Source organism: Macaca fascicularis, chromosome 5 (assembly GCF_037993035.2).
Source record: "Macaca fascicularis isolate 582-1 chromosome 5, T2T-MFA8v1.1".
NCBI lineage: Eukaryota > Metazoa > Chordata > Mammalia > Primates > Cercopithecidae > Macaca > Macaca fascicularis.
The window spans coordinates 65,164,076-65,236,164 of record NC_088379.1 but is presented as its reverse complement, the minus strand read 5'-3'; the positions used below and the strand labels follow the sequence as shown (position 1 = coordinate 65,236,164).

The 72,089-nt window shown below is 37.3% G+C and overlaps 1 protein-coding gene across 1 annotated transcript; it reads right to left on the bottom strand.

Moving 5' to 3' along the window:
• Positions 1-21,624: 21,624 nt before the first annotated feature.
• UGT2B20 (UDP-glucuronosyltransferase 2B20-like) lies at positions 21,625-46,800 on the bottom strand. The gene is made up of 6 exons (XM_045392538.2): positions 46,043-46,800; positions 44,169-44,317; positions 41,309-41,440; positions 32,241-32,328; positions 31,082-31,301; positions 21,625-22,360 (listed from the first exon to the last, which is right to left on the bottom strand). The coding sequence occupies exons 1-6, from the start codon at positions 46,764-46,766 to the stop codon at positions 22,081-22,083; spliced, it is 1,593 nt and encodes a 530-aa protein (XP_045248473.2). The 5' UTR covers positions 46,767-46,800; the 3' UTR covers positions 21,625-22,080.
• Between the last annotated feature and the right edge of the window lie 25,289 nt (positions 46,801-72,089).

The following is a 72,089-nucleotide window of genomic DNA, read 5'->3' as shown; positions in this document are numbered from 1 at the left end:
ATCATGAGGGAGCAGACTTATTAACTATTGATTAGAAACATGACTTACCTAGAACTTCACTGTAAAACTTTTTCCACTTCTTGAATCAAACATTTGAAACCAAAAGTCAAAATAAAGCACATGTATTAGATTTTTAATCCTCTCCATGAATGTCATTTGATCACTTAATTCTGACAGAACAACAGGTATGTGGGAAGTGGGAAATAGAAGTCCTCAACTATACTTCTCAAGTGTGTTGCCAGGAGATTCTCAACAAAGGGCAAGTATTTAACATGACTTTAACATGCTCAGCTAGCAGTTCACCACAGGGACCAAGGGCATCTGCAAGAAAGACATCAAACTTTGATCCTTGTAGTTTTGCCATAATTTTCTTGTTCAAAACTATATCTTTACAGAGGTTATTAACACAGTCCGTCGATTCCCAAAAGAGTTCTTGTGCTTGTGAAAAATATGTCCAAAACGCATCTTTTGGAAGATAATATATCCATCTATTGATCAGTTTCACAAAAAGACCCTCACAATTATTTTTAGTTAGAGATGTTGCATAAACTTCAAATTTAATAGCAGATGATTTACTGGGGTCAATAATAATGGAAGCCAAAGGTGTCAATACGGTCATCTTATGGCCTCTCTAAACAAGTTCATCGAGGATTGTCTTTATGTTCATCCAATGGCTGTATTCTGTGGGCCACACCAGCACCCTTCCGCAACTCCCAGAGCTAAAGTAACAACTGAGTTGTATCAGCAGAATATCTGACATTGATTTCATAGTCCTCCTGGTGCAATGAAATGCTTCTTTTCAAATTGCTGTTTCTTTCTGTCATTTCTCATACTTATATCTGAGGATAAATCAATCAAGTTAAAGTATAACTGCTACAATTCAAAGTAAGTACACAATATTAGTGGTCTGAGTATGTGCTTGCAAAGGAGACAAATAAAAGGTAGTTGACCTCATACTTACTCCAGTGTGTTTAATGTTTCTTTTATGTTTATAACTACTATAATCAAGCTACAACTTATGACCTTGCATATATAAGTTATCAGTCTTATGTAATTATTTTACAATACTGTCGAGAACAGTGGCAAGTGAGAGGCTCCTATGTCTTCAGTCCTCTTGACACAGAGCAGGAGATGAATAATTGTACCACTGAATCAGCACTTTTGCATATCATGGTTCAAGGAATATTTCATAAGACTTTGTTGACATATCATTCCTATACCATATTATTTGCTAATTATTGTGTAAAATTTAATGTTTCATCGTATATTAACAGAATTGTGTAGCCACCAAAACAATCAATTTTATCTCCCTCCCAAAATTCTACTCATTAGGCTTTATATCCCCATCCCAAATTTCTGCATCCACCCTTTCCTAGGTAACCACTAATCTAATTTCTGTCTCTATAGATTGTCATTTTCTAGACATTTAATAACATCAATAAAATTATGCAATATGTGATCTTTTGTGATTGGCTTCTAGTACTTAGCATAATGTATTAAAGGTTCATCCATGGAACAGTATATGTAAATGCTTCATTCCTTTTTATTGTCAAATAGTATTCCATAGTATGTATATACACATTTCATATATTCATGTATCAGTTGATGGACATAGATTTTTTTTCCCATTTTTTGGCCACTATGAATAATGTTGATTAACATTCACCTATAAGCTTTCTGTGGACATGTTTTCATTTCCCTTGGGTATATAACTAGAAGTACAATTACTGGATTAGATGGTAACTGTCTGTTACCATATAATCTCTAGATTGTTTCTTTCTGTCATTTCTCATACTTACATCTGAGGATAAATCAATCAAGTTAAAGTATAATTGCTACATTTCAAAGTAGCAGTTACCATATAATTTCTAAATTACCATAGGAATTGTCTGTTAGCAAACAATTTCTAAATTACCATTGGAATTTCCAGATGGTTTTTCACAGTGGTTGCATCATTTTCCATTCTCAACAACAATGTATAAGAATTTTAATTTCTTCACAACCTTGTCAACACTTGGGATTATATTTCTTTTGATTATAGCCAGTGTGAATGAAGTAATATCTCATATGAAATCATGTTGAAAATGTTTTACCTAATTTTGATTGAATTATTTGTCTTCTTATGGACTTGTGTTTTTAATATATTTTTGATATAAGAACCTTACTGCATGTATGATTTCCTTTTTTTTTTTTTAATTCTTTGGGCTATCCTTTTACTTTCTTAATGATGTTCATTGAAGCACAAAAGTATTGATTTTGATGAAGTCTAACATCAATTTTAATTTGGTTGCTTTTATTTTTGATTTCATATCTCACGAACCATTTCCAAGTTACACAAATTAGTACCTGTTATTTATTATTACAGTTTTACAGTTCTAGTGCTGACATTTAAGTTTTTGATCACCTTTGAATTAGCTTTTGTAAGTGATTTGAGGTAGAGGGTCCCAAATTAATTATTTTGTATATGGATAATCATTTTCCCACTTACATTTGTTGAATAATCTCTTCTTTCCCCCATTAAATTGTTTTGAAACTTTTGTCAAAACTTTAAATGCATGGCTGTATTTCTATATTCCAAAATCCATTCCATTGATCTACATGTCTAGCTGTAGGCCTGTATCACACTCTCTTGATTATCGTATATTTATATTTGTCTTTAAAAGCAGGAAATCTAAATTTTTCAGCTTTGTTTTTTATTTTAAATTGTTTTAGTTTCTTTTTTAAATTTTTTTCTTCTTGCTTTTTTTCTTTAAGAGGTAGATGTCTTACTATGTTGCCCAGGCTAGATTCAAATTTCTGGACTCAAGCAATCCTCCCAACACAGCCTCTTGAGTAGCTGGAATTACAGGTGTGTTTCACCACACATAGCTTCTTTTGGCTATTAGTATGTCTCTTGAATATGTACATAAATTTTAGAATCAGCTTGTCTGTTTTTGCAAAGAAATGATCTGGGATTTTGATAGGGATTGCATTGATTTTGTTTATCAATTTGGGGAGCAGAGTATGGTCAGTATCACAATATTAGGTTTTTCAATAAATGAAAATGAGATGCTTTTCTATTTATTTATATGTTCTTATTTCCACAGTGTTTTGTAGATTTTGTTACAGTGGCTAGCTAGTCAGACATAAACAGGGCAGAAGAGGGCTCCAACACCCTACCAGGAAAGTTAGGTGACCATCAGTTAATGGTCAGGCCGTTGTCACAGTGTCTCTCTAAAACAATAATTGATTGCAGCCAGCCAGGGAAAGGCAGCTTTCCTATAGATAGAAAAAATCAAATCTGGTAATAAGCAGCTTCCTGATAAGATCTCAGGAGTTGGGCGAGTGAGCTCACACATGCACATTAAGGGACCAAATGGTGGAGTATGACATTCCGGGGGCACCAGAAAGGAAAAGAATGCCTCAGGGGAGCATGCATACGACTCCAGTAAACATACTGTGCTTGCTTATGTCCCAAGTGCTAGCAGGCCATCATGCATGCCAGCAAGTCACCCTAAGGAAAGAATCAAGGAAAAGGGAAGCAGGACCCTGGAAGTACGCCAACATATAAAACCCTAAATCAAAGGTCAAACATGGCACTTTACCTTCAAAATGGCCACTTGGATCTATCCCAAGTGTACTTTCCTTTCTTTCCTGCTGTAACTTTTTAATGAATCTTCACTTCTGTTCTGAAACTTGTCCTGGTCTCCTTTTCTGTCTTATGCCCCTCAGTCAAATTCATTCTTCTGAGGAGGCAATAATTCAAGTTGCTGCAGAACCATAAAGATTTGCTGTCAGTAACTTGGGTAACCACCACTGGTAATAATTTCACAGTGAGAGTTGTACAATTTTTTGTTAAACTTATTGCTAAGAATTATATTTTTTCACGGTATTATAAGGGTGACTGTTTTATGTTTATTTTAGTTTAAATTTCCGTTGCAATTGTGTAGGATTTTTTGTTTGTTTATTGACCTCGTATCTCCAAAACTTGTTTTATTGGTTTACTTGAATATTTTTTAGTGGAGTTGTAAAACATTATATTTTCTATTATAAGATCATGATATATGCCAATAGAGATAGTTTAACTTCTTTCTTTCTAATGTGGATTCCATTTATTTCATTTTTTTTTTTTTTCCTATTTGTTGGCTGAAAGTTCTACTGCAATATTGAGTGGAAGTGAGAAGAGTCAATTTAGTGTGATGTTAGCCTTGTATTTTTTAAATAGATACTATTTATCAGCTTTAGGATGTTCCCCTTTACTTCTAGTTTAAGTGTTCTTATGATGAAGAGTATTGAATTTCATTAAATATGTTTTTCTGCAGTTATTGAAGTGATTATACAGTTTTTTCCTTTGTTCTAATGATATGATATATTAGTTGATTCTTTTGGATATTGCCATAATTTTGCATTCCTGGAATAAAATTCATTTGTTTATGGCATTTAAGCTCTTTGTGTGTTCCTGAATTGTGTTTGCTAGTGTGAAAGGAAAGTAAAAATCTTGAGACGTTAAACTCACTATGTCAAAGTAAAAAGTTAATCTTGGGAAATGAAGCATGTAAAACTGGCTCCCATTTTGTTCCTAAATAGATAGCTGCAAAGATAGAAGGTCACATACCTCCCCAGAGGGCCTCCTTCCCAATTTACTCACAAGGAAATTCACAAGGTCCTAAAACAGAGTTCTCTTGAATTTTACCCTGACAGTATAAATTAACATTTTATATTCGCAGGTATATAAAAGACAAGACTTGAAGCCATTGTGTCATTTTTAGCATAAAGGCTTAACTGAATGTTGGTTATGTTTTCTGCTCTTTTACTTTTTGGAGGATTAATTATTTTAAATAATTGATAGAAGGATAGAGCTTTGATATTTTCTACTCTACCATTTCTAGTTGTTACCCCACTATGTTTTACTGAATAATATTTCATTGGAAGCCATCAGACATTGGGATTTTCTTTTATGGAAACTTTTTATTACAGCTTCAATCTTGTTACTTGTTATTAGTTTGTTCAGGTTTTTTATTTCTTCATGGGTCTATCTTGGTCGGTTGTATGTGTCTAGGAATTTGTTAATATCGTCTAGGTTTTCCAATTTGTTGGTATATAGTTGTTCATAATATTCTGTAATAATTTGTGTTTCTGTAACCTCAGTCAATTTTTATGTCTCCTCTTTCACTTCAGATTTTATTGACTGGGTCTGTTCTCACTTTTTCTTACTTAGTCTAGCTAACAGTTTGTTGGATTTTGTTTACTTTTATGGAGTTTACCTTATTGTCTATGGCTGCTTTTGTACTACAACAGAAGAGTCGAGTAGGCACAAGAGTCCAAAGGGCTTGCAAATTCCAAAAATATTTACCATCTGAGGCTTTACAGAACCTATTCTGATCTCCGGTCTATACTAAGCAGGTTCGTTTTTTCCTTTAACCTTTCTATATATTCAATGCAAATTTATTAAAACAATATAGATTTTTAATGAGTGAGCCAGATGTTTATGTTTAATTATGTTAATAATGAGTTAACAAATTAATCTATTTGTATTTCCGTTCTATTTAGAATTGGTGAATTTGTTTGTTATATGGAAGGGGCTTCTGTTTTACCTGTTTTGAGAAATCTTTAAACTGCTTTCCACAGTAGTTCAACTAATTTGCATTCCACCAACAGTGTGTAAGCATTTCCTTTTCTCTGGATCCTCACCAGCATCTGGTATTTTTTTTTAACTTTTTTTTTTTTTAATACTTTAAGTTCTAGGGTACATGTGCATAACGTGCAGGCTTGTTACATATGTATACGTGTGCCATGTATCCTTTTTTTAACTTTTTAATAGTAGCAGTTATGACTAGTGTGATAGTCTCATTGTGGTTTTGATTTGCATTTCTATGATGATTATTGATGTTGAGCATTTTTGTCATATGTTTGTCAGTTCCTTGTATGTTTTCTTTTGAGAAGTACCTGTTCACATCTTTTGTCCAGTTTTTAATGGGGTTACTTGATTTTTGCTTGTTGAATTATTCATGTTCCTTATAGATTCTAGATATTAGACCTTTAACAGATGGGTAGTTTGCTAATATTTTCTTCCATTCAATAAGTTTTTTTTCACTCTCCATAGTTTGCTGTGCAGAAGCTCTTCAGTTTACATCTCACTTGGGAATTTTGAGTTTTGTTGCAATTGCTATCAAGGACTTAGTTATAAATTCTTTGCCAAGACTGATGTCCAGAATGATATTTCCTAGATTTTCTTCAATAATTCTTACAGCTTTAGGTCTTATATTAAAACATTTAATTCATTTTAGGTTAATTTTTGCATGGTGAAAGGTAGAGGTTCAGTTTCGTTCTTTTTCTTACGTCTAGTAAGCTATCCCACCATCATTTATTGAACAGGGATTCCTTTTCTCCACTGCTTATTTTTGTTGACTTAGTGAAAGATTAGATGACTATAGGTCTGTTGCTGTATTTCTGGACTCTGTATTCTGTTTCATTGATTCATGTGTCTGTTTTTGTAACACAACTATGCTGTTTTGATGTCTGCAGCTTTATAACTTAGTTAGAGGTTGGGTAATGTTATGCCTCTGGCTTTGTTCTCTTTGCTCAGGAATGCTTCAGCTATTTGGACTAATTTTTGATTTTATGTAAATTTTTGAATATTTTTTCTAATTCTGTGAATAATGACATTGTCCTTTTAATAGGAATAGCATTTAATGTGTAGATGGCTTTGGTTAGGATGGTCATTTTAATGATATTCATTCTTCTAACCCTGAGCACAAAATGTTCTACCATTTGTTTGAGTCATCTATGATTTATTTCAGCAGTTCTTTGTGGTTCTTGTAGAAATCTTTTGTTTCCTTAGTTAGAGGTATTTTTAAGTATATTTTGTTTGTATGACTGGTGTAAATGTGATTGTGCTCTTGATTTGACTTTCAGCCTGAATTCTTATTGGTATATAGAAATGGTATTAATTTTCTACATTGATTTTGTATCTTGAAACCTTACTGAATTTCTCAGTTCTAGCAGGCTTTAGGCTGTCTTTAGATTTTCTAAGTATAGAATCATATCATCAACAAAGAGAGATACCTGGAATTCTTTTCCTATTTGGATGCCTTTTATAGCTTTCTCTTTTCTAAGTGCTCAATTAGTACATTATTGAAATAGAAAATGTTGTTATTTTAATCATTCATATTTGAAACATAAAATTTAAAAATGTATTAGCTTACGTTAAGTCCAAATTCACTGTGGAAATGTACTTACCAATTTAATAATAATAATAATAGTTATAGCAAATTGAATTTTGCTATATACAGCAGTTATATACAGCAATTCTTTCAGCTTCAACAACGCTATTAAGTAGGTAGTGCCATTGCCTCATCTCCATTTCAATGGAGGAGAATGTACAGCATAGACCTGATAAGTAACATGCTTAACCATATGTGATTCTGTAATGGTTTTGCAAAGATTATATATGTTATCCGGATTCAGAGTGCAAGCTCTTACTCACCATCCTATGCTAACTCCTCTTTCTGGGCTACAGGTAGTTACAAAATGTAACATAGATTCACATTTTTTTCATAGGTATACATTAATCATAATATTATTACAGGTGCATAATTCAAACATGTAAAAATATTTTTTCTGGTTGTCTATCACTGCGTAACCAACTGCTCTCAAATGAATGTGCTTAGAACAGCAATATTTTATCATCATCTGTTTTAATTCTAGGTTGTTGGCCAGGCTCAACTAGGTGTTTATGGCACAGCATTTCTCAATTGGTTACTGTCCTAAGGTGTCTTGGGCTAATTATCTGAAGGTTAATCACTCACATATTTGGTGATTAGTATTAAAAATCTCAAGCTACTGGAGTGATGGACCAATTGTGACTTCTTAGGCATATATATGTAGTTCTACACCAAATGGTATATTTCTCCTGGGGACTGGGGATATGGCGCAGGGCTCCAGAGTGAGTGGAGAAACAGAGAGAAAGGCAAAAAGAATGACAGAAATAAACACAGAGGAAAGGACAGAGAGACAGACAGAAAATGTATTAACAAATCTTTCTGAGATTTGGAAGTTAAGATCCTCACTTCCACTGTATTTTCTTTTTTGACACAGCCACGAAGTCTGCTAAATTTCACAGGAAGGGTATATGACTTGACGAGAGGATTGCCAATACATTTATAATCACATTTCAAAATTACCACAAATATAACCTTAAAAATTAGAATAAATCACTAAACTACTGTAAAATTAATAAAATGTTGATATAAGGCAGTCACATTTTAAAAATTGGTGCATTTAAATTTTAACCATGATTAAAAATTTTAATTAACATTCTAATATATTTATTCATAAATATTTAAAATATCAAGTAAGTTTCCCAAAACAGACTGTAAATTTATCAGATAGAGAGTACCAGATTCCTGGTCAATTTACGTTTTCTAAATGGCACTATAGATTGGTAATATTATATTAAAAAAAGAGAACATGCTATCTTAAATCAATATGTTTATTTCACTAATTAATTTTTAAAACTATATAATTAATATATAAAAACAAATTTGTGAAAGGATAGTGAATGAAATATATAGAATCAAAATTAAACGTAGAGTCCTCTATGTTTATACAGATTTACATATTCTTAATTTTATTTCAAAGAAGAATATTATGCTTATTTTTTTTCAGGAACTTGTTTTTCATTTAGCAAAGTGACGTGGGGAGCATTCCATGATATTGTCTGTAATATGCCTGTTCTCTGTAACTGCTGCATACCTTCTACCTTTTGTGGGAGATATGTGTGTTCATTGACTGATAGCCATGTAAGTGATGGAGGGAACATCCTGTGCGTACATGCACTCAGGTGCAAGTATATCTGGATGGCAGATGACTAGATGTAGAATTGCAGAGTCAAAGTGTATGTTTAATTTTTTTTGAAAGGGTTATTTCACATTATACTCTCTCACAAACTCTTCTCAGATTCTTATGTTTGATCAATCTTCTGTGGGAAAATAATTCATTGACTTTTTATAGCTACATAGTAATCCATGGTGTATTCATACTGCACTTTCCTTATTCAGTCTATTATTGATGGACGTTTAGGTTGATGCCACGTCTTTGCTATTGTGAATAGTGTTGCAATGAACATATATGTGCATGTGTCTTTTTAATAGAATGATTATATTCCTTTGGGTATATAGCCGGTAATGGGATTGCTGGGTCAAATAGTATTTCTGTCATTAGATCTTGGAACAGACAAACAAATGCCACATGTTCTCATTTACAAGTGGAAGCTAAATGATGAGAACACATGGATACACAGAAAGCTAAATGTTGAGAACACATGAACAACACACACTGGGGCCTATTGGAGGGTGGAAGGCAGGCAGGGGGAGAGGATCAGGAAAAATGAGTAGTGGATACTGGGATTAATACCTGGGTGATGACACATATTTACCTATGTAACAAACTTGCACATGTATCCCTGAGCTTAATAAAAGTTAAAAAAATTCATTGACTTAACATTATTGACTTAATAAATTATAGTGTCCAATTTTCTAGTACAAGTAACTTTTGCCATCTTTTTTTATGTGATTGACCACGTTTTACTTCTGTGAATTGTCAATTCATATCCTTCATCTATTTTCATATTGGTCTGTTTGTCTTTTTGGTTGATGATATATAATAGCTCTCACTATACAAGGGATACCAGTCCTTTGTCTATGTGTAGCAGGATAGGCTTGATGTAAATTACTTTAGGTTCGTATGCATGATTTAACAATATTATTTACTATGACACTATATTCATTCAATTTTTCTTAAAAATGTTACATTTATCTAGATATATTTTATAAAAAAATCTGCTGCAATCTCTTCCAATAATTTCCTTAGCATCAAAGTTTTAATTTATTTTTAAAGTACATTCATGCCATAGGTCATAGAGTGGTTGTTGTGAGACTTGGATGATGGTCTTCTTACCAATAAAGACATATAGGTTTTTGTTAACCCATATTACTTTGATCATAAAGTGTTTCCTTGATGTGTAGCTTTTAGGAGGGCCTTGACAATTTCTGAGATTTTATTATTTGTCACTTTTTTGGTAATTTTTGTGTTATTTTTATTATTACTGATTATGATTAGTTGCAGTGTGCTTACATTTTTAAAAATGATTATCTTATTTTTAGTCATGCTAAATGACTTATGTTTTCATATTAGTGTTATGGGATGAATAGAGCTACAGGCTTCTGAGGAAAGACAGAAACATGAGATATCCTTATATAAAATAGGGTTATATATAATAATTATCATTTTTAACTGTCTTCTACAAACACATTCAGTTTCACAAACATCTGTAAGGTAACTCAATAATTCTGTGCCTTGGTTTGGAAGAAGGACACATGTACATTTGTGATAATCAAAATCAGTAAGTCCCCTTAAAGTGCTGGTTCTATATTATCACAGCCTACAATTCAGACATTTTATCCATTATTGAAGTTTAAAACTAACCCTGAAAGCAACCAGTTGACGCTTTATAAAAGTTCATGGGGACAAGAGAATTAGCTTGTGAACAAAGGTTTTCCCAAACAAATTTTGTAGTATTTGTCAGGTAGGAGTCATTTGATCTCTAATTTCTCATATATTATGCTTTTGATCCTTGAACAACACGGAGGTTTGAACTGAATGTCTGGTTATATGCAGATTTTCTTCTGCCACCCTGCGATAACAAGGCCAACTTCTTTTTCTCTTCCTCCTTTGACTACTTAACGTGAATACGTGAAGAAGAAAACTTTTACAATGATCCACTTCCACTTAATAAATAGTAAACATATTTAACCTTCCTTGTGATTTTCTTAGTAACATTTTCTTTTGTCTAGCTTACTTTATTGTAAAAATATAGTATGCAATACACACAGCACGCACAATATGTGTTAATTTACTGTTCATGTTATTGGTAAGGCTTCTGGTCAACAGTAAACTATCCATAGTTAAATTTTGTGGAGTCAAAACTTATAAATGGATTTTTGGCTGTGTGATAGGAGAGATTTGCCCCTAGGTCTGCTGCTGTGCAAGGGTCAACTTTACTGCAAAATGATCTAAGTTGGAAGAAGCCAAATGCACTGCCATATTTTTTTAGAAAAGAGTTGATGTCATAGCCAGATGCACATTAAGGATTAGCAGCACTACTTATCTCCCAACCCACAGAGGAATACGGTGGTCCCAGATTTTCAGTTTTGTTCCCCAACTCCAAGTCTCTGAGTCCCATTATTTTGCTCTTCAGGCCATGAATTTGGCATAAAGTGTAGTAGAGGCAGAGAGTGTTGTCTCCTGTGCATCACTGTAGTTTTGCGATGAAATTCTCAATGTGGTCAGCTGCTGCTGCTGCAGAAGTCGAGACTCTTTAAACGCTGCCAAGAACATCTGGCTTACATAGCATATTTGGACTTGATATTTATTCAAACTGACCCTACTTTTTTTCTTTTTACAAGCTCTCTAAAACTGTTAAAAGTCTTCAATTTATAAACTGTGTATTTACCATGATCTTTATACTGTTGATAAAGCAATGATTCACTTTCTCCGTGTCTTTCACCTCAATTCTTCTCTCTCCTGTGTGAATTGTATCCATTTTGATCAAAGTAATTTTACTGAATACCAAGAGTTATCACCTCTCAAGTGTAATTGGCAATGAGATTGTTTTTGCCAGTTATCAATGAGTTATTAAATTCCAAAGTCCCATTTTGTGGGTTTGCTTTTTAGTGCCACTTGCCCAAGTTGCAATAGTCTGTTTCTCTCAGAAAGCAAAGCCTGAGATAAGAATGAGGGCACAATAACTTAATTTGAGAAATGTTCTTAGGGTACAGGAGTAGGGGACAGGAAAGGGTGAAACAAGAAGGGAGAAAAGTCAGTACAAGAATGTGTTACCAAGCTAATCATCACTGTGAACTGTTGGGACTTAAGCATATGCAGACCCCGTAGAAAGCTGTGTGGATGTAAAGCATGATCATTAACCATCACTTTCTATTGTTCACACTGCCAGGTTATGCATATGTGAGTGAGTGCTAGCTGAGTTTCTTTGATGGTTCCATGAAGAGATGTTAAAAGAAGCCTGGTGCAGAAAATGAGAGACCTGTCCTATCAGAATATGACTGTACAAAGCTCCTGGACACAGCTAAAGCTAGAAAAAATAATTGGCTGAAAAAATACGACGTGCAGCCTAATTTGATCAAATGTATTAGAGCCTTCTTTTTCTCTTTTGTTTCATTTTCACAGTATATTACTTTTTATATGATTAAATACTGTACGTTTTCTCAGGTTTCTGATAAAGCTATGCCTGTGATACAGGAGATAGAAAGAAATTATTTAGGCAAATAGTGAGGGTGAGAGTCCTCAGTAAGGTTTCCTTTTAATAAAAAGCAACCCCCCAAATCATTTCCTTGTTAACAAAAAGCAGCCTGAAAAATCAAGCTTCAAACATAGATAAACAAGCTTAAAGCTTGCGTAGGTAAATGCTGGCAACTGTGCCAACAATTCCTCAAGGATCTAGAACCAGAAATACCATTTGACCCAGCAATCCCATTACTGGGTGTATACCCAAAGGATTCTAAATCATTCTACTATAAAGACACAGGCACACGTATGTTTATTGCAGCACTATTCACAGTAACAAAGACTTGGAACTAACCCAAATGTCCATCAATGATAGACTGGATAAAGAAAATGTGGCACATATATACCATGGAATACTATGCAGACCTAAAAAAGATGAATTCATGTCCTTTGCAGGGACATGGATAAAGCTGGAAACCATCATTTTTTTTTTTTTTTTTAATTATTATACTTTAAGTTCTAGGGTACATGTGCGTAATGTGCAGGTTTGTTACATATGTATACTTGTGCCATGTTGGTGTGCTGCACCCATCAACTCCTCAGCACTCATCAACTCGTCATTTACATCAGGTATAACTCCCAATGCAATCTCTCTCCCCTCCCCCCTCCCTCCCCCCTCCCTGTGATAGGCCCCGGTGTGTGATGTTCCCCTTCCTGAGTCCAAGTGATCTCATTGTTCAGTTCCCACCTATGAGTGAGAACATGCGGTGTTTGGTTTTCTGTTCTTGCGATAGTTTGCTGAGAATGATGGTTTCCAGCTGCATCCATGTCCCTACAAAGGACACAAACTCATCCTTTTTTATGGCTGCATAGTATTCCATAGTGTATATGTGCCACATTTTCTTAATCCAGTCTGTCACTGATGGACATTTGGGTTGATTCCAAGTCTTTGCTATTGTGAATAGTGCTGCAATAAACATACGTGTGCATGTGTCTCTATAGCAGCATGATTTATAATCCTTTGGGTATATACCCAATAATGGGATGGCTGGGTCATATGGTACTTCTAGTTCTAGATCCTTGAGGAATCGCCATACTGTTTTCCATAATGGTTGAACTAGTTTACAATCCCACCAACAATGTAAAAGTGTTCCTATTTCTCCACATCCTCTCCAGCACCTGTTGTTTCCTGACTTTTTAATGATTGCCATTCTAACTGGTGTGAGATGGTATCTCATTGTGGTTATGATTTGCATTTCTCTGATGGCCAGTGATGATGAGCATTTTTTCATGTGTCTGTTGGCTGTATGAATGTCTTCTTTTGAGAAATGTCTGTTCATATCCTTTGCCCACTTTTTGATGGGGTTGTTTGTTTTTTTCTTGTAAATTTGTTTGAGTTCTTTGTAGGTTCTGGATATTAGCCCTTTGTCAGATGAGTAGATTGCAAAAATTTTTTCCCATTCTGTAGGTTGCCTGTTCACTCGAAACCATCATTTTCAACAAACTAACACAAGAACAGAAAATCAAACACCACTTGTTTTCATTCATAAGTGGAAGTTGAACAATGAGATCACATGGACACAGGGAGGGGAACATCACACACTGGGGCCTGTTAGGGGTGGGGATCTAGGGGAGGAATAGCATTAGGAGAAATATCTAATGGAGGTGATGGGTTGATGGGTGCAGCAAACCACTGTGGCACATATATACCTACGTAACAAAACTGCACGTTCTGCTCATGTACCCCAGAACTTAAAGTATAATAGAAAAAAAAAAAAAAAAAAAAAAGAAAAGCGACGGGATATCTTGAAGCCAGGTATATTCAACGTGGAGATTCCCTCTTTCCTTTTCTTTGTCATCTACACGTGCAGTAAAGAAACAGGCGACATGGCACTGGCCAGGCAGAGAAAACATTTGCATAATAGAAGACTAGGGTGAGGCAACCAGCTTCTTCTTACACTACGTAAATGGCACACCTAGTTCCACCAATCCTTTGGGCCCTATATAAATCAGACACTGCCTCCTCAAGTTCACCTATAAACCCCTGTGCATCTCACCATGGGAGTAGAAGATCCATTCGGGAGCATCTTTCTGCAGTAAGGAGAGCTATTTTCTTTTCTCTTTCTTTCCCCTATTAAACCTCCATTTTTAAACTCTTGCTTGTGTATCAATGTTTTCAATGTTTTCAGTTTCCCTGGAGTGAGATGATGAGTCTTGCGTATTTACCCCAGACAATGATGCTGCTTCACCTATTACTTTTATTTATTCTTATTTTTCAAATTTTTATTTATTTTTTATTTATTTTATTGTAAGTTCTGTGATACAGGTACAGAAAGTGCAGGTTTGTTACAAAGGTATACATGTGCCATTGTGGTTTGCTGCACCCATCAACCCGTCATCTAGGTTTTAATCCCTGCATGCATTAGGTGTTTGTCCTAATGCTCTCCCTCCCCTTGCCCCAGACCCCCTGACAGGCCCTGGTGTGTGATGTTCCCCTCTCTGTGTCTGTTTTTTTTTTTTTTTTTGAGATGGAGTCTCGCTCTGTCACCCAGGCTGGAGTGCAGTGGCTGGATCTCAGCTCACTGCAAGCTCCGCCTCCCAGGTTTACACTGTTCTCCTGCCTCAGCCTCCCGAGTAGCTGGGACTACAGGTGCCCGCCACCTCGCCCGGCTAGTTTTTTGTACTTTTTTAGTAGAGATGGGGTTTCACTGTGTTAGCCAGGATGGTCTCGATCTCCTGACCTCGTGATCCACCCGTCTCGGCCTCCCAAAGTGCTGGAATTACAGGCTTGAGGCACCACGCCCGGCCTGTGTCTGTGTTCTTATTGTTCAACTCCTTCTTATGAGTGAGAACATGCAGTGTTTGGTTTTCTGTTCCTATGTTAGTTTGCTGAGAATGATGGCTTCTATCCATATCCCTGCAAAGGATATGAACTCATTCTTTTTTTTTATGGCTACATCGTATTCCATGGTGTATATGTACATGTTTTCTTTATTTGGTCTATCATTGATAGGCATTTGGGTTGTTTCCAAGTCTTTGCTATTGTAAATAGTATTGCAGTAAACGTACGTGTGCATGTGTCTTTATAGTAGAATGATTTGTAATCCTTTGGGTGTATACTCAGTAATGGGATTGCTGGATCAAATGGTATTTCTGGTTCTAGATCCTTGAGGAATTGCCACAATGTCCTCCACAATGGTTGAACTAATTTGCACTGCCATCAACAGTGTAAAAGTGTTCCTATTTCTCCACATCCTCTCCAGCATCTGTTGTTTCTTGACTTTTTAATGATTGTCATTCTAACTGGCATGAGAAGGTATCTCATTCTGGCTTTTATTTGTATTTCTCTAATGACCAGTGATGATGAACTTTTCTTCGTATGTTTGTTGGCCAGCCATGTAAATGTCTTTCTTTGAGAAATGTCTTTTTATATCCTTTGCCCACTTTTTGATGGTGTTGTTTGTTTTTGTCTTGTAAATTTAAGTTCCTCATAGATTCTAGATATTAGACTTTTGCCAGAGGGATAGAGTGCAAAAATGTCCCCCTATTCTGTAGGTTGCCTCTTCCCTCTGATGATAGCTTATTTTGCTGTCCAGAAGCTCTTTAGTTTAATTAGATCTCATTTGTCAATTTTGACTTTTGCTGCAATTGCTTTTGGTGTTTTAGTCATGAAGTCTTTGCCCATGTGTGTGTCTTGAATGGTATTGCCTAGGTTTTCTCCTAGGGTTCTTATGATTTTGGGTTTTACATTTAAGTCTTTAATCCATCTTGAGTTAATTTTTGTATAAGGTGTAAGAAAGGGGACCAGTTTCTTTTTTCTGCATATGGTTAGCAAGTTTTCCCAGTACCATTTATTAAATAGGGAATCCTTTCCCCATTGCTTGTTTTTGTCAAGTTTGTCAAAGATCAGATCGTTGTAGATGTGTGGTGTTATTTCTGAAGCCTCTGTTCTCTTACATTGGTCTATATAGCTGTCTTGGTACAAGTACCATGCTGTTTTGGTTACTGTAGCTTTGTAATATAATTTGAAGTCAGGTAGAGTGATGCCACCAGCTTTGTTTTTTTGTGTGTGTTTTGTTTTGTTTTTTGCTTACGGTCATCTTGGCTATATAAACTCTATTTTGGTTCCATATAAAATGTAAAGTAGTTTTTTCTAGTTCTGAGAAGAAAGTCAATAGTAGCTCGATTTAAATAGCATTGAATCTATAAACTACTTTAAGCACTGTGGCCATTTTCATGATATTGATTCTTCCTGTCTGTGAGTATGGAATGTTTTTTCATTTGTTTGTGTCCTCTCTTATTTCCTTGAGCAGTGGTTTGTAGTTCTCCTTGAAGAAATCCTTCACGTCTCTTTTTAGGCATATTCCTAGGTATTTTATTCTCTTTGTAGTGCTTGTGAATGGGAGTTCACTCATGATTTGGCTCTCAGTTTGCCTATTATCAGTGTACAGGAATGCTTGTGATTTTTGCCCATTGATTTTGTTTCCGGAGACTTTGCTGAACTTGCTTATCAGCTTAAGGAGTTTTTGGGCTGAGATGATGGAGTTTTCCAAATATAGAATCATATCATCTGCAAACACAGACAACTTGACGTCCTCTCTTTCTATTTCAATACACTTTATTTCTTTCTCTTGCCTGATTGCCCTGGCCAGAACTTCCAATACTATGTTGAAAAGGAATCGTGAGAGAGGGTATCCTTGTCTTGTGCTGGTTTTCAAAGGGAATGCTTCCAGCTTTTTCCCATTCAGTATGATATGGGCTACAGATGTGTCATAAATTGCTCTTATTATTTTGATATACGTTCCATCAATACCTAGTGTATTGACAGTTTTTAGTATGAAGCCATGTTGAATTTTATTGAAGGCCTTTCCTGCATCTATTGAGATAATCACATAGTATTTGTGATTGGTTCTGTTTATGTGATGGATTATGTTCATTGAGTTCTGTATATTGAACCAGCCTTGCATCCCAGGTATGAAGTTGACTTGATTGTGGTGGATAAGCTTTTTGATGTGTTGTTAGATGCAGTTTGCCAGTATTTTATTGAGGATTTTCACATTGATGTTCATCAGGGATATTGGCCTGAAATTTTCTTTTTTTTGTTGTGTCTCTGCCAGGCTTTGGCATCAGCATGATGCTGGCCTCATAAAATGAGTTAGGGAGAATTCCCTCTTTTTCTGTTGTTTGGAATAGTTTCAGAAGGAAAGGTACCAGATCTTGTTTTTACATCTGGTAGAATTTGGCTGCAAATCTGTCTGGTCCTGGGCTTGTTTTGGTTGGTAGGCTATTAATTACTGCCTCAATTTCAGAACTTGTCATTTTGTTCTATTCAGGGATTTGACTTCTTTTTGGTTTAGTCTTGTGAGGCTGCATGTATCCAGGAGTTTATCCACTTCTAGATTTTCTAGTTTATTTGCATTGAGGTGTTTTTGTAGTATTTTCTGATGGTAGTTTGTATTTCTGTGAGATCAGTGGTGATATCCTATTTATCCTTTTTTATTGAGTCTATTTTATTATTCTCTCTTTTCCTTTTTATTAGCTTGGCTAGTGGTCTATTTTGTTAATCTTTTCAAAAAACCAGCTCCTGTATTCATTGACTTTTTTTGGAAGGATGTTTTATGTCTCCATCTCTTTCAGTTCAGCTCTGATCTTAGTTATTTCTTGTCTTCTGCTAGCTTTTGAATTTGTTTGCTCTTGCTTCTCTAGTTCTTTTGATGGTGATGTTAGGGTGTCAATTTTAGATCTTTCCTGCTTTATCTTGTGGGAATTTAGTGCCATAAATTTCACTCTAAACACTGCTTTAGCTGTGTCCTAGAGATCCTGGTATGTTGTCTCTTTGTTCTCATTGGTTTCAACGAACTTTGTTATTTTTGCCTTAACTTTGTTATTTAACCCAGTAGTCATCCAGGAGCAGGTTATTCAGTTTCCATGTAGTTGAATGGTTTTCAGTGAATTTCTTAATCCTGAGTTCTACTTTGATTGCACTGTGGTCTGAGAGACTGTTTGTTATGATTTCTGTTCTTTTGCATTTGTTGAGAAGTGTTTTACTTCCAATTATATGGTTGATTTTAGAGTAAGCGCTATGTGCTGCTGAGAAGAATGTATATTCTGTTGATTTGGGTTGGAGAGTTCCATAGATGTCTATTAGGTCAGCTCGTTCCAGAGATGAGTTAAGTCCTGAATAGCCTTGTTAACTTTCTGTATCATTGATCTGTCTAATATTGACAGTGGAGAGTTAAAGTCTCCCACTATTATTGTGTGGGATCTAAGTCTCTTTGTACGTCTCTAAGAACTTCTTTTATGAATCTGAGTGCTCCTGTATTGGGTGCATATATATTGTGATAGTTAGCTCTTCTTGTTGCATTGGTCCCTTTACCATTATGTAGTGGCCTTCTTTGTCTCTTTTGATCTTTCTTCGTTTAAAGTTTGTTTTATCAGAGACTAGGATTGCAACCCCTGCTGCTTTTTGCTTTCCATTTGCTTGGTAAATATTCCTCCATACCTTTATTTATTTTGAGCCTATGTGTGTCTTTGCATGTGACATGGGTCTCCTTAACACAGCACACCGATGGATCCTGACTCTTTATCCAATTTGCCAGTCTGTGTCTTTTAATTGTGGCATTTAGCCCATTTACCTGTAAGGTTAATATTGTTATGTGTGAATTTGATCCTGTCATCATGATGCTAGCTGTTTATTTTTCTCATTAGTTGATGCAGTTTCTTCATAGTGTCATTGGTCTTTATATTTTGGTGTGCTTTTGCAGTGTCTGGTACCTGTTTTTCCTATCCATATTTAGTGCTTCCTTCAGGAGCTCTTGTAAGGTAGGCCTGGTGGTGACAAAATCCTTAGCATTTGCTTGTCTGTAAGGATTTTATTTCTCCTTCACTTATGAAGCTTAGTTTGGTTGGATATGAAATTCCATGTTAAAAATTCTTTTATTTAAGAATGTTGAATATTGGCACCCACTCTCTTCTGGTTTGCAGGGTTTCTGCAGAGAGATTCACTCTTAGTCTGATGGGCTTCCCTTTGTGGATAACTGGACCATTCTCTCTCTCTGGCTGCCTTACACATTTTTTTCCTTTGTTTCAACCTTGGAGAATCTGATGATTATCTTGGGGTTCCTCTTCTCGAGGAGTATATTAGTGTTGTTTTCTGTATTTCCTGTACTTGAATGTTGGCCTGTCTTGCTAGGTTGGGGAAGTTCTCCTGGATAATATCTTGAAGAATGTTTTCCAACTTGGTTCCATTTTCCCCATCACTTTCAGGAAAAACAATCACTCCTTATTTCATTAAGTTGACCTTCAATCTCTGACATCTTTTCTTCTGCTTCATCAGTCTAGCTATTGCTACTTCTGTATGCTTCATGAAGTTCTGGTGCTGGGTTTTTTTTAGCTTCATCAGGTCATTAATGTTCTTCTCTAAAATGGTTATTGTAGTTAGCAGTTCCTGTAACCTTTTATCAAGGTTCTTAGCTTCCTTGCATTGGGTTAGAACATGAGTTCCCCTCTAGCTCAGAGGAGTTTGCTAATATCCACCTTCTGAAGCCTACTTCTGTTAACTCAGCAAACTCCTTCTCCATCCAGTTTTGTGCCCTTGCTGGAAAGGAGTTGCAATTATTTTGAGGAGAAGAGGCATTCTAGTTTTTGGAATTTTTTGCATTTTTATGCTAGTTTTTCCTCATCTTCCTAGATTTATCTACTTTTGACCTTTGAGGGTGATGACCATTGGATGGGGTTTTAGGGTGGGGGTCTTTTATGTTGATGTTATTACTTTCTTCACTCAGGCCCCTCTTCTGTAGGTCTCCTGCAGTTTGCTGGAGGTCCACTCCAGACCCTGTTTGCCTGGGTATCACCAGTAGAGAGGCTGTGGAACAACAAAGATTGCTGCCTGCTCCTTCCTCTGGAAGACTTGTCCTGTGTGGGTGGGGGGAGGGCCTGATGCCAGCTGGAGCTCTCCTGTATGAAGTGTCTGTCAAACCTTGATGGAAGTTCTCTCCCAGTCAGGAGGCATGGGGTTCAGGGACCCACTTGAGGAGGCAGTCTGTCCCTTAGCAGAGCTCAAGCACTCTGCTGGGAGAATCCTCCTTGTCAGGATCCACTGTTCTCTTCAAAGCTGGCAGGCAGGAAGGCTTAAATCTGCTGAAGCTTTGCCCACAGCTGCTCCTTCCCCCAGGTGCTCTGTCCCAAGGAGATGGGAGTTTTATCTATAAGTCCCTGACTGGTGCTGCTGCTTTTCTTTCAGAGATGCCCTGCCCAGTGGGGAGGAATTTAGAGAGGTAGTCTGGCCACAGCCGCTTTGCCATGCTGTGGTGAATTCTGCCCAGTATGAATTTCCTGGCCTCCTTAGCACTGTGAGGGGAAAACCGCTTACTCAAGCCTCAGTAATGACCCCTCCCCCCACCAAACTTGACTGTCCCAGGTTGACTTCAGATTGCTGTGCTGGCAGCGAGAATTTCAAGCTAGAGGTTCCTCGTGTGTTGGACTCCATGGGAGTGGGACCTACTAAGAGACACCACTTGGATCCCTGGCTTCAGCCCCCTTTCCAGGGCAGTGAATGGTTCTGTCTCACTTGGGTTCCAGGCACCAGTGGGGTACAAAACAAACAAACAAAACAACAACAACAGCAAAAAAAAAAAAAAAAAAAAAACCCTGTAGCTAGCTTGGTGTCTGCCCAAACAGCTGCCCAGTTTGGTGCTTGCAACCCAGGGCCCTGGTAGTGATGGCAGAACAGGGAATATCCTGCTCTGTGGATTACAAAAACCACCGGGAAAGCATAATATCTGGGCTGAATAATGCAGTCCCTCATGGCTTCCCTTGGCTATGGGAGGAAGATCCCTGGCAATGCAGAAACACCCTGCCTTCTGCACTGGTCCCACTGAGAGCTGTAGACAGGAGCTTTTCCTATTCAACCATCTTACCAGATCTCCATCTTCCAGAAGTTTTACTGTTTTCAGTCTTATGTTGCCATCTTTCATCCATTTTGAGTTGATTTTTGTGTATGATAAAAAACAAGGGTTCAATTTTTTTCTTTTGCTTGTGGACATCCGGTTTTCTCAGCACCAATTTTTGAAGAAACTCATCTTTCTTCATTGAGTATATTTGAGACTCTTGTTGAAGATCAGTTAGCTGTATATATTCATGGATTTATTTCTAGATTTTCTAGTTTGTTATGTAAATCTCTATTAATGTGGCATAACATACGTGTTAATTTTTGTATGTTAAACTATCTTTCATTCTAGGAATAAATTTGCCATGTCTTTTAGGAAAGAAGTGATGTTAAGTCTGAATACACAGTAAAAGCCAAGCAACACTACTGGTATTGGAATCTCCAAAGAAGAGTGAGACTTTTTACATAATTTAATTCTTGAAGATTTCATTGGCAAAAGTAAAAACAAAAATTCTGCTCAAAATGAAGCCAAAATGTTCTGAGTATTTGCAAAACAATGTTGATACTATGAGTGGAGTTCTTAATGTTGTTGTGTTCAAATACAATGTTTGAAACATAATGAAGCTCAGTGACTTTTGCATGTAACTTTTGGATTAGAATAACAAATTTCAATGTAAGCCCATAAGATTTTATATTATTGTTATTTTTCATAGTTTAAAAATCATTGACAGAGAATAATTCCAACTAAAGCACATATTAAATCCCTGGAAAATAAATTTTGACTTAATGGGATAAGTTGTGAAAAGATGTTTTGTCACAGGAAAAAGGAAATCCTCCATTTAAAACCCTCCATGCCAGAATAAAGGAGGAGTCCCATCTTTCAGTCATTCCACTTCAGGCTTTTGATATAACTAATCCCATTTCTTCTTCTTTCCTGTTTTGGCAAGCTTTCGGAAGCAAAACAGGCAACATTTTGTGATGATAAATATCACAGCTGCCACGCAGGCCAGCAGGAATGCTATCACATCCAAAGAGTGGTACTGGATCCAGGTGAGGTTGTGAGCTGCGACCCGAAGGTGCTTGGCTCCTTTGTGGCGCATAACAAACTCAATCCAGAAGACTGCTCGATCCAGGGGCTTCATTGGTTGATCATGATGAATTCTTGATAATTTCATGGCATTCTCTTTATAGCTGAAGGATGAACATAAAGATATCAACATTAAAAGTAAATTTATTGCTTAAGCATATCAAGTCTGTGGACGGTCTTTGAAAAGTGTCATACAAATGATTCAAAGTAAGTGTCATTGAATTGACATAAAATTTGAATGTTTTAATATATGTCATTACAGAAAGTTTGGTTTTTAAATGGGAGTTTTATAATTGACAAATACCTTTACAAATGAAAAATGGAATTTTAGGTGGGAAAGTTAATGTCTTTCTAGAACAGAAAATATTGTGAGCCACTCTAAGTGCTATAAGTAAGATAGTGGAAATGGAATCTGGGAATGATCATTTTGGTATTTTCAATTTTTTAAAAAAAATTTTTTGAGACAGGATTTTGCTCCATTATATAGGCTGAGTGCAGTCACATGATCATAGCTCAGTGCAGCCTTTCCCTTTTGGTCTCAAGTAATCCTCCACCTCAGCCTCATGAGAAGCTGGGACTACAGCTGCACACTACCATCCCTGGCTATTTTTTTATTTTTTACTTTTTTAGATATGAGGTCTTGCTGTAGTACCCCTACTGGTCTGGAACTCCTGTGGTCAAGTCATTCTCCTGCCTCTGCCTCTCAAAGTGTTGGCCCTACAGGCATGAACCACTGTGCTCAGCCCATTTTGATATATTTAAAGAAGAATTGTGTCACAACTGGTGAAATGTCTCCTAACTAGTTTCTCAGCTTCTACTCTAATCTTCTGTCTTCTACCATATTTTCTTTCTACTAGCCAGAGTATTTTCTAAATTAATATCAAATTATGACACTTGCCTGTTAAGATTTCCATCTAGTTTCTTGTTACATTAAGAATAAAATCCAAATCTGTCTTTGGTCTAGAGAACTTACAAAGGCACCTACTTGTCCTAACACTTACCCCTGTACACTGTCTTCTAGAGACAATGGCCTTCTGTTGTTCTTTAAACTCCTGAAGGTGTTCTCACGTTAGCCCCTTTACACCTTTTGTCTCGTGTCTCTCTCATTGAGCATTCTTTCTTGCAACTACTTGAGGTTTGCTTCTATTTCTTTTTGAGGTTTCTCTTTAAATGATACCTCTTAGAGAGGCTTCCTGGCCACACTATAGGCACCCATAGGATTTCTCCAGTGCTTCATGCTTATTTTGCTATTTGATTTCTAGAACTTTAAAATATGCTATATATCTTCTACAATAAAACTTTGAGTGGGAAATACATAGGATAAATGTATATATACTATGTGACTATCTCAAAATTTTAAGATAATCTTAGACATTATCCCAAAATGAAGACACCAATTTATCACAAACTGCATAGAAGAACTCTCTCCTCCTGCGCCATTTTAGTCACTACTTTTGTCCTCAAATTAAGTATCAACCTGAATTCTAATATCATAGATTAATATTGATTGTTTATATAATTGAATTAAATAATACATATTCATTTCTGTCTTTGTTTAGCAGTTGTTTAATTGCACTGGTGTAAAGTATTCAGTTGATTGACAAAGACCACAGATGATCTCTTCATTTTATGATTAATGGATATTTGTGTGGTTAACATTTTTTGATCCTACTAATAATTATGGTATTAAGATATATGTATATTTTACTAGGTGTACATATTTATTCATTTTTGTTGGATGTATACTTGGAAGAATAGTTGATGAGAGAATGGCACATTTATAATTAGAATTTTTTGTTGACTGAATTTAAAAAAATATTTTTTTATTTTAAAGAATTAGAGATTGTGTTTAGTTTTCAGTTTTTGGATTTATAATTTATTTCTAGTATGACTAGAACATATAATTTTTATGAATTGAAATCTAATACAATTATTTAGCATTTATTTATGTCTCAACATATGCTCAATTCAGATAACCGTTTATTTCTCATAATCTTTTTTTTTTTTTTTTTTTGAGATAGAGTCTCTCTCTGTCACCCAGGTTTGAGTGCAATGGAGCAAACTTGGCTGACTGCAATTTATGTCTCCTGGGTTCAAGTGATTCTCATGCCTCAACCTCCCAAGTATCTGGGACTACAGATGCTCATCCCCCACTCCTGGCTAAGTTTTGTATTATTAGTGGACACAGAATTTCACCCTGTTGGCCAGACTGGTCTTGAACTCCTGTCCTCACATGATCCTCCCACCTTGGCCTCCCAAAGTGTTGGGATTACAGGTGTGAGCCACCACACCCGATCTCCATATACTCTTTTAAAAATATTTATTTTCAGTACACACACACACAACCAGAGAGATATATGGATACATATATACACATATATGTGCAATATATATAGACACACATATATAAAACATAGGTTACATTTAATTGTATACTTCAAATGTTTTATCTCCTTAAATAAAAGATTTCAAAGATCATTATTTTGTCTTTTTTTTTGGTCTGTTTAAATTTAATGTGAGTACTGGTAGGTTCACTTTTTTGTTTTTTTTTTGAGATGGAGTCTTACTCTGTCACCAGGCTGGAGTGCAGTGGCACTATCTCGGCTCACTGCAACCTCTGTCTCCTGGGTTCAGGTGATTCTCCTGCCTCAGCCTCCCGAGCATCTGGGACTACAGGTGCACATCACCATGTCCAGCTAATTTTTGTATTTTTAGTAGAGATGGAGTTTCACTCTGTTGGCCAGGAGTATGGTCTTGATCTCTTGACCTCGTGATCTGCCCTCCTCGGCCTCCCAAAGTGCCGGGATTACAGGTGTGAGCCACCGTACCTGGTCGGTTTGCATTTTTTTAAAACAGTTTTATTTTACTTTAAGTTCCAGGATACATGTGCAGAATGTGCGGGTTTGTTACATAGTTATATACATGCCATGGTGGTTTGCAGCACCTATCAACCTGTCATCTAGATGTTAAGCCCCTCATGAACTAGCTATTTGTACTGATACTCTCACTCACCTTCCATGCCCCTAGTGGCCCCAGTGTGTGTTGTTCTCCTCTCTGAGTCCGTGTATTTTCATTGTTCAACTCCCTGTTATGAGTGAGAACATGTGGTGTTTGGTTTTCTGTTCTGTGTTAGTTTGCTGAGGATAATGGCTTTGAGTTGCATCCATGTCTCTGCAACAGACATGATCTCATTCCTTTTTATGGCACATAGTATTCCATAGTGTACATGTATCACATTTAATTTTTTGAAATGTTTTTATTATACTTTAAGTTCTAGGGTACATGTGCAAAATGTGTAGGTTTGTTACATATGTATTCAAGTTCCATGTTGGTGTGCTGCACCCATTAACTCGTCATTTACATTAGATATATCTCTTAATGCTATCCCTATTCCCTCCCCCCACCCCACAAAAGGCCCCAGTGTGTGATGTTCTCCTTCCTGTATCCAAGTGTTCTCATTGTTCAGTTCTCACCTATGAGTGAGAACATACAGTGTTTGGTTTTCTGTTCTTGTGGTAGTTTGCTGAGAATGATGGTTTCCAGCTGCATCCATGTCCCTACAAAGGACATGAACTCATCCTTTTTTAAGGCTGCATAGGATTCCATGGTGTGTATGTGCCACATTTTCTTAATCCAGTCTGTCGTTTATGGACATTTGGGTTGGTTCCAAGTCTTTGCTATTGTGAATAGTGCCACAATAAACATATGCGTGCTTGTGCCTTTATAGCAGCATGATTTATAATCCTTTGGGTATATACCCAGTAATGACATGGCTGGGTCAAATGGTATTTCTAGTTCTAGATCCTTGAGGAATCACCACACTGTCTTTCACAATGGTTGAACTAGTTTACAGTCCCACCAACAGTGCAACAGTGTAAAAGTGTTCCTATTTCTCCACATCCTCTCCAATACCTGTTGTTTCCTGACTTTTTAATGATCGTCATTCTAACTGGTGTGAGATGGTATCTCATTGTGATTTTGATTTGCATTTCTCTGATGGTGAGTGATGATGAGCATTTTTTCATGTGTCTGTTGGCTGCATAAATGTCTTCTTTTGAGAAGTGTCTGTTCATATCCTTCAACCACTTTTTGATGGGGTTGTTTTTTTCTTGTAAATTTGTTTGAGGTCTTTGTAGTTTCTGGACATTAGCCCTTTGTCAGATAAGTAGATTGCAAACATTTTCTCCCATTCTGTAGGTTGCCTGTTCACTCTGAAGGTAGTTTCTTTTGCTGTGCAGAAGCTCTTTAGTTTATTTAGATCCCATTTGTCAATTTTGGCTTTTGTTGCCATTGCTTTTGTTGTTTTAGACATGAAGTCCTTGCCCGTGCCTATGTCCTGAAAGGTTTTGCCTAGCTTTTCTTCTAAGATTTTTATGACTTTAGGTCTGACATTTAAGTCTCTAATCCATCTTGAACTGATTTTCATATCAGGTGTAAGGAAGAGATCCAGTTTCAGCTTTCTACATATGGCTAGCCAGTTTTCCCAGCACCATTTATAAAATAGGGAATCCTTTCCCCATTGCTTGTTTTTGTCAGGTTTGTCAAACATCAGATGGTTGTAGATGTGTGGTATTATTTCTGAGGGCTCTGTTCTGTTCCATTGGTCTATATGTCTGTTTTGGTACCAGTACGATGCTGTTTTGGTTACTGTAGCCTTGTAGTATAGTTTGAAGTCAGGTAGTGTGAGACCTCCAGCTTTGCTCCTTTGGCTTAGGATTGTCTTGGCAATGTGGGCTCTTTTTTGGTTCCATATGAGCTTTAAATAAGTTTTTCCAGTTCTGTGAAGAAAGTCATTGGTAGCTTAATGGGGATGGCATTGAATCTATGAATTACCTTGAGCAGTATGGCCATTTTCACAATATTGATTCTTCCTATACATGAGCATAGAATGTCCTTCCATTTGTTTGTGTCCTCCTTTATTTCATTGAGCAGTGGTTTATAGTTCTCTTTGAAGAGGTCAGTCACAACTGTTCTAAGTTGGATTCCTAGGTATTTTATTTTGTTTTTGAAGAAATTGATGTATCACATTTTCTTTTTCTGGTTTATCATTGATGAGCATTTGGGTTGGTTCTATATCTTTGATATTGTAAACAGTGCTGCAATAGACATACATGTGCATGTGTCTTTATAGTAGAATGATTTATATTCCTTTGGGTATATACCAAGTAATGGGATTGCTAGGTCAAATGGTGTTTCTGGTTGTAGATCTTTGAGGAATTACCACACTGTTTTCCATGATGGGTGAACTAACTTACATTTCCACCAATCATGTAAAAGCTTTCATATTTCTCCCCAGCTTCTCCAGCATCTATTTTTTTGACTTTTTAATAATTGCCATTCTGACTGGCATGAGATTGTATCTCATAGTGGTTTTGATTTGTGTTTCTCTAATGATCAGTGATATTGAGCTTTTTTCATAAGTGTGTTGGCTGCATAAATGTCTTTTTTTTGAGAAGTGTCTGTTTAGATCTTTTGTCCACTTTTTGATGGTGTTGTTTGTTTTTTTTTCTTGTAAATTTGTTTGAGTTTCTTGTAGATTCTGGATATTAGACCTTTGTCAGAGGGATAGATTGCAAAAATGTTCCCTCATTCAGTAGTTTGTCTGTTCCCTCTGATGATAGTTTATTTTGCTGTGCAGAAGCTCTTTAGTTTAATTTGATCTCATTTGTCAATTTTGGCTTCTGTTCCAATTCTTTTTGGTGTTTGCATCATGAAATTTTTGCCCATGCCTATGTCCTGAATGATATTGCCTAGGTTTTCTTCTAGGGTTTTTATGGTTTTGGGTTTTATATTTAAGTCTTTAATCCATTTTGAGTCAATTTTTGCATAATGTGTAAGGCAGGGGTCTAGTTTCTGTTTTCTGTATATGGCTAGCTGGTTTCCCCAGCACCATTTATTAAATAGGGAATCCTTTCCCCATTTCTTGTTTTGTCAAGTTTGTCAAAGATCAGATGGTTGTAGATGTGTGGCATTATTTCTGAGGACTCTGTTCTGTTCCATTGGCCAATATCTCTGTTTTTGTTCCAGTACTATGCTGGTTTGGTTACTGTAAGGTGTAAAGAAGGGATCCAGTTGCAGTTTTCTTCATATGGCTAGCCAGTTTTCCCAACACCATTTATTAAATAGGGAATCCTTTCCCTAATTACTTGTTTTTTCAGGTTTGTTAAAGATCAGATGGTTGTAGATGTGTAGTGCTATTTCTGAGGCCTCTGTTCTGTTCCATTGGTCTATATATCTGTTTGGTACCAGTACCATACTGTTTTGGTTATGTTCTTGTAGTATAGTTTGAAGTCAGGTAGCATGATGCCTCCAGTTTTGTTCTTTTTGCTTAGGATTGTTTTGGATATACTGGCTCTTTTTTGGATATATCAAATTTAAAGTAGGTTTTTTTTTTTTTTTTTTTCTAATTCTGTGAGAAATGTCAATGGTAATTTGATGGGAATAGCTTTGAATATATAAATTACCTTGGGCAGCATGGCCATTTTTACAATATTGATTCTTTTCATCCATGGGGATGGAATGTTTTTCCATTTGTTTGTGTCCTCTCTGAATTCCTTCAACAGTGATTTCTATTTTTCCTTGAAGAGGACCTTCACGTCCTTTGTTAGGCATATTCCCAGGGATTTTATTCTCTCTGTTGCAATTGTGAATGGGAATTTGTTCATGATTTGGCTCTCTGCTTGTGTATTATTGGTGCACAGGAATTCCTGTGATTTTTGCATATTGATTTTTGTATCCTGAGGGTTTGCTAAAGTTGTTTATCAGCTTAAGTAATTTTGGAACTGAGATGAAAGGGTTTTCTAAATATAGATTTATGTCATCTGCAAACAGAGACAATTTAACTTCCTCTATTCCTATTTGAATACCCTTTATTTCTTTCTCTTGCCTGATTGCCCTAGTTCACATTTAAATCCACCATCTTATTCTATACACATATTTTATTTTCTAACTTTTTAAAAAAATTATACTTTAAGTTCTAGGGTACATGTGCACAATGTGCAGGTTTGTTACATATGTATTCATGTGCCATGTTGATGTGCTGCACCTGTTAACTCATCATTTACATTAGGTATATGTCCTAATGCTATCCCTCACCTCCCCCCCCACCCCATGACAGGCCTCAGTGTGTGATGTTCCCCTTCCTGTGTCCAAGTGTTCTCACTGTTCAATTCCCACTTATGAGTGAGAACATATGATGTTTGGTTTTCTGTCATTAACCTGTTTTATGTTTCTTTGCTTTTTAACTGTTTTTGAAGTATTTTAAATCATTTCTCGTCTTACTAATTTTTTGGTAAAGTGTTTTTAATGTATTTCCTTAGCTGGTACCACCTTACATAATAATATTATTTGTAGGACTAGTAGACTCTGAACTGATGGCAGCTGGTCTAGGCATAGCATTTTCCATATTATTTCCTTCGGATTATGGATAAATTAAGTATTACATATTTATTTCATCAATATTAAAACCTTTGTGTTTCAAAAGACATCTTCCAAAAAGTAAAAAAATCTATCTGTCCATAGTGGAAGAAAATATTTGAAAATCATATATTTGATAAGGGATTGTATCTATAAAATATAAATAATTCTTAGGAATCCATAATAAGATAAATAGAAAAATGATGAAATGTTCACAAGATTAAGACAGAAATTTATCTAAGGAATATGTGTGAATGGCCAGTAAGCACATGAAAAGATGGTTAACATCTTCAGCCATAAGGAAATGCAAGTGAAAACTATAATGAGAGACCACTTTATACACACTAGAATGGCTGTAATAGAAAGACAGGTGATAACAAGTGTGGGGAGAGTGTGAAGAAATTAGAGCCCTCATATCTAGCTGGTGGTAATGAAAAATGATGCAAATACTTTGAAAAACAGTTTAGCAGTTCTTCATGAACAACAAATTCCCATACGCCTCAGCAATTCCACTCCTAGTGTCTCCTCAAAAGAAGTAAAAATATATTTTTACACAGAAAATATGTATAACAATGTTCATAAGTGCCAAAATTGGAAAGACCTAAAATGTCTATGACCTGATAAATGGGTAATTTTGGTATAAACATATCAAAGAATATTATATAGAAATAAAAATGAATGAGTTCTGATACATCCAACAACATAAATAAAACTAAAAATGATTATGCTAAGTGAAATAAATCATTTACAGAACACCATAAATTGTATGATTTCATTTATATAAAATATGTGAAGAGAATAACCTATTGAGAAACAAAGTAAGTTGGTAGTTTTCTAGGACTAGAGGTTTATTGGGAGCAACTTCATGCATTATGAGATCATGTATGAGTTCATAAAAATGTTTCTTTAGGGTTGTGGCTTTGTAACTATGTAAACACACTAAATGTATTTAGATTTTAAATTTTAGTGAATGTTATGCTATGCACATTATAATTCACTATCAAATTTTTTAAAAGAATGGTAACAATAAAAAGAAATTTTTGAGAAAGAATAGATTCATACTTTCAGAAATTTTAGGTATTTAATTGAAATATTTTATCATATTTCTCTAGTTACATTATTTCTTTTTATTGTGTATTCTGTCATTAAAAATATTTAAAATAATTGTCTACATATCTTTAATTATTTTTATTTTATAATTCATTGCAGTCATTGGTGACCCATTAAATCTATGGGGTTGAAATGTAACTTTGAAATAACTGTCTGGTGGAAAATAGGAGCAGATTTTACATTGGTTAAATCACTTCAATCCCTTCAAAATTAGTCTCTTAAAAAAAGGTTAAAACTCATATTCACTGTTGACAAAATAATTTATAAATACCACCTGGTCACAAAATTGTAATACTCACATAGGCTCATTAATGACTGACTTCAATGCATTGAGCAAATCTCTACTTGACATGGTCCTGATGTCCACACTGAGGGCTGCTCCCTTGACTTTCATGTGAACAATGTTATCATGTTGATCCGCAAACAAGGGAATGCCCACCATAGGGATCCCATGGTAGATCGCCTCATAGATGCCATTGGTTCCACCGTGAGTTATAAAAGCTTTGGTTTTGGGATGACCTAAAAGTGGATGAATTTTAACAAAAATATTAATTGTAAGTCACAGGAATTCAATAAGAAATGCACAATATAAGGAACTTTAAGCAACAGTATTCCCTAGGTAACATTCTACCCACAAAACTGCATTGAAATTGTTTTCAAATTTCAGAGGAAGCAGCACCTACTTCTGCTGGAAAGGTAAGTGAATGCTACATGAAAAGGTCGTGGTGTGTGTGTCTTCACAGTGGAAATATAAATTTAAAAGATTGCCAGGTGAACAAAATGAAAAAGCATATTCTTAACTAAAAAATTTAAATGTGCAAAAAAGAAAAGTATAAGATTGGGTATAAAAGAACATGGTCTCTTAAGTGTTATAAAAATGCAGTCACATTTGTGTATTTAAAAATATTTAAATACCTAAAATATTTAAAATATTTAATTTTTTTTAAAGGCAGCAGAGTAGTAGGCAGCAGGCTGGAGGTAGTGCTGAGGAAGGACCGGTTACACATCATCATGAAATGTGTTATCACTTTATGATAAAGATTGGTGATTTATTCCCATAGAAAATAGAGGCACTGGTAATAGAAGAGTGTCTGTTATTTTTCAGTGCCTGTTGAAATAACCCTGCAGTAGGGGAAAGAACAGATGTAAAGCTGTAGAAATAGGAGACAGACAGAAAATCCAGGATGTTATTTAAAACCTGTGAGAGGTAATTACACATGAATAAAGAGATTTTTATTCTGACTGTAAAGAATGTGAGTGTATGTAATAAAATGCCAACTACTATAGTGTATTCTTTTTATACTAAGACTGGAAAATAAATATAAAGTAGTTAAATTTGATTTTTTTTTTTTTTAGTTTTCTGATAATAAATGTTAAATATGTTTGTTTTATGTTGAACTATTATCACTCTAATTGACTGTTACTAATATATTCAGTATTTGTTCTCCAAAGTCTTACCAAGAAGGTCATTCTGGGGTAACCACTTGTACAGTCGAGTATTGGAGCCTAAAGTATTTGGCTTCTTGCCATCAAATTTCCATAGAACCTGTTAGGGTAAGGAGAATATCTTGTTAAATGAATAGAACTCTAAAAATATAGCATGTGTCAGAATTCTGAAGAGATTAATAATCAGTTAACCCATATAAAAGATGAAAAAATAAGAACTGATGTCAAGTAATGAGAACTACTAAAATTCTGAGGTAAGTTGAATAACCACATTTAATGTCTACTTTTATAATCAAATTGGTATATAAAGAAATAATGGCGTTTCCAACATAATAGCTAGACACATGAGATTGTGAAAGGAAAATAAAATACATCTTGGCGTTCCAAAATCTATGCTAAAGAATAAAGTTAAGCTCCTCAGGGCAAACCTACCTCCCATTCTATTCAAAGTCACCGCTCCGCTCACTGAGATAAATGCATATCTAATTGCCTCACTGGAGAGGCTAATCAGAAACTCAGAGGAAGTCAACCATTTGTCTCTTATCTACCTATGACCTGGAAACCCCTTCCTTGCTTCAAGTTGCTCTGCCTTTGCTTCTAGTTGTCCCCCATTTCTGGACCAAACAACTGTTCATCTTATATGTTGATTGATGTCTTATATATCCCTAAAATGCATAAAACCAAACTGTCACTGCACCACCTTGGACACATGTCATCAGGACTTCCTAAGGCTGTGTCATGGGTGCACATTTTCAACCTTGGCAAAATAAACTTTCTAAATTAACTGAGACCTGTCTCAGATATTCAGGGTTCACATTTTGGTAACCATGAAGACATTGTGAGTGGAGGTTCCCTGACCTTTGACAAGTGTCCTATCAGTGCTTGGTACCAGCCTGAGCTAACTTTATGGCTCAAAAAAATAAGACAATTGACTAAGGTCTGGGAGCAACCCCTCCAGAGAATCCCGGATACCCCAAAATTCAATCAAGATCTAAAATTTATTTTGCTGTACAACTCCTTTTTTTTTTTTTTTTTGGAGTTTTACTTGCTTCCTACAAGAAAGGAAAGATTTCCTGTTTCCATGACAATGGAAGGCAAGTAACTCTATGAAGTTTGAGCTGCCTCCCAGGAGGGAGGATGAGTTTGAGGTTTCTTTCCTGCTTCTAGGATGGCAAAGGGCAGTTTTAGCCTGAAACCCATCCTTAGGTAAATAGCTGAATTGGGGTTTGTCTGGGTTAATGTTTAACAACTAGCCGGTCTTAATTTCTCCTTAACATTACAGTGCTTAGTGATCACATTTTTGAGAGAATGTTTTTGTACATTCCAGTATTTCTCCCGTCAGATTTGATGAACTTTACTTGACTTGATCAAATTTGAGTGAGAATTCCAAATTGTGGGTAACAAAGCCTGTCTAATTTGGCTAAATTCTATGCAGATGCAAAAGAGAAAACAAAACAAAACAAAACAAAACCTAAAAACCATGTGTTTGGTTTCTGTGTTTGCTTCCTGTCTTAAAAAAAAAAAAATGTTCTTTTGTTTACTTTTCTTCCACCCTATACTTCCTTTTGCCTTTTGCCATTTGCAGTACCAAAAATCTAGAGAAGGCTTCTAATGACTTGAACTCTTTTAAAGAATTCAGAACAAAAGCACCACTCACCCCTTTGGGGGTGTTCTGTTTTCTTTGTGGAGTTTCAAGAGTTGTGAGAAGATTTTTGCTGAGGTCCGAAGCTCTGTTTTCCTATGTTGAATGACCTGATCTCTTTGGCTTTGAGATTACCACAGATTACCTGGTACTGTGAGAGGATTTTGCTTTGGTATGTGTAATGGCAGATGAGAGTTACAAAGTAGGGAGTGGTTGAGTACAGTTTACAGGAAGTGGTATTGACCGTTGTTATGTTATTTTTTCCTCCTAGGAAGTTTTTGTTTAAGAATCCTAATTCTAGTTAGGAGATGCATTGTAAAGGGTCTCCTCTATTGTTTTTATTCCCAAAATTAATCTCAATTTGGCTTGTCTGTGGATTTGCGTGAGAAACTGAACTGTGGTTTACATAGGCAATTGAGAGACTGAGTTTTCTCACTCCAAAGAGAAAGGGCATTTGCTCCTCCCAGTCATATGTCACTCCTAAGTGAATGAGGGCCTTGTGGGAGTGTCTGGGGGTTGACCCCCTACGACATGGAGGGACCCTGCAGAGAAATCCCCAACAAAAATTAACTTTTTTAAAAAAGGCTAGTCCAGGAAACACATATTAGGGTGGATCACCCCATATTTTGAGCCCTCTCAGAGATCATAGACCTCTGGAGAGAGAAAATGAGACATGTAAGAGGGTGGAAACAACTCAGTGGTGACACACTGTGGAGTACTGCCCACAAGAAACACACATTGATTCACCACATGTAAACCCTAGGCCACAGCTCAGTTCCTCCTTTTAAGAAAAAAAGTGGGAAACAATCTAAGAATGAGGAGAAAGCAAGAAGAATGACCCCCTGATATCTCTCGGTAGGTTTTATGACACCTGTACTTGGCAGAGTTTATGTAAAATGAAGGTAATATGGTCTTTGTGCACATATACACTAAGAACCCTAAAGTTGTCCTGCAAACTATAGAGTTCCTAAATTCTCTCTTTTAAAAAAATTTTCTTTTCTTCTTGCTTTAAATTTGCTTTTATTTTTCTATTAAGATAAAAACCACTGTTTGGATTCAACAGGCTTTTGTCTGCAAGCTGGTGAATTTTTTTTTATCTCATGGCTAAAGTTCTGAAGTAAAAGCCATAGAATCTTTTGTGTATGTGTGTGTATATGTGTTTGCATATATTTAAAAGGCCATTATACTTTCTATAATTTATGTTTAATTGGCAAGTAAATCTATTTGATTTTCCTTCTAGCACACCAATTTTTTTCTCTCTGTACCTTATGATGTAAATTTTGTTTTTTGATTTTCACCTGAAGGGTTTCTTTTAATATGCAAATGTAAGAGTATTTAGCTTACAACTGCCTATGGTGATCAAGTATTCATACAGATTACCTATTGAAACAGTTTATCAAGAATTTGAAAGTTTAATATGGCAAAAAGTAGTTTTTATATATCTATAAGATGTACTTCTGTTGGCATGCTTAATACATCTATGTATTTATGTGTTTTGTACACAATGTTTTACTACTGAAAATATATAAAAGAGCTCTAATTGGCTTAAGAAAATAAAAGTGCTTGAATTAAATACTTTGCCAGAAAGAAAGACTAGTCAAATGCTTTTTCAAGTTTATGTAACTTAAATACAATCTTTTATAAATAAGATAACTTTACAATTATATAATACCAGAAATATCTTAAGAACTGCCAGCATACATTTTTGTTTGCATTTATTAATCAAGCAATTTCATACTTATTCTTGCCAAATACTTTAAGTTGTCAAAATTTGACATAGGGGTTACAAAACTGTAACCAATCTCAAAGCAGAATGATCTTTGTCTAATTTTTAATAAATAAGACATTAATAATTGGTTTAATGAAAATAGCTACATATTGAATTAAGTTAGATTATCATAACTTCTAATCTTGCAGCCTTAAGCAATCTAGTCCACAGGCAGTAAGGTTTGTTTTGGGAAAAGACTGTTATCATTTTTTATTTCAAAGCTAAACTATAAACTAAGTTCCTCCCTAAGTTAGTTTGGCCCACATCCAGAAATGAACATGAACAGCTGGGAGGTCAAAAGCAAGATGGAGTTAGTTAGGTCAGATATTTTTCATTGTCTCAGTTATAATTTTGCAATGGCAATTCCATAAATTTAAATGATGAGTATCACAGGTTTCATAAATAATCTAGGTAAATGACTAAATAAAGTAATTAGGTAAATGTGATGGGATAAATACTTGTAGACAAACTCATAATTTAGAATCTAAAGTTATATTAAATTAAATAATAGATATTTCATTGTTTGGGTATTTTTCAAAAAAAATTGGTAGGAAAACATTCTTTCTAAAAAATAGTGTGTATTTTTTTAAAAAAGGTGAAGAAGTGTTGTCTAAATCAAAGCTTATTTAAAAGTTATATATAAAACAAGGTAAAAAAGGAAGCAGGAAATAAGAGAGATGTAAAGAAAATTATAAAAGTAAAAAGCTTTTTTTTCTTTGTAAAATGCTTGAAGAGAAATAATTTTATATGAGCAAGAATCTTGTATGGTAAATTTAGTTCTAGAATAAAATTATCAGTTGTATAAGAAAGAAGGATGTTCAGGACAAACCAGAAAGTCCAAGCATATCATGAATGATCTGTGTAAGTCACAATAAGAAGATTTAAAAAACTTTTGTATGATCAAGTTGTCTATAATTAATGGTCTTTCTACAGATTGGGCTTGATGTAAATAAAAGCACTATGACTAAATAATTGGTTAGGATAATAAAATTTTCTTAAGGGATTGATTTACTCTTAAAATATTATAAGAGATTTTATTTTTTTTAAGCCAAAGTTTAACTTTTATTGCATCTCACTGTTTTTGGTTTTCTGTCCCCTTTTGAAGGGCGTGAAATAGTAACACTCTTCTTCAACTAATTTTCAACTGATATAAGTTTTTTTCCTCAAGTTCTGTTTGTTGTGGCATAATGCTAACAGTGTTTTCTGAAAGCTATTCAACTCCTCAAGGTTCAGGGACTATCATAGAAGAGGTGGGTGTGGGAGATTGCAAGAACTGATACTGAGTGATAAAATAAGTTCAGTTTATCTATAAATTAATCATAAACATCAAAGGCACACTAATGCATGACCAACATATGGGCCCCCATGTCAGATTAACAAGGTTTTCTTGAAGAATAAACTGACTTGTTAATAAAGATTATAAAGGTTATGAAAGGCTCAGGAAAGTTATATCTTATGGTCAATATTATAATTTTATAGATTGTTCATAAAAGTTTGAAAAACAAACTTATTTGACTTCATGCTGTTTTATTAGGGCTTATTGTTTGGAAAATTGAGTCTCCTCTCTCAAAAGATGAAGATTTTTGTCTTTTTTTGAAATCCGTGAGTTACCACTTTAGTCAAATGAATGATTTCTTTTACCTGTGATATCAAGTGTTTTAAACCTTTGATATTTGACAAATTTTCCAAAATCAAATTATAAATTATGTTTTTTTCTGATCTAAGTAATCCTGTAAGTTATTAGTTTCCCTAAAGTCCAAAAATGACATAATTTGGCTTATATGGTATAAAAATCATATAGGAAACATTGTCAAATATGAAATGGTGTTTGGTCTTTTTGAGCTATATTTATATAAATATGTTGCTGGTATGTCTTCCAAAATTATGGGAAACTTCTATAATTCTGATATGACTTAGTGTGTACATTATCAGTAATAATTATATTTGTTATGTTAAATTAGTGTGTGCCACAGAGGTAACAAATTTCCTTGTCCATTATGTCTTTGACTGAGGCTGCTCTAAAATTTTGTCATCCACTGACAATTGTTGTCTCACTTTGGTCCTCTTTAGAAGGTCGTTTTATAATCAGCTATAAAATTCTAACAGGTGCTCTTGAATAAAAGTTTTTATAATTTTGGAGGTTGTGACATTAGAATAGAAGAAAAATTTTCAGGACTCATGGAGAACTAAAATATTCATGAATATGAAGCAGAACAGGAATTAACTTACATGGACTGAACTAATAGAAAACAAGTAATCTTTTTGACTTTGCTTAAAACATTGCTGATCCTTTGTTTTTTTTTTTGTTTTTTTTTTGTTTTTTTTTTCCCCCACACTCTTCTCCTGCCTCAGCCTCCCGAGTAGCTGGGACTACAGGTGCTGGCCACCTCGCCCGGCTAGTTTTTTGTATTTTTTAGTAGAGACAGGGTTTCACCATGTTCGCCAGGATGGTCTCGATCTCCTGACCTCGTGATCCGCCCGTCTCGGCCTCCCAAAGTGCTTTCTTTGTTTTTTAGAGTCAGCAAGGAATCTTTTTTTTGAGCTATTAACAGCTTTTAGCAATTTAATATACTCCTATGAACAAAATTTAGAACATATTTGCTTCCCTCTACCTGATTTCTTCAGAATTTGGAAACTATTTGTGAGTATTTTTTACTTTTGTCAATACAGTTATTTGCATAAGTGCAATAATTATCTATTTTCATTTATAACAAAACACAATTGGAGAAACTGGTTATTTTACCAAGGCTTTCACTGGAATGGTGTGCTTTCCTTTAGGGAATCAAACTTGACTTATGGAGCCAAGAAAAGCCTCTTGGGAAAACTGGCCTCATACCTTCATCTATAAGGGTTCCTTACCTGTGGTAAGCAAAGAATGTAACTTTCTGACAGGCCCAGGAGCTTCAAGTTTATTTTGAAACCCCAAGAGTATAGGAATTCACCCAACCCATAGGTATTTGATGGTACAAATCTATGGCTTGTCTCAGCTTTAAAAAAGTCCTATCTGGGATTCTTTCTATAAGACAAAGTTCCATCAAAGCCACGTTAAAAGCCTATGTAAATAAAAAATTATTCTTCCTCCTCTATATACAAATAATCAGCCAAGTATAATAAAGCAAATCAGTTCTACCATGGTTTGTCTTTAGTCTTTAGTCAAATTGGGAAACTGAAGAGAGAAAAATTACGTTTCCAAAATTACAGTACACCTGTTGTTAGATTCTAGTCTTGCCTAATGTTTTTTTCAATTTTTAATACAGAATTGTCTACAGTTTGGACTGCATTCTAATTTTTCATGGCTACAAGTCTTCAAGATAGTGTCTTCAGATTTTTTTCCTCCCCCTCTCACCATCTTTCCTAATTTGGAGTCACTGTAAACTAAGCCACGCTTTCATAAAGCCCTACAAATCAAGCTAGACAACCTAAACTTCAGAAGAAAATGACAGCAACCAATTTACATACATAATCCACTTTCATACCTGCCTACTGATTTATGGGCTTCAGAGTAATGTGGCCTATATTAATTTTATAGAATTGTTCTTCTGTTTGTTTTTGTTTTTCTCCCTTCCTTCCTTTATTTTGTCTTCATAGGACATGAGACTTCACAACCTACTAAAAATGAACTTTCCTAATAACTCAGGACCTGCTTGTCTAGGAATAAATCATCCTTGCCATTAGATATCAGATGAAAACCTTACTTCAGAGACTTATTTTCTTCTAAAATGCTTTCTCTAAAAGATTTTTTTTTTTTTTTTTTTTTTTTTAAAAAGGGGGGAAATATAAAAGGAAAATAAGCCTTGGGGCCCCTGAGTCACTAAGCTAATCACTGCCTCCCATTCTATTCAAAGTCATCCCTCTGCTCACTGAGATAAATGCATATCTGATTGCCTCCTTTGGAAAGGCTAATCAGAAACTCAAAGGAATTCCTCCTCCCTGCTTTAAGTTGGCAAAATAAACTTTCTAAATTTACTGAGACCTGTCTCAGATATTTGGGGTTCACAAGATTATCAATGAAATATTCAAATATTTAAGAATTTTTAGACAGTCTTAATTCTAGTAAAAAAAGTAGCAAATTAGTAATAATCTATACCTTTATTTTACATACTTCATACTAGCTGTAATCTTCCAAATTTAATATAAATTTATTAATTTTTGAGTGATATGAGAAGAATTTACTTATATCCACTTTTCTACTAATCATAAGTTATTTTATAAATTTGACATCATTGATTACAAAAGACTAAATCTTTAAACTGAGCCTATGGTGAGAAATAAATCAATGCTACATATGTAGTATGTGTAATTTCTTTTAATTTGCTAATTATCAAGTGCTACTTTCAAGAAAAATTTCAATTGGCAGCATTTTACACAAATTCAGACTATTATCAGTATTGCTACTTTTGTAAATGCTAACAGTGTAGGAAAAAGGAGCCCATTGATAATTCGTGATTAACAATACAGACGCTGAAAATGTATAAAATTGTATTTTGTTACATTTAGCTTAACTGATCATTCACACTTAGATTATGCCCTGGATAACATCGATGGCACTGATATATTATCAGTTATAGCCAGTCATTACCGTGACTAGTACCAAACTAAGGTACTGATTTCAGAATTCCCAAGCAGTCTTTATAAACCGGAGTAGAATTTACAAATGTTGACCTTGTATTTGATATGAGAGTGTTAAAATAACTGTGTTTTCAGCAAAAACTTCCATAGGTCAATCAGAGAGGGCTATGTGAGATAAGAAACTAAAGCGTAAATTGAAAATACACAAAGATTGCAGGTATATCCTATAGATTAGAAAATAAGTTCCTACCATGTTTATTTATATTTCCTGCTCCTTCCTCAATCTGGAGAAGGTACTAATCTGATTCTTAAAGCATAGTCTTTGTTGGGCCCATTTAATAATGCACACATTCTCCCCTAAAAGCAGGATTCTATCTCCATTCTTTCCATTACATTTTTCTGCTTAAGACATTAGCAGCACCCAAGCCAGCAGATCAGACAAGTTTTTCTTTTTCTCTAAATCTACTTGGCTAGGTGGGTACCTCCAGAGTAGTGGTTTGTCTGACTAGGACATTCTTTCACTGAGTGGCACCCTGAACAGAACACTAAATAGACCTATTCCAATGCATGGGAAGTAAAAGCAGCCAGATTGCTTGGTAAGCCGAAGATGTATGATGCATTTCAAACTTTTTTCAATACCTGCTTATTGTTATTGTGATCTAGAGTAGCTTATTAAAATGTAACTGCTTTTTGATAATATCTACAGTATATACAGTACCTTCTAAAATCCTGTAAACCAGAGGGAGCAAATAACAGGGCAGAATTTAGTGATTTCTATGTACATGCCTACAATACCATGATAATACCAAACTTCACTAGCAACTCTTAAATATATTTCCTTCTGATCACAATATTAATGCCAACATTATTATCAACCAAAATCCCTCTCTTTATGATTTTAAGATCTTCCATATATGTTTTTGTTTTGAACAGATGTCTGAGATAATTAGAACTGTATATGTTTTTGTTTTGAACAGATGTCTGAGATAATTAGAACTATCATAGCAGTTAAATTTTCAGGCAGAACATTTCTGTAATAGACTCTTGAAGAGTTAACAGATTCATTTAGGAGCCACCCACAATTAAGGCACTTTATCTAACCTTTTGAGGGATCTGGGCAAGGGCTGATGCAATCATGTTGGCCCTTTCTTCTGACATGTTACTGATCATCGACCCCAGAGAAAACACCACAACACCATTTTCTCCAGAGCTCTGGACAAACTCTTCCATTTCCTGTGAAGAAAGAATTTGTTCTATCAGAAAAGAGCAACAGCACAGAAAACACTATTGACAGGATTGTTACAAACATCTAAGAAGAGAAAGTCAGAAGCTATTGGAGTAATTTTTTTAAACTGACCCAATTATCCAGTTTCTTTGAAAGATGTCTAATATAACATATATGGAAACTTTTATGCAAATTTGTGTAAATATGTTTGCATATGCATGTATGTATGTGTGTGTAGGGAAGAATGAAACAAAGCTGTGACACTGCAGTAGGAGGAGATAATGCTAGAAAATATTACACCCAGACTCTTTATTTATAATATTATAATTACTAACATAGGTTATTGGAAGGTGGCTTTACTTGGCTTTAATTGTATTTTTTTTTTTTTTTGTAGTTCTACTAAATTTCTTGTGTTTATTTGGTACAGTTTTATTTTATTTTATTTTTTCTGTTCAGTTCTTTTAGTTAGGAGTCATTGGAGCCATTACATGACTATGAGCAATGAGGAAAAGTTAGTTACAATAAGAATGACTTTATATCTACGTTTCTTTAGCTTCTTTAGCTCTGTAACCCTTAATATTTCACTTACAGTTAGAGTTTCCTAGACTTACCCTACTACCACTCACTACCCCTGACCCCCCCGCCCCCAACAAAAAAACCTTAGAAGCTGAAGTATAAGAATCACTGACATTCAGCAGTCTGGTATTGTGGTTTGGAATTTCTGGGAAATAGTTCTGAGAATTCCATTTATAATACAGTATTATATACTATATAGTTACATAATTGAGTGATCTTATTTCTCAGGTCATTGTTTAGGTATAACTCTGACATCTTTTGTCCTGATATTACACTGTGAAATTGATGTGCTGATTGGTAACTGAATGTGAGGGACCCTCATCATCACTTTGCTGTGTCTCACAGGGCGCAGTTGCATCACAGTGGGAGAGGTCACCAGGCCTTTCTCCAGTGGAGACCTACTCACCCTGTAGAGTAGCTCCCTCACACTATATGAAGCTCCTGGTGAATATGTGTTTGCTTAGAAATGATTGAGAATTATTCTGACTTGTGTTTCCTAATGTGTTCCTGTTTTTAAACTTAAATCCATTCTAATTCCACATCGCTCAGTGTATTCTCTCTCTCTCTCTCTCTCTCACACACACACACACACAAAGAGAGAGAGAGAGAGAGAGAGAAAGAGGAAAATAAATGTAGACCCATACATTTCCTGGATATCATATCAAAATTGTATACCCATCTTCTTGTTGCTGTTGTCCCATTTGTTCTAAATTCTTTTTTTCTCAGTAAAATAATGACCAACCCCTTCTATCATAACAAATATACTTTCTGGTCCTAATCATTGGGGTAAATTTCTTTATAAAACTGTTTACAAATAATAAAAAAAAAGAAATTTTAAAGTATGTCAGTGCAGACCAAATATTGGTATTTTTGAAAAATGTAATTTAACTTTATGACATCTTTTTTTTTTTTTTTTTTTTTTTTGAGATGGAGTCTTGCTCTGTCATCCAAGCTGGAGTGCAATGATGCAATCTTGGCTCACTGCAACCTCTGCCTTCTGGGTTCAAGCAATTCTCCTGCTTCATCTTCCTGAGTAGCTGGGATTAAAGACACCTACCACCACAACTGGCTAATTTTTCTGTCTTTAGTAGAGGCATGTTTCACCATCTTGGCCAGGCTGGTCTTGAACTCCTGACCTTGTGATCCACCCACCTTGGCCTCCCAAAGTGCTGGGATTACAGGCGTAAGCCACTGCACCAGGCCTGACATCAGTTTTAATTGGAGAGTCAGTGTATGGCTATTAGAGATAATTCTCTAGGCATCCAGGAACTCAGTGCAATTGCAGTTGCCTGTAGCACATTTAATGTAACTTGAGTTCAATGTTTTGTCTCATTCACTGCAAAAGCCTTCTTCATCCACCCAGTATTGAAATAATAAAATATCTGTTTATAAACAGATTAGCACTGATCTCATTCTGTGATGTCTTTAGGAAAGTAATGGTAAAAGAAGATCAATGTAAGTAGTCTTGTAAAAGTGTGAAAATTTAGAAAAAGAAAATAATTTTACCCATATCTCTGTCTAGAGATATCACCAACTTAAAATGAGTACCATTTCATTATAGTTTTAATTCTATTTATATAACTCAATGTACATACATGATGCTTATTTAGAAAATTTTAATCTCATTGCATATGCCTTTTCATCTTACAAAAAATTGTGATCTTGTTCTACTCATCATTTTGTTTCTTAGTTTCCAGCTATACCTGTACTATGGTTGACAGTGTAATTAAACATTTTTTTTGAAAGAAGGATTGTGATAGCATGGCATGCACATTGTGTAAGTTTTTAACCATTTCTTAATATAAGATATTTGAATTATTTCCAGAGATTTTTAAGTGAATATTTGCTACTAATATTGAATCTTACCATCATGATTTATTCTCTGTACAGTTTCATGTGAATATATCATAAAGGAAATGCCTATAGGCATTTTTAACCAACCCTTTTTTCAAAATCTCCCTAGTAATCCTCTTCAGTCTTTAATGATAATAACATTCACATACTTGTGATAGTGTAGATATATATAATTTTCTAATGGCCAGTCCTTTTTTTTTGGCCTCCCATATTCCCCCTCACTCTGAGTTAAACACTCTGAATGAAAAATATCCTGCCATTCCTTCTGAAAATGTCAAGCAAACAAATCAAACAGGAATACATTACCTTAGGCAGGGGTTTGGCTGGTTTACAGTGAAGTCCTCCAACAAAATCAACATTTGGTAAGAATGGGCGAGGAAATTCAAAATCCCAATAGGTTCGAATGAGCCACATTTCAGCTTTCCTCATTGTCTCAAATAATGTAGTGGGTCTTCCTAATGGAAAAAACAAAACAAAACAAAAGGTAGCTAACACAAGAATTGTTATTTGAATATGCAGGTATTTTCCTGAAAGGACTTGGAATGACACACCAAAAGATATATAAAATGTCTGTGCATTGATAAAATATATACATACATTTATATATAGTCATAATTTAATTTTTATGTATTGCATATGTTGCTCATATGCATATACAAGGAAGGCAAAGTATTCAGAGATCTGTAAGAAGATCTCTGAATCTTCTTACATCTTTAATGTAACATCAGTATATTTTACATCTTTAATGTAACATCAGTATATTCACAATCATAAATAATTATTAAAATAAGTCATTAATATGGTTTGGCTGTCCCCACGCAAATATCCTCTCATCTTGAATTATAATCCCCAAATTCCCATGTGTCCAGGGAGGGACCAAATGGCAGCTGATGGGATAATGGGGTGAATTCCTCCATGTTGTTTTCATGATATTGAATGAGTTCTCATGAGATCTGATAGTTTTATAAGTGTCTGGCATTTCCCCTGCTTGCACCTCTCTCTCTTGCCGCTAAGTGAGAAGATCCAAGCTTGCTTCCCCTTAGCCTTTCGCCATGATTCTCAGTTTCCTGAGGCATCCCAGCCATGTGGAAGCATGAATCTATTAAACTTCTTTTCTTTATAAATTACCCAGTCTCAGGTATTTCTTTATAGCACTGTGAGAATGGACTAATGTAGCCACTAAGAACTTAAATACACATTTGTCTTCTCTCTGAAGCTGCAATAGTAACAAATATACATTTAGATAACTCTTTCAGTTCCACAATTAATTCATCTTACCCATGAAAACAGCTTTCCAGGAAGTACTCTAGTCTCTACAATTTATTAAGCTAGTTCCTTGATCCTTGGTTCTCCAAGTAAACCATGAGATTTTTTAGAGTAACACTGAAATCTTCATACTACTACATCTTGGTTCATCTTAAGATCTTACTATAATTAGATTTTTAAAATAAATACATTTACAAATGAGAACTAAAAATTTTTCAGAATTTATCGACACAGAGATATGTGCTCTTCTTTAACTTGGCCTATATTTTGTTTGATGGAGAGATGCAGTTTAATAAAATACAGATTGAAACTTAGATGTTCGCTTTCAACAAGATTTCAGATTTTGAAAGAAATAATTGTCAAGCTGTTAGTGAAGGAATGTATAAACATTAGAAATCTCAAGTTTTAGGCTTCTGTTTCTGGAGTAGAGTCACTATATTTCTCAACTGTGAAGGAATTCTTGTTATGTGAAAAAATTTTAATTTCTAAATGAGAAAACTGAGGTACTCAAAGAGAAACAAATTCCTCAATCCTGCATTGCTAATTTTTCTAGAAATATGTGTAAATACTAAATTTATATGTCTGCCTTCATGAAGATTTTTTTGAGGTATCTATTGACCTTTTTTTAAAGATGAAAAAATGTATAGCAAAATGATATGTGATGAAATCATAAGCGCTTTACATTGAAGGTTTATGATTCTTTGGGTGCCCTGTAGTAGTGATGGTCCCAGGTTCTAATTGATTCTATAAGGTCAACATTCTATAATATTTTTGAGATTGATAGATCATCTTACATTTGCAATTTGTAATTTCCCTTAAAAACACTATCTTCTGACATAGTATTTGTATAAGCTCACCTTCAAAGGCACAGAAAAGTTAGGACTTAATAAGCACTAATTGGACACATGACTTACCTAGAACTTCACTGTAAAACTGGTCCCACTTCTTTATATCATGTATTTGAAACCAAAAGTCAAAATAAAGCTTATGTATCATATTTTTTATCCTCTCTGTGAAAGTCATTTGATCACTTAATTCTGACATAACAACAGGTACATAGGAAGGAGGGAACAGAAATCCTCCACCATTCTTCTCAAATGTGTAGCCAACAGTGAAGCGGAGGCTGTACACAAAGGGTATGTTAAATAGCTCAGCCAGTAGCTCCCCACAGGGATTAAGGGCATCTGCCAGAATGACATCAAACTTTGTCTCTTTTAGTTTTGTCATAAGTTTCTTGTTCAAAACTGCATCTTTACAGAGCTTTTCACTATAGTAATAATATTCCCAACACAATTCTTGTAGTTTGGAAAAATACGACAAAAATGTACTGTTTGAAATACTATATGTCCAAATATCTAGCAGTTTCATAAGAGAATCTTCCATATCATTTTTAGTTAAAGATGTAGGATAAACTTCAAATTTAATAGCAGATGATTTACTGTCATTGACAAAAGTAGAAGCCGAGGATGTCAACACAGTCACCTCATGACGTCTCCGAACAAGCTCTTCCAGGATTGTCTTCATATTTATCCAATGGCTGTATTCTGTGGGCCACACCAGCACCTTTCCACAACTCCCAGAGCTAAAATAACAACTGAGTTGTAACAGCAGAAAGACTGACGTCCATTTCAGAGACATCCTGGTCTCATGCAATCCTTCTTTTCCAGTTGCTGTTTCTTTCTGTCATTTCTCATACTTAAATCTGAGGATAAATCAATCAAGTTAAAATATAACTGCTAAAGTTAAAAATAAACACATAATATTAACAGTCTGAATAGGTGCATGCCAAGGAGACAAACAAAAGATAGATGACCTCATATTTATTTTAGTGTGTTAGGTGTTCTTTTGTGTTTACAACTACTCTAGTCAAACAATAACTTTTATGACCCAGCATATGTAATATGTAAGTAATCTCTCTTATGTAATTATTTTATAATGCTGTTAAGAACAGTGGCAAATGAGAGGCTCCTGCGACTTTAATGCCCTGCACACAGAGAGATGAAGTAATTATACAACACAAACAGCATTTTTAATATCATGGTACAAGGAATGTCTTCTAAAACTTTGTTGATATATAATTCATATACCATATGATTCACCAATTAGTGTGTATAGTTCAGTGTTTCCTAGTATATTCACAGAATTTTACATCCACTACAACAATCAGTATTACCTCCAAAAAATTATATACAATAGCCTTTAACCCCCCACTCTGAAATTTTGCATCCATCCTACCCTAGGCAACCACTAATCTAATTTCTATCTCTATAGATTAGCATTTTCTCTACCTTTCAAAAAATAAATGAGGATTTTCCAGGGAACATGGCCGATGGGATGAAATTTCAGCTCTAGACAGAGCAGCATGTGGAGGCTTGCACTGTGAATTTTAGCTGCAGATCAACTGCAAGAACAGACCAGCAATTCTGAGAGGACCCACAGACCCTATGCAGTAAGTGTACTGCTCCTGCAGGCCCTGGGAGACATACTAAATACTGTGAGTGCCCCAACAATGGAAGTGTCAAAGGGATAGCCCCCTCTCCCGAATACGCATCCCCACTGGAGAAGCTGAAGGTCTGTTTGTGGGAGAAATTCCTGACTTTATCTGGAGCTGGGTCAAGTTAGAGAACCAAGCCAAGCAGAATACAGGGGTAGAGGAAGTAGCAGAAAGCCACTAGGAGCTCTCTGGATACCCAAGTGGCTCATTCCTGCCTGACGCCACAGGAATCCATCATGAGGGTGACCAGTGGAGCAGGGGGTTCAAAGATTCTCCTCAGAGCCTGAAAGCCTGAAGGGATGAGTAACTCCTCCCTTCTTAGGCCCAGTCCCGAGACACAAAACCACTTGCATCAGCAGCATGTGTCAGCAAGATAGAAGCAGGAAGGGAGCCGGCCAGAAGACACTTACCCTGGCTGGAAGACATGTACCCCTGAAGATCAAGAAAGAGGCTGTCCAGGTACTACATAGTAATCTCGTCAGAGTGGGACACTTACTGTTTACAGAGGACTGTAAAACCCCTGTCCCATACTCACTTGGGACTGATGCCATTTTAGGCCTGAGCCCACCTGCACCCAGGCACTCATTAAAGCTGCATATTGCTCCACACAGCCTCATGTTGTCTGTTGGTGCACTCTGGGGGTTCAAATCGATTCAAGAACCTTACATCTGGTGGGAAAACCCGGGAGGGGCTCAGGTCTGTGTTGCTCGCAGACCTACCCATTCTCCCCAGAGAGCAGGCCACAGCAACCAGACAAAGGAAGCTCCTCAGCCTCCAGTTACCTCTCTGTGCATGCACATTGGTCACTGATCTCGCCTACTGGTAAGTTTCCCTGGGAGCCCAGTTAACAGGGGAAAATCTGCATGGCCTCTCTTAGTTTCTCTGGTCCAAAAATCCAGCATTGATCCAACAAGGTTCCAGCACGTGCCAGGCACTCACTGATCATCTGGTCTTAGGGGGATGCCACTAAGCCATTTGATCCCTTTCTGGGAACCGAAAAGGCAGCGGTGATGATAACTCCTTTTATCGTCTCCTTCCAGCTGTCCAGGACGGTCTCCTTTTCCCTGTTCTCCTGAGCCTACTCTTTGATATGGAAAGAGTCCTCCATTCCAAAAAACAGCCTTCCAGGTTGCCTTATAAAAAATCTGCAAACCTTAGACCTCAGGCAAGACGTCCGCCCTAAGTGCCTTATCTTTTTTATACAATAAAGCCTGGTCAGACTGTGAATTAGATTAGATAATGAGTCCAGATGGCCCACAAATAGATCATTCTACTTTACAATTTCAACTGACTTAAGCAGTTATTGCCAGCCACTGGAAAAAATGGGGAGAAATTCCTTGTGTCCAGGACTTTTTGCACTCAGATCACAAACTGACCTCTGCAATTCTTGCTTACCTGTTCAAATCCTTCTCCATTCTCATCTCCCTCATCACCTTTCTCCTCCTGACCCTACCTCTTTTCCTCATTGGATCCAGCTGACTGCTGTCCACCCCTCCCAGCCCCTACCCCTCCATCTCAACCATCTTCATTAACTCCCCAAGCTTCCTCATTGTCTTCTCAGCCATCATCTTCCCAGCTGACATCACCTCCAAAATTAGCCACTTCTTTTCCTACACCATCTTCTCCTCAGGACAACTCTAGCATTGCTTGTACTCATTCTCCTTCCTCACTGCCCTCTCCTGAAGCCCGTAAACCCATCAAGTCACCTTACATCCCTATCTGTCCTCCACTGCCTATCAACTCAACCCCCCTTTCCCCTTCAAACCCTCAGCAGGAACCCCTTCTGGCTTCTTCCTTCTCTCCTGCCCACACCAGCGTAGGCAACATCTTTGGCCCATGCACCACCCGTACTTCAGCGCTGGTGCTAGGTTCCCCACTTCAGGAAGTAGCACGAACTGAAGGTATTGTTAGAATTCATGTTCCCTTCTTCCTCACTGATCTCTCTCAAATTAACAAAAGACTCAGTTCATTTTCAGAAGACCTTACCTCTTATATTAGGGAGTTTCAGTACCTTATACAGTCTTATGAACTAACCTGGCACGACCTCTACTTATCCTCTCTTCCACCCTCACCCCAGAAGACCGGGTCCATATTTGGACCCTAGCTCAGGTGTATGCTAATACAATTCATCACCAAGCTCCTGCCCAGCCTACTGGCACAGAGGCAGTCCTGAACCAGGAATCACACCGGGATTGTCAAGACAGGGCCTCTGGACACTGCCATCAAGACCACATGATTTTGTGTCTCCTTGCAGGACTCAAAAAGGGTTCCCATAAAGTCGTAGACTATGAAAAACTTTCAGAAATCACCAAAGGTGCTGACAAAAACCCAACCCTTTTTCTCTTCTGTTTAACTGAAGTCATGAGAAAATATACCAACCTAGACCCAGCCAGCCCCAAAGGAACCACTATTTTAAACCTTTGCTTCCTCAACCAATCTACCCCTGACATTTGGCGCAAGCTTCAGAAGCTTGACTACGGCTCTCAAACCCCACAATGAAACCTTCTTAATTTAGCCTTCAAAGCCTTTAATAGTTGTGATGAGGAAAGTAAAAGAGAGAGAGAAAAAAAGGACAGTTTCAAATGCTTGCCTCCACCATCAGGGGCCCTGTAGGCCCATGGGGCTGCAGCTCCACACAGAGGCCTCCTAGCAATCCACCTCCACCTAGTGCCTATTATCAAGTGCGGCAATGAAGGCCACTGGTCTGGGCAATGCCCAAACCCAGGTAAGCCCACCAGGCCGTGCCCCCTCTGCAGAGGACCCCACTGGAAGTCAGACTGTGAGGAGCCCCAGCAAGGACCGCCCCCTTGCCTGCCCCAGCCGGCCAAAACCTCCTTCTCCGATCTCATCGTCCTTGCTGCTGAAGACGGACAGTGACCTGGAACAGACGCCCCAGCAACTACCATTGCTTCATCTGAGCCAAGGGTAACCCTGATGGTGGCAGGTAGGCCAGTATGTTTTTTGAAAATTAATATCAGGGCAACTTCTTCTGTTTTACCTAAATTTTCAGGACCCAGCCAGTCCTCCCAAGTCTCTGTTGTGGGAATCAATGGACAAGTCTCCAAACTCCAAGCCCCCCCTCCACTTTTCTGCTCCTTGCACAACTTTTCCTTCGGTCACTCTTTCTTAGTCTTGCCCTCATGCCCAACTATGCTCCTCGGCAGAGACAACTTTTCAAAACTCCACACTGCTCTCCACTTCCACATTCCCCATAGTACCCAACACATCAACCCAGACCCCTCCAAGTCTTCTAACTTTTTTCTACTCCTCCGACTTCCCACCCTAAAACATTCAACTTTTCCTTATCCCCCATCTGTAGTTAACCCCACTTTTTGAGATACTTCTACACCCTCAGTCACAGAACACCACACTCCCATCCACACCACCCTTAAGAAGTCCACTCAGTTCCTATCACAGAAGCAGTATCCCATCCCCCAAGCAACTCTCAAAGGCCTAAAGCATATCATTTCTCTCCTCCTCACCAGTCACCTATTCAGCCCAACAAACTCTCCTTTTAACACACCAGTTCTACCCGTTAAAATGCCAGATGGAACTTATCACTTAATCCAGGACCTCAGTCTCATTAACCAAGCTCTACTCCCAGTAAGCCCAGTAGTTCCTAACCCATATACTTTACTTTCCACAATTCCCTCCAATGCCACTCATTTTCCTGTTCTAAACCTAAAGGATGCCTTTTTGCAATTCCTTTACACCCTGATTACCAGCACTTCTTTGCCTTTACGTGGGAAAGCTCCGACAACCACCTTTCATGTCAGCGCACCTGGTGTGTACTATCTCAAGGTTTTAGAGACAGCTCCCATCTTTTTGGGCAAGCCTTTGCTAGTGACTTCAGTACTTTATCCCTAAAATCGTCCTCTCTCCTTTAATATGTTAATAATCTGCTCCTGTGTAGCCCCTCTCAAAGAAACTGCAACACCCATACATACTATCTGTCTTTTAATATTCTTGGCAGAACGGAGGTATCAGGTCTCCCCTAAGAAAGCACAAATATGCACCCCCCTAGTCACCTATCTAGGCCTAGCTCTTACCTGCTGAACCCAAGGTCTCACAACAGACCACATATCCCTCCTCCAGTCCCTCCCACCTCTGCAAACTAAGCAAGAAATTATCTCTTTTCCAGGATTAGTGAAATATTTTAGGCTCTCGGTTTCCTCCTTTGATCTACTTGCCAAACCGTTATACCAAGCTGCTAAAAGCCCTCTCCATGAGCCTTTAAAACCTGCACAGCCTATTATCCAACCTTTCCATGTACTCCAAAAGGCTTATCTCAGCCCCCATCCTCACTCTCCCAGACCTCACTAAACCTTTCTCCCTCTATACTGATGAATGGCGTGGAGTTGCACTAGGTGTTCTAACCTAGTCTCAGGGACCCACTCCCCAAGGTTGTTGCCTACTACCTCCCTAAACAGCTTGAAGTCACAGTTATCAGATGGCCTACCTGCCTCTGAGCATTGGTGGCAGCTGCTGTCCTCTCTGTTAAAAGCCTAAAACTATCTCTTCATGCCAACCTAACAGTTTATTCAACGCATAACATCAAAGACATGTTAGCTCACTGCAGTGTACTAAGTCTTTTCTCTGCCCCATATCTCCTCTAACTGTATGCTCTATTCATAGAAATTCCCCACATCACCATGCTAACCAGCTCCCATCTAAACCCAGCCATGCTCTTACCTGAAGTTACAACCGCCCAAAACTCTTATTCACACTCTTCTGTGTGAATACTGTTCAAACCTTTCTTATACCTTTTCCAAACCTAACAGACCAATCCCTTCCAGATGCCTCCTTTACTTAGTTTGTAGATGGCAGCTCCTTCCTACATCAAGGACACCGACATGCTGGCTATGCTATAGTGTCACCGCCCCCCTCAACACTATTGAAGCCAATCCGCTCCTCCTAGGCACCACCTCCCAAAAAGCTGAACTCATTGCCCTCACTTGAGCTCTCACTCTAACATCCAGAAAACAGATCAATACATTCAAATTCTCGTTATACATTCCACGTAGTGCACTCATAATCATCCATCTGGAAAAAACAAGGTTTCCTAACTGTAAATAATACTCCTGTCATAAGTGGCTCTCTCATCAGCGAGCTCCTTCAAGCTGCCAAGCTCCCCCAGAAAGTTGCCATCATTCCTCGCAGGGGCCACCACACCCCAGACAATCCTAAATTGGATGGAAATGCCCTAGTAGATTAGGTAGACAAACAAGTAGCCCTACAACCTTGCAAAGGCCGGTTGCTATCCCTGTCCTTGTTCTCTCCTCTTCACTCCTCAGAAGAAAAAGAAGACTTCTGAGCCCAAAACCTTCAAAAGCAAGGATCTTGTTATGTCAAGGAAGGGTGCTTGTTCTTCCTTACTCTCAAAGCCTTCCTCATCTCCAAAGCCTCCACAATACTTTCCATGTTGGTTACCAGCCTCTCTTGCAACTTCTCCACCCTATTCTCACTTGTTCTCACCATTCCAGCCACGTTCAAGAAATTATCCAGTCCTGCTCTATCTACCCCTCAGTGTAACCCCAGGACTCCCTGCAGCCTCTGCCTTTTCCTACCCACCAAGCCCAGGGCCAGATACCTGGGGAAGATTGGCAAGTAGACTTCACTCATATGCCGCATGATAAATGACTCCGCTATCTTCTAGTCCTTGTCCGTACTTTCTCCGGTTAGGTAGAAGCATTCCCAACAACTTCAGAAGGTGCAAATATCATCACATAAACTCATCATGTATACAATTTCCCATTTCAGACTCCCAACATCCATCCAGTCCGATAGTGGTCCTGCCTTCATCAGTCAAATTTCCCAAGGCATTTTTACATCCTTAAGAATAAAGTAAGTTCTCCACACACTCTACAGGCCTCAATCTTCAGGCAAGGTTGAAAAAATTAACTCTGTCCTTAAAGCCCTACTCACCAAGCTGGCTCTAGAAACCTGCCAGTCCTGGACAAAAAAAAAATCTCCCTTTTGCCCTCATGAGACTCTGCACAACAGCAAAAGCACCCTCTTTTTATAGTCTCTTTGAAATCATGTATGATCAAACATTCGTCTTGGGGCCTCCACCCTTATCAGACTCTGAGCCACTCAGGAGTAACCTCCCCTCCTTAATCCAGTCATGGTCTTTCATTTATGAAGCAGCAAATGAGGTCATGCCTCTCCCCGTTGACATCTCCTTGTCCTCTCAACCTAACTGTCTTGCAGGCACAGACGTGTAACCAGACAATCCAGATGGTGCTCCTGCTACAACGACATGCTGGATACCAACCAGTTTCTCAAGAATACCCCCAAAATTAAGGTTTTCTTTTCCCAAGGTGCCCATGCCAACCCCTATGTCATGCCTGAAGTAGTTATTGAGAAAGTCACCCCTTTTTCCTTTATTCTATAACCAAATAGACAAGAATGAAAGATTCTCCTTGAGGCCTGAAAGCTTGAAGGGATGAGTAACTCCTCCTCTCAGGTGCAGTCCCAAGACGCAAGGCCACTTGTGTCAGCAGCATGCATCAGCAAGATAGCAGAAGCAGGAAGAGAGCCAACTGGAAGACACCTACCCTGGCTGGAAGACACATACCCCTGAAGATCAAGAAAGAGGTACTAGATAGCAGTCACACCAGACTGGGACACTTACTGTTTACAGAGGACTATAAAACCCCTGTCCCATCCTCACTTGGGGCTGATGCCATTTTAGGCCTTAGTCCGCCTGCACCCAGGTACTCATTAAAACAGCATGTTGTTCCACACTGTCTCGTGTTTTCTGTTGATGCGCTCTCGGAGTTTGAACTGTTACAAGAACATTACAGGGGTAAAAGTCCACAGTGAAAGGGATTTCTCTGCTGAACTTTGTAACAATTTGAACAGGTGAGAAGCCTCCTGGCCAGAACTTGGGGGAGGGCATGAATCCAGCCTGCAGACTTCACAGGCAGGGGAAGAACTAAAGCCCTTTTCTTTGCAGCTGGGATGTAGAAAACCTCAGGCAAATATTCAAGGCCAATTTGCCTTCCTCCTGGAAACAGACTCGGTATTGTTGCAGGGGCCACGGTGCAAGTGACAGTGGCCTTTCAGTGTGCATGAGAGCTGGGTGAGGCCTGTGACTGCTGGCTTTCCCCCACTTCCCTGACAACCTCATAACTCAGCAGAGGCAGCCATAATCCACCTAGGTACACAACTCCAGTGACCTGAGAATCTCACCCCTATCCCCCACAGCAGCCAAAGCAAGGCCTGCCCAAGGAGGGCCTGAGCTCAAACACGCCTAGACCCGCCCCCACCTGAAGGTCCTTCCCTAACCTCCCCCCACTCCCCCATAGCAGAAGACAGATGACCTATAATCTTGGGAGTTCTAGGGCCCCGCTCAGCACCAGTCCCTCTCCACACTACTACAGCTGATGCTTTCTGGAAAGCACCACCTCCTGGCAGGAGGCCAACCAGCACAAAATAGACCATTAAGCCACCAAAGCTAAAGATCCCCACAGAGTCCTTTATACCCTCCACCTGAACAGACACTGGTATCCACAGCTGAGAGATCCATAGATATTTCATATCACAGGACTCTGCAGACAACCCCCAGTACCAGCCTGGAGCTGGGTAGACTCGCTGGGTGGCTAGACCCAGAAGAGAGACAACAATCACTGTAGTTTGGCTCACAGGAAATCACATCCACAAAAAAAGGGGAGAGTACTACAACAACGGAACACCCCGTGGGACAAAAAAAGTCCGAACAACAGTCTTCAGCCCCAGACCTTCCCTCAGACAGAGCCTACACAAATGAGAAGGAACCAGAAAACCAACTCTGGGAATATGACAAAAGAAAGCTTGTTAACACCCCCCCCCAACCCCGCGCTGAAAATCACGCTAGTTCACCAGTAATTTATGTAAATCAAGAAGTCCCTGATTTACCTGAAAAAGAATTCAGGGGGTTAGTTATTAATCTAATCAGGGAGGGACCAGAGAAAGGCAAAGCCCAATGTAAGGAAATCCAAAACATAATACAATAAGTGAAGAGAGAAATAGTCAATGAAATAACTGAAAGACAAAGAAATAAAAAATTCAGGAAACTTTGAACACACTTTTAGAAATGCAAAATGCTCAGGAAAATCTCAGCAATAGAATTGAACAAAGAGAAGAAAGAAATTCAGAACTCAAAGACAAGGTGTTCAAACTAACTTGATCCAATACAGAAAAAAAAAATGAAAAAGAAAAAGAAAATATGAACAAAGACTCCAAGAAGTCTGGGACTACATTAAATGACCAATTCTAAGAAGAATCAGTATTCCTGAGGAAGAAGACAATTCAAAAACCTTGGAAATATATTTGGGGGAATAATTGAGGAAAACTTCCCCAGTCTTCCTAGAGACCCACACAAGAAGCACAAAGAACACCTGGGAAATTCATCGCAAAAAGATCTACACCTAGGCACATTGTCATCAGGTTATTCAAAGTTAAGGTGAAGGAAAGACCGGGCGTGGTGGCTCACGCTTGTAATCCCACTACTTTGGGAGGCCGAGACAGGCAGATCACGAGGTCAGGAGATTGAGGCCACCCTGGCTAACACGGTGAAACCCCGTCTCTACTGAAAATACAAAAATTAGCCCGGCGCGGTGGCGGGCGCCTGTAGTCCCCACTACTCGGGAGGCTGAGGCAGGAAAATGGTGTGAACCTGGGAGGCGAAGTTTGCAGTGAGTGGAGATTGCACCACTGCACTCCAGCCTGGGCAACAGAGTGAGACTCCCTCTCAAAAAAAAAAAAAAAAAAAGATGAAGGAAAGAAGCCAGGCATGGTGGCTCATGCATGTAATCCCAACACTCTGGGAGGCTGAGGTGGGCAGACCACCTGAGGTCGGGAGTTCGAGACCAGCCTGACTAACATGGTGAAACCCCGTCTCTACTAAAAATACAAAAATTAGCCAGGCATGGTGGCACGCACCTGTAAGCCCAGCTACTCAGGAGGCTGAGGTGGGAGAATTGCTTGAATCCAAGAAGTAGAGGTTGTGGTGAGCTGAGATTATGCTGTTGCACTGTAACCTGGGCAAAAAGAGTGAAACTCCATCTCAAAAAAAAAAAAAAAAAAAAAAAAAGGAAAGAATCTTAAGAGCTGTGAGAGAGAAGCAGCAGGTAACCTATAAAGGAAAACCTATTTGATTAACAGCAGATTTCTCAGCAGAAACCCTATAAACTAGAAAGGATTAGGGCCCTATCTTCAGCCTCTTCAAACAAAACAATTATCAGCCAAGAATTTTGTATCCAGTGAAACCAAGCATCATATATGAAGGAAAGATAGCCATTTTCCGAAAACAAATGCTGAGAGAATTCGCCATTACCAAGCCACCACTACAAGAACTGTTAAAGGAAATCTAAATCTTGAAATAAATTCTGGAAACACATCAAAACAGCATATCTTTAAAGCATAAATCACACAAGACCCAAAAGATCATTCAAGGCTGCTATGAACACCTTTATGCACATAAATTAGAAAACGTAGAAGAGATGGATAAATTCCTGGAAAAATACAACCTTCCTAACTTAAATCAGGAAGAATTAGATACCCTGAACATACCAATAAGAATCAGCAAGATTGAAATGGTAATTTAAAAATTTCCAACAAAAAAAGTCTAGGACCACACAGATTCACAGCAGAATTCTACCAGACATTCAAAGAAGAATTGGCACCAATCCTTTTGACACTATTCCGCAAGACAGAGAAAAGAGGAACCCTCCCTAATTCATTCTATGAAACCAGCATCTCCCTAATACCAAATCCAAAAAAGGACACAACCAAAAAAGAAAACTACAGACCTATACCCTTAATGAACATAAATGCTAAAATTCTTAACAAGATACTAGCTAACTGAATCCAACAATGTAAAAAAAGATAATCCACCATGACAACGTTAGTTTTATACCAGGGATGCAGGGATGTTTTAATACACACAAGTCAATAAATGTGGTACATCACATAAACAGAATTAAAACCAAAAATCACATGATCATCTCAATAGATGCAGAAAAAGCATTTGACAAAATCTAGCATTGCTTTATGATTAAAATTCTCAGCAAAATCAGCATACAAGGGAATACCTTAATATAATAAAAGCTATCTATGGCAAACCCTCAGCCAATGTAATACTGAATGGAGAAAAGGTGAAAGCATTCCCTCTGAGACTGGGAACAAGACAAGGATGCCCACTCTCACCACTCCTCTTCAACATAGTACTAGAAGTCCTAGCCAGAGCAATCAGAAAAGAGAAAGAAATAAAATCAGTAAAGAATCCAAATCAGTAAAGAAGAAGTCAAACTGTCCCTGTTTGCTAACAATATGATTGTTTACCTTGAAAATCCTAAGGACTCCTCCAGAAAGCATATAGAACTGATAAAAGAATACTGGAAAGTTTCCAGTGCAAGACTAATGTACACAAATCAGTAGCTCTTGTATACACCAAAAGTAACTAAGCAGAGTATCAAATCAAGAACTCAACCCATTTTACAATAGCTGCAAACAAATAAAGTAAAATAAAATACTTAGGAATATACCTAACAAAGGATTCAAAACACCTCTACAAGGAAAACTACAAATCACTGCTGAAAGATGTGTCATAGATGACACAAACAGATGGAAAAACACCCCATGCTCATGGATGGATAGAATAAATATTGTGAAAATGACCATACTGCCAAAAGCAATCTACAAATTCAATACAATCCCCATGAAAATACCACGATCATTCTTCACAGAATTAGAACAAACAATTTAAAATTCATATGGAACCAAAAAGGAGCCCACATAGCCAAAGCAAGACTAAGCAAAAAGAACAAATCTGGAGCCATCACGCTACCTGATTTCAAACTATACTCTAGGGCCATAGTCACCAAAATAGAGTGGTACTCATATAAAAATAGGCACATAGATGAATGGAACAGAATGGAGAACCCAGAAATAAACCCAAATACTTACAGCCAACTGATCTTTGATGAAGTAAACAGAAACATATAGTGGGGAAAGACACCCTTTTCAACAAATGGTGCTGGGATAGTTGGCTAGTCACATGTAGAAGAATGAAACTGAATCCTTATCTCTCACTTTATGCAAAAATCAACTCAAAATGGATTAAAGACTGAAACCTAAGACCTGAAACTGGAACTCTAGAAGGTAACACTGGAAAAACCCTTCTAGGAGTTGGCTTAGGCAAGGATTTCATGACCAAAAACCCAAAAGCAAATGCAATAAAATCAAAGATAAATAGGTAGGACCTAATTAAACTAACTTTTGCACAGCAAAAGGAGCAGTCAGCGGAGTAAATGGACAACCCACAGAGTGGGAGAAAATCTTCTTAATCTATACCTATGGCAAAGTACTAATGTCCAGAATCTACAACGAACTCAAATAAATCAGTAAGAAAAAAAAAAAATCCCCCCAAAAAGTGGGATAAGGACATGAATAGACAATTCTCAAAATAAGTATACAAATGACCAGTAAACTTATGAAAAAAGTGTTTGACATCACTAATGATCAGGGACATGCAAATCAAAACTACAATGCAATACCACCTTACTCCTTCAAGAATGGCCATAATAATAATAAAAAAAATCAAAATACAGTAGATGTTGGCACGGATGCAGTGATCAGGGAACACTTCTACACTGGTGAGAATGTAAACTAGTACAGTCACTGTGGAAAACAGTGTGATGATTCCTTAAAGAACTAAGTTGAACTACCATTTGATCTGTAATCCCACTGCTGGGTATTTACCCAGAGGAAAAGAAGTCATTCAAAAAAGATACTTGCACATGCATGTTTACAGCAGCACAATCCACAACTGCAAAATTATAGAACTATCCCAAATGTCCATCAGTCAACAAATGGATAAACAAACTGTGGTATATCCATATGATGGAATATTACTCAGCAATAAAATTTAATGAATTAGTAATGTTTGCAATGACCTGGATGAGATTGGAGACTATTATACTAAGTGAAATAACTCAGGAATGGAAAACCAAACATCGTATGTTCTCACTGATAATGTGAGAGCTAAGCTATGAGGACACAAAGGCATAAGAATGTTACAATGGACTTTGGAGACTTGGGCAGAAGAGTGGGAGGGGGCAAGGGATAAAAGACAACATATGTGGTGCAGTGTATACTGCTTGGGTGATGGTTGCACCAGGATTTCACAAACCACCACTAAAGAACTTATGTAACCAAATACCACCTGTACCCCAATAACCTATGCAAAATAATACATTTTAAAAAATGAAATCGTACAATATATGGTCTTTTGTGAGTGGCTTGTTGTGTTTAGCATAATATATTAAAGGTTCACCCATGGAATAGTGTATATAAGGACTTCATTTCTTTCTATTGTCAAATAGTACTCCAAAGTGCATATATACTCATTTTATCTGTTCATTTATCAGTTGATATACATTTATTTTTTCCATTTTTGATGATTATGAATAATGCTGATTTACATTCATGTACAAGCTTTCTGTGGACATATTTTTATTTCTCTTGAGTGTATATCTAGAAGTGGAATTGCTGGATTATATGGTAAATGTATGTGTAACCTTTTGAGGAATTACTAACTGGTTTTCACAATGGCTGAACTATTTTCCATTCTCACCACCAATGCATGATGGTTTTAATGTCTCCATAACCTTGTCAGTACTTGTTATCATATGTTTTTTTATTACAGCCAGTGTGAGTGAAGTGAAATCTCATTATGATTTATATTTCCTTCATATCTAACACTTCGGAGCATTTTTATGTGCTAATTAGTCATTATATATCTTCTTAGAAAAATTTCTATTTTGATGCTTTGCCCATTTTGATTAAATTATTTGTCTACTTTTTGTGGACTTACATATTTAATATATTTTTCATATAAGTTCCTTATCATATATATGATATCCAAGAATATTATCTCATTTTTGGTTGTCTTTTTACTTTCTTAATAATGTCCATTGAAACACAAAAATATTAATTTTGATGAAATCCTATGAATCAGCTTGAATTGGCTCACTTTTATTTTTAGTGTCATATCTACCAAACTATCCCCAAATGCAAAATCACGGACATAAGCCCCCATGTTTCATTATTAGAGTTTTACAGTTCTATTGCTTACATTCAACTTTAACTAATTTTGAGTTAATTTTTGTAAGTGGTTTGAGGTAGGGGGCCCAACTCTAATTATTTCGTATGTGGATAATCACTTTTCCCAATTACGTTTGTTGAATAATCTATTCTTTGACCCATTAAATTGGGCACTTTTTTCAAAAACCATAAATGCATGAGTATATTCCTAGATTCTAAAATCTATTACACTGATTTATACGCCTATCTTAAGTCTGTATCACACTCTCTTGATTATTCCATATTGATATTTGTCTTTAAAAGCAGAAAGTGAAAGTCTTCCAACTTTGTTTTTTATTTTAAATGGTTTCAGCTATTTCTTTTCTTTTCTTCTCGCTTTTTTAAAAAAAAATTTTTATTATTATTATACTTTAAGTTCTAGGGTACATGTGCATAACGTGCAGGTTTGTTACATATGCATACTTGTGCCACGTTGCTGTGCTGCACCCATCAACTCGTCAGCACCCATCAACTCCTCATTTACATCAGGTATAACTCCCAATGCAATCCCTCCCCCCTCCCCCCTCCCCATGATAGGCCCCGGTGTGTGATGTTCCCCTTCCTGAGTCCAAGTGATTTCATTGTTCAGTTCCCACCTATGAGTGAGAACATGCGGTGTTTGGTTTTCTATTCTTGTGATAGTTTACTAAGAATGATGGTTTCCAGCTGCATCCATGTCCCTACAAAGGACATGAACTCATCCTTTTTTATGGCTGCATAGTATTCCATGGTGTATATGTGCCACATTTTCTTAATCCAGTCTGTCACTGATGGACATTTGGGTTGATTCCAAGTCTTTGCTATTGTGAATAGTGCCGCAATAAACATACGTGTGCATGTGTCTTTATAGCAGCATGATTTATAATCCTTTGGGTATATACCCAGTAATGGGATGGCTGGGTCATATGGTACATCTAGTTCTAGATCCTTGAGGAATCGTCATACTGTTTTCCATAATGGTTGAACTAGTTTACAATCCCACCAACAATGTAAAAGTGTTCCTATTTCTCCACATCCTCTCCAGCACCTGTTGTTTCCTGACTTTTTAATGATCGCCATTCTAACTGGTGTGAGATGGTATCTCATTGTGGTTTTGATTTGCATTTCTCTGATGGCCAGTGATGATGAGCATTTTTTCATGTGTCTGTTGGCTGTATGAATGTCTTCTTTTGAGAAATGTCTGTTCATATCCTTTGCCCACTTTTTGATGGGGTTGTTTTTTTCTTGTAAATTTGTTTGAGTTCTTTGTAGGTTTTGGATATTAGCCCTTCGTCAGATGAGTAGATTGCAAAAATTTTCTCCCATTCTGTAGGTTGCCTGTTCACTCTGAAGGTAGTTTCTTTTGCTGTGCAGAAGCTCTTTAGTTTAATGAGATCCAATTTGTCAATTTTGGCTCTTGCTGCCGTTGCTTTTGGTGTTTTAGACATGAAGTCTTTGCCCATGCCTATGTCCTTAATGGTACTACCTAGGTTTTCCTCTAGGGTTTTTATGGTATTAGGTCTAATATTTAAATCTCTAATCCATCTTGAATTAATTTTCATATACGGAGTAAGGAAAGGATCCAGTTTCAGCTTTCTACTTATGGCTAGCCAATTTTCCCAGCACCATTTATTCAATAGGGAATCCTTTCCCCATTTCTTGTTTCTCTCAGGTTTGTCAAACATCAGATGGCTGTAGATGTGTGGTATTATTTCTGAGGACTCTGTTCTGTTCCATTGTTCTATATGTCTGTTTTGGTACCAATACGATGCTGTTTTGGTTACTGTAGCCTTGTAGTATAGTTTGAAGTCAGGCAGCGTGATGCCTCCAGCTTTGTTCTTTTGACTTAGGATTGTTTGGAGATGTGGGCTCTTTTTTGGTTCCATATGAACTTTAAAGGGGTTTTTTCCAGTTCTGTGAAGAAACTCATTGGTAGCTTGATGGGGATGGCATTGAATCTGTAAATAACCTTGGGCAGTATGGCCATTTTCACAATATTGATTCTTCCTATCCACGAGCATGGTATGTTCTTCCATTTGTTTGTGTCCTCTTTTATTTCACTGAGCAGTGGTTTGTAGTTCTCCTTGAAGAGGTCCTTTACATCCCTTGTAAGTTGGACTTCTAGGTATTTTATTCCCTTTGAAGCAATTGTGAATGGAAGTTCATTCCTGATTGGGCTCTCTGTTTGTCTGTTACTGGTGTATAAGAATGCTTGTGATTTTTGCCCATTAATTTTGTATCCTGAGACTTTGTTGAAGTTGCTTATCAGCTTAAGGAGATTTTGGGCTGAGACAATGGGGTTTTCTAAATATACAATCATGTCATCTGCAAACAGGGACAGTTTGACTTCTTCTTTTCCTAACTGAATACCCTTGATTTCTTTCTCTTGCCTGATTGCCCTAGCCAGAACTTCCAACATTATGTTGAATAGGAGTGGGGAGAGAGGGCATCCCTGTCTTGTGCCAGTTTTCAAAGGGAATTTTTCCAGTTTTTACCCATTCAGTATGATATTGGCTGCGGGTTTGTCATAAATAGCTCTTATTATTTTGAGGTAGATTCCATCAATACCGAATTTATTGAGCGTTTTTAGCATGAAGAGCTGTTGAATTTTGTCAAAAGCCTTTTCTGCATCTATTGAGATAATCATGTGGTTCTTGTCTTTGGTTCTGTTTATATGCTGGATTATGTTTATTGATTTGCGAATGTTGAACCAGCCTTGCATCCCAGGGATGAAGCCCACTTGATCATGGTGGATAAGCTTTTTGATGTGCTGCTGGATTCGGTTTCCCAGTATTTTATTGAGGATTTTTGCATCAATGTTCATCAGGGATATTGGTCTAAAATTCTCTTTTTTTGTTGTGTCTCTGCCAGGCTTTGGTATCAGGATGATGTTGGCCTCATAAAATGAGTTAGGGAGGATTCCCTCTTTTTCTGTTATTGGAATAGTTTCAGAAGGAATGGTACCAGCTCCTCCTTGTACCTCTGGTAGAATTCAGCTGTGAATCCATCTGGTCCTGGACTTTTTTTGGTTGGTAGGCTATTAATTATTGCCTCAATTTCAGAGCCTGCTATTGGTCTATTCAGGGATTCAACTTCTTCCTGGTTTAGTCTTGGAAGAGTGTAAGTGTCCAGGAAATTATCCATTTCTTCTAGATTTTCCAGTTTATTTGTGTACAGGTGTTTATAGTATTCTCTGATGGTAGTTTGTATTTCTGTGGGGTCGGTGGTGATATCCCCTTTATCATTTTTAATTGCGTCGATTTGATTCTTCTCTCTTTTCTTCTTTATTAGTCTTGCTAGTGGTCTGTCAATTTTGTTGATCTTTTCAAAAAACCAACTCCTGGATTCATTGATTTTTTGGAGAGTTTTTTGTGTCTCTATCTCCTTCAGTTCTGCTCTGATCTTAGTTATTTCTTGCCTTCTGCTAGCTTTCGAATGTGTTTGCTCTTGCTTCTCTAGTTCTTTTAATTGAGATGTTAGAGTGTCAATTTTAGATCTTTCCTGCTTTCTCTTGTGGGCATTTAGTGCTATAAATTTCCCTCTACACACTGCTTTAAATGTGTCTCAGAGATTCTGGTATGTTGTATCTTTGTTCTCATTGGTTTCAAAGAACATCTTTATTTCTGCCTTCATTTCGTTATGTACCCAGTAGTCATTCAGGAGCAGGTTGTTCAGTTTCCATGTAGTTGAGCGGTTTTGATTGAGTTTCTTAGTCCTGAGTTCTAGTTTGATTGCACTGTGGTCTGAGAGACAGTTTGTTATAATTTCTGTTCTTGTACATTTGCTGAGGAGTGCTTTACTTCCAATTATGTGGCCGATATTGGAGTAAGTACGATGTGGTGCTGAGAAGAATGTATATTCTGTTGATTTGGGGTGGAGAGTTCTATAGATGTCTATTAGGTCTGCTTGCTGCAGAGATGAGTTCAATTCCTGGATATCCTTGTTAATTTTCTGTCTCGTTGATCTGTCTAATGTTGACAGTAGAGTGTTGAAGTCTCCCATTATTATTGTATGGGAGTCTAAGTCTCTTTGTAAGTCTCTAAGGACTTGCTTTATGAATCTGGGTGCTCCTGTATTGGGTGCATATATATTTAGGATAGTTAGCTCTTCCTGTTGAATTGATCCCTTTACCATTATATAATGGCCTTCTTTGTCTCTTTTGATCTTTGATGGTTTAAAGTCTGTTTTATCAGAGACTAGTATTGCAACCCCCGCTTTTTTTTCTTCTCCATTTGCTTGGTAAATCTTCCTCCATCCCTTTATTTTGAGCCTATGTATGTCTCTGCATGTGAGATGGGTCTCCTGAATACAGTAGACTGATGGGTCTTGACTCTTTATCCAGTTTGCCAGTCTGTGTCTTTTAATTGGAGCATTTAGTCCATTTACATTTAAGGTTAAGATTGTTATGTGTGAACTTGATCCTGCCATTATGATATTAACTGGTTATTTTGCTCGTTAGTTGATGCAGTTTCTTCCTAGCCTCGATGGTCTTTACATTTTGGCATGTTTTTGCAATGGCTGGTACCGGTTGTTCCTTTCCATGTTTAGTGCTTCCTTCAGGGTCTCTTGTAAGGCAGGCCTAGTGGTGACAAAATCTCTAAGCATTTGCTTATCTGTAAAGGATTTTATTTCTCCTTCACTTATGAAACTTAGTTTGGCTGGATATGAAATTCTGGGTTTAAAATTCTTTTCTTTAAGAATGTTGAATATTGGCCCCCACTCTCTTCTGGCTTGGAGAGTTTCTGCCGAGAGATCTGCTGTTAGTCTGATGGGCTTCCCTTTGTGGGTAACCCGACCTTTCTCTCTGGCTGCCCTTAAGATTTTTTCCTTTATTTCAACTTTGGTGAATCTGGAAATTATGTGTCTTGGAGTTGCTCTTCTCAAGGAATATCTTTGTGGCGTTCTCTGTATTTCCTGAATTTGAATGTTGGCCTGCCCTACTAGGTTGGGGAAGTTCTCCTGGATGATATCCTGAAGAGTGTTTTCCAACTTGGTTCCATTTTCCCCCTCACTTTCAGGCACCCCAATCAGACGTAGATTTGGTCTTTTTACATAATCCCATACTTCTTGCAGGCTTTGTTCATTTCTTTTTCTTCTTTTTTCTTTTGGTTTCTCTTCTCACTTCATTTCATTCATTTGATCCTCAATGGCTGATACTCTTTCTTCCAGTTGATCGAGTCTGTTACTGAAGCTTGTGCATTTGTCACGTATTTCTCGTGTCATGGTTTTCATCTCTTTCATTTCGTTTATGACCTTCTCTGCATTAATTACTCTAGCCATCAATTCTTCCACTTTTTTTTCAAGATTTTTAGTTTCTTTGCGCTGGGTACGTAATTCCTCCTTTAGCGCTGAGAAATTTGATGGACTGAAGCCTTCTTCTCTCATCTCGTCAAAGTCATTCTCCGTCCAGCTTTGATCCATTGCTGGCGATGAGCTGCGCTCCTTTGCCAGGGGAGATGCGCTCTTATTTTTTGAATTTCCAGCTTTTCTGCCCTGCTTTTTCCCCATCTTTGTGGTTTTATCTGCCTCTGGTTTTTGATGATGGTGATGTACTGATGGGGTTTTGGTGTAGGTGTCCTTCCTGTTTGATAGCTTTCCTTCTAGCAGTCAGGACCCTCAGCTGTAGGTCTGTTGGGGATTGCATGAGGTCCACTCCAGATCCTGTTTGCCTGGGTATCAGCAGCAGAGGCTGCAGAAGATAGAATATTTCTGAACAGCGAGTGTACCTGTCTGATTCTTGCTTTGGAAGCTTCCTCTCAGGGGTGTACTCCACCCTGTGAGGTGTGGGGTGTCAGACTGCCCCTATTGGGGGATGTCTCCCATTTAGGCTACTCAGTGGTCAGGGACCCACTTGAGCAGGGAGTCTGTCCCTTCTCAGATCTCAACCTCCATGTTGGGAGATCCACTGCTCTCTTCAAAGCTGTCAGAAAGAGTCGTTTGCGTCTGCAGAGGTTTCAGCTGCGTTTGTTATTGCCCTGTCCCCAGAGGTGGAGTCTACAGAGACAGGCAGGTTTCTTTGAGCTGCTGTGAGCTCCACCCAGTTCGAGCTTCCCAGCAGCTTTGTTTACCTACTTAAGCCTCAGCAATGGCGGGCGCCCCTCCCCCATCCTCGCTGCTGCCTTGCCGGTAGATCACAGACTGCTGTGCTAGCAATGAGGGAGGCTCCTTGGGTGTGGGACCCTCCCGGCCAGGTGTGGGATATGATCTCCTGGTGTGCCTGTTTGCTTAAAGCACAGTATTGGGGTTGGAGTTACCCGATTTTCCAGGTGTTGTGTGTCTCAGTTCCCCTATAGGAAAAGGGATTCCCTTCCCCCTTGGGCTTCCCAGGTGAGGCGATGCCTCGCCCTGCTTCAGCCCTGGCTGGTCGGGCTGCAGCAGCTGACCAGCACTGATCGTCCGGCACTCCCCAGTGCGATGAACCCATTACCTCAGTTGAAAATGCAGAAATCACCGGTCTTCTGTGTCGCTCGCGCTGGGAGTTGGAGACTGGAGCTGTTCCTATTCGGCCATCTTGCTCCGCCCTCTGTATAAACATCCTTGTAGGTTGGTGACAATTTTGGATCTAGATTGAAGTGACAATTACACGGTACTGTGAATGCCTTGTGAATGCCACTGAATTGTTCACTTTTAAATGGTTAAAATAGTACATGTTATTTTATGTAATTTTACCTCAAATATTAAAAAAAAGACATGTAAACATGTGGCTGATCAAATTTTGCCCACAGGACCCAATGGATTTGTCAGTCATCGGTTAATTAAATTATCATAAATTTAATTCTGACATATTTAAAATAACAAATTCTGTCATTTTTGTCATTTACATTTGAACTATGATACATTTAAAATATATGAAGCATTTTAGGTAAGGACTCAAATCGTGAAAATTTTTCTGTCTACTTAATAATTATTATAATTCATGCAAATTTCATTTGCTACATACAGCCACTGTAGTGCTTTACCAAGTTAATACACCCAACCTTTCATCAGCCACAGGAGGTAGATAATGGCATTATTCCATCTCCGTTTCACTGATGGAGAAGTTGAGGCATAGAGGTAAGGCAACTTGCCAAACCCCACATAATTCTGTAGTGGTTTTGCAAGGACTTGAATCCAAGCTAACTGGATCCAGAGTGCCAGAGCTCTTAACCACCATGCTATGCTGACTCCCCTTTCTGGGCTACAGTTATTTTCAAAATATTACATTTGTAGTTTCCATTTTCTTGCCCCTATATTAATTGTATGTTATTATGAATGTATAATTAAGATTTTAGAAATATCATTTTAGTTTTCTATCACTTCATAACCCTCAACCGTGGGGACTTTGAAAAACAATAAGCATTTTATTAGAACTCTCATAGCATGAGTTTTGGGTGGGCTGAGCCAGGTGGTTCATACAGAGTATTTCTCAGGTCGTTACTTTCATATGACGGCTGGGGATGTAATCATCTGAAGGTCATTAATTCACATACTTAGTGATTGATGTCAAAAGACTGAAATTCCTTTTTGACTGAATAATCCTGACTTCCTAGTCTCCTCTCTGAACCTCTCCCCAAACTGTCATTTATCATCAGGACTTTGGGTGTAACACAGGGCTCCAAAGTGTACAGAGGGAGAAAAAGAGAGAGAATGAAAAATGACAGAGAGAGAGATAGAAAGAGATATAAATAAATAAATAAATAAAAAGACAGACAGAGACAGAGAGACAGACAGAGATAATGTACAGTCTTTTGTAATAGTCTTCTTCCACTATACTTTTTTGCTGAGACAGCCACAAGCCTTGCTAAAGTTCAAGGGGAGGGACCATGGTTTGATTCGAATGTCACAGTATTTGCAGTCATGTCTCAAAATCTCCAAAATATAAGCTGTTGAGTTAGTCAACAGAAGTCACTGTGCAACTAGCAAATTCATTACATATTGACAATAGAAACAGAGTAAAATCATAAAAGTGTATGAATTTAAACTTTTACACCTACTGAAACATTTATTATGGATTGTAAAATATTTATTCATAGATATTTTAAATACAAAATAGGTTTCCTATGAACAGACCTCAAATTAATCATACGGCGTAGAATACTGAAGTGATCATAAGTGGATCAATTCTTTCCCACTTATTCTATTGAAGACACATACACTTCTACAAGAAAAAAATGACATAGAACAACATATAGAGCCTAGTATAAAATGATGGAAGAGTCAGGCATGGTGACTCACACCTATAATCTCAGTGAAATGTCAAAAGTTCTTCTTGCCTTAGCCATGCCAAAGAATTGGACTGAGAGAAAAAACAAAAAAACAAAAAAGCTGTAGACTTTATTGAGCAGAGTGACAGTACAAAGCTTCCACAGTGTGGAAGGGGTCCCAAGCGGGTAGCCAGAGTTAAAACGTGCTGTTGCCTTTTAAATTATTTAAGGCGGGAAATACGTGCAGAGGGAAGATGTTACTAGAGTGAGAAACAAACGCAGTAAATTATTTTGTGACATGTCTTAGATTTTGAGGAAAACTGGAATTGTAACTTAGGTTTTATCTACTTTCTTGCAGCGGCCTGGCAAAGGAGACAGGATTTTACAGGACTTTACAAAGTATGTTTACAGGGAATTGGAATTGGGAGCATGGATAAGGCATCTGGTCTCAGAAAAAAAGGGGTTTTAACTTTCCTTTTAGTTTTAGGGGAGCGGGAAGGGAGAGAGGACACTGGGAAGCTTACAGCAGAATTTTCGCTGCTTATAGCTTTCTTGAGGAAGAAAATACATGCACAAATTCTGATGTTAGGAATATTTTAAGCATATATCTTCAATATTATTCATCCAGGACCAAAGTAAGTTCTGATGTAGGAAATGAGTGAGTTTCACAGCTTTCCGAGTCCCTACTGGACCCAGGAAGCCCAGCTGGCCCCTCCTTTCATCAGCACTTTCGGAAGTCATGGTGGGTGGATCGCCTGAGGTCAGCAGTTTGAAACCAGTCTGGCCAGAAAGGTGAAACCTCGTCTCTACTAAAAATACAAAAATTAGCCAGATATGGTGGCGGGTGACTGTCATCCCAGCTATTCGGGAGGCTGAGACATGTGAATTGCTTTAACCGGGAGGCAGAGGTTGCAGTGAGGAGAGACTGTACCCCTGCACTCCAGCCTGGGCATTAGAGTGAGTTTCTGTCTCAAAAAAAAAAAAAAAAAAAAGAAAAAGAAAAAGAAGGAAAAATGTTTACAAATTGTTAAAATCAGAGGGAATTTTGTGAATAGATTCTTGTAAGAGCTGTGACAAAGTGACTTTTGGGAGGAAAACTTATGAGACATAGTCCCTAGAAGTAGGAAAAAAAATTTACTCTACAGGGTGCATTGACATCCTGTTATAAAATAAATACGGAAAAAATATGTGGTACTAGAGATCTCCCTAGACTGCAGCAGAGACAATTGAAAAAAACTGTGAAGGATGTTCCTACAATACAGAACATGAGGGATGTTGCAGAAAGCAACACCTGTTGAAGATTTCCTCAAGAAAACAACATGAGGAACTAAGCAGTCATACAAAATTGGAAGATTTGCCCTCAAGGACTCTAGATAGAGGGAACAATCAGAATGAGATTTGATTTTCAAGTTTTATATTTATTTTTTACGGCATTGCTCAGTCCTCCAGATTGGAGTGCAGTGGTGTGATCACCGCTCACTTCAGCCTCAACCTACTAAGCTCAAGTGGTTCTCTCACCTCAGCCCCCTGAGTAGCAGGGAACACAGGTGCATGCCACCACACCCAACTAATTTTTTTTTTTTTTTTTGTGGTGATGAGCTCTCCTTGTGTTGTCCATGCTGATTTCAAACTCTTGGGCTCAAACAATCCTCTCATTTCAGCATCCCAAAATGTTGGGATTACAGATGTGAACCACTGTGCCTTTACAAAATGAGATTTTTAAATAAGCATGATTCAAATGTCCAGAGCTGAAAGAGTCACTAATGTAAAACAAGAATGGGATGAGGAGAAAGATAAATAAAAAAATAGATATTTTTAAAATCAGAAATGTGTTCCCTAATTATATGAAATGTTGGTTGATTACATGAAGTAAAGTGGAACTGAATGCTTGACTGATACAGCCCTCAAGAAGAATCCCTTAATGCTTTAGAAATTGCCAATAAACTGATTAAAATAAAAAAGGGCTGCTTGTTAACACCTTATGTTAAAGCTTTCCTGATTAGTTTTTCTTCCAAAGCTCTCTTGTTTCCAGTTTTTTTTTCTGGTCTTAACTACACATTGTATGCTTTATTGAAGTATTTATGCCCTGATTAAATGTGATTGTCTCAATTTTTATTTCGTTCTGTCCTGCCTCTTGTATACCGCATGTCCTCATTATTATTGATCAATCCAGCTGCAATGTTTACCTTGTCTGACTAAGGATTATTCATTAATTTTTACTTGTTTTAAGGGAGGAGACCCCCCTCATATCGTCTTATGCCCAATTTACACCTCCAAAGAAAGAAGAAGTAAAAATTAAAAGGCAGAAATGAAATCCACAGACAGACAGCCCGGCGCCTTGCCCTGGGCCTGGGAGTTAAAGATCGACCCCTGACCTAATCAGTTATGCTGTCTATAGATTACAGACGTTGTATAGAAATGCACTGTGAAAATCCCTATCTTGTTTTGTTCCAATCTAATTACTGGTGCATGCAACCCCCAGTCACGTACCCCCTGCTTGCTCAATCAATCACGACCCTCTCACATGCACTCCCTTAGAGTTGTGAGCCCTTAAAAGGGACAGGAATTGCTCACTCGGGGAGCTCGGCTCTTGAGACAGGAGTCTTGCCAATGCCCCCACTGAATAAACACCTTCCTTCTTTAACTCGGTGTCTGAGGAGTTTGTCTGCAGCTCGTCCTGCTACAGTTTATCTGACTTTTATTAACTTCGTTTCTTTGCTAGTCACTCTGAGCCATGGTCATGATGACTTAGGATTCTAGATCACTTATGAGTAACAAATTTATCCTTAATAAAGTCTCTATATTAAAGAAGAATCTAATGAAAAATATCACTTGAAAAATGAGTGTAGTACATGAACAAAGTTCTGACTGGATCATAAACCCAAAAAGTGATTAGTCAGTTTAATAATTAGGGACTAACAATGGAATCAATGGTATATCTTCATATACTTGAATTGGTAAAAATTAATATCCAACATAGGTAAATCTCCAAATAACCGATGACTCCAGTGCTGGTTTGTTAGGAGTATGAATAAAGTGGTGCTAGTACACATGGGCCCAGCACAACAAGACTCCCTCTAACCAAGTCTGAGCTCTGAGCTAACAACTACTGAAATCAAAACTCCAATCTGCTAGTATCTCAATTCTTATTATATATTTGGACATAAGACAAGTGAC

Excerpts from the sequence above, each read along its gene's own strand:
- UGT2B20 (XM_045392538.2), bottom strand. The coding sequence starts at position 46,766 with ATGTCTCTGAAATGGACGTCAGTCTTTCTGCTGTTACAACTCAGTTGT. Across the intron at positions 44,318-46,042 it reads GTTTTACAGTGAAGTTCTAG|GAAGACCCACTACATTATTT; the intron begins GTAAGTCATGTG and ends TTTTTCCATTAG. Across the intron at positions 41,441-44,168 it reads CAGCCAAACCCCTGCCTAAG|GAAATGGAAGAGTTTGTCCA; the intron begins GTAATGTATTCC and ends CTTTCTTCACAG.